The 60,948-nt window shown below is 42.8% G+C and overlaps 1 protein-coding gene across 1 annotated transcript; it reads right to left on the reverse strand.

Annotated features, from left to right (window-relative positions):
• Positions 1 to 10,718: 10,718 nt before the first annotated feature.
• LOC101961668 (dehydrogenase/reductase SDR family member 2, mitochondrial) lies at positions 10,719 to 59,460 on the reverse strand. The gene is made up of 11 exons (XM_078049053.1): positions 59,386 to 59,460; positions 58,438 to 58,481; positions 58,007 to 58,136; positions 16,215 to 16,363; positions 14,689 to 14,866; positions 13,814 to 13,915; positions 13,271 to 13,341; positions 12,409 to 12,460; positions 11,727 to 11,861; positions 11,300 to 11,355; positions 10,719 to 11,001 (listed from the first exon to the last, which is right to left on the reverse strand). The coding sequence occupies exons 1-11, from the start codon at positions 59,458 to 59,460 to the stop codon at positions 10,890 to 10,892; spliced, it is 1,104 nt and encodes a 367-aa protein (XP_077905179.1). The 3' UTR covers positions 10,719 to 10,889.
• Between the last annotated feature and the right edge of the window lie 1,488 nt (positions 59,461 to 60,948).

The following is a 60,948-nucleotide window of genomic DNA, read 5'->3' on the forward strand; positions in this document are numbered from 1 at the left end:
CGTGGATGTATAACCGATGTGATTCTGCAATCTGTATAAGGGGTAAAAATGGGAGATCATAAACCACTTGAATCAAATGTATGAAATATGATATGTCAAGAGATATGTAATGTTTTGAACAACTAATAATAAAAAAAAAAGTAGGCACAATGATAGCCCTTAATTACACTCAACAGAAAATAGATGGAAAGTAAAACCAATCTAATTTGCACATTGTTTCAAAATAACATTATTAAATATATAGCATTATTTTTTGAGTTTATATTCATGATAAAAGCTTGAATCCTCAACCCTGGGGACCAAACAAGGCTTTTTATCTTGTGGAAGATAGATTTAGAACTTTTGTAAGTCTACATAAATATAATTCAGGTTTTATATAATGGAAAAATATTATTGATAAAATAAGCATTGCCAAATAATTTTTGCACTACTTTTCCATGTATTTCATTGCATTATTTAATAAACCATAAGTCTATTATACCACAAAAAGAAAAAAGAAAAAGAAAGTGGTCTCCCCTCACCACTCCATTTTGAGTGCAAGTGCTACGGCACTATGACTAGGTATATTGTCTGGGCAAACAGATAACCACTGGATGTTGAACATACAGGAAGGACTTATCAAAAAGAAGACTCCCCAGTTGCTCAGTGGAATCATAAGGCACAAACTGATAAATGGATTAATCATGATAATGAAAAGTTATCACCTGTGAACTTATCAGTTAAGTCACAGACCCATGGACTAGAGGCATATCAAACCCCTATCAGGAAAACCAGGCCCATGAGCTTATTTGACACACTGGACCAATGAATGCTGTAACTCCCTTACTTGAAATTCATAAAGGAAGATGCACCTAAGATAGTGGTGGTATGGTGGCACACGCTGACCTGTCTTATCAGACCACTTGCTGTATGCCTCCTGAGATGACAGGTGACAAGCTCCAGACTCTCCCTGGGGCTTCAGCTCAGCTCAGTCTCTTGGAGAAACTGCACCTTCCTTGAACAGCTCAGTGTCCTAAATAATTTCCCTGCAACAAGTTCCTTCTTGGGTTAGAACCTCATCTGACTTCCTGCTGTGACTTTTTTACACCCCTATCAGCTCTCCCCCTTTGCTTTCAGTTCTGACTCTAATTAAACCTGTGGCCAATGTTAACCCTTTCTTAGCCATTCTGTTACCTATACATCATTGTGGAAAGTGTGATATATGACTTGAATGTTAAAAGTATTACTAATTAACTTTGGGATAGAATAAAAGAACTTGTGATTGCCCTGCTCATGGCTACCAAGTGAACCATGAGAACTGGATGAATTAAAGCTGATGAAGTTGATGTAGCTTGTGAGTTTATTGTTATTCAATAAATTCTGACATTGTAGAAAGACACAAACACGTTGGGTGTATGTTATTAACAGAGCTAACTCATGACGGGAGCCCATACATTTTTCCTATTGACTCGGGAAGGGAAATGACTCTGCCAAAAGATTCCTAAACCAGGAGTGAGCTAATGCTTGCAGCGCTACCCCCTTGATCAAAGGGAGCAAAGGAATATAGGCACTAAGATGAAGAATCCATTAGTGAGCATCCCTGTTCTCCCAGTCGATAGCAGGAAAATAATTGCACGAAACATCTGCTCTAGGCAAGGATCCCACAGTGAACATCAGAGACCTAAACAAAAAAAAAAAAAAAAAAGCATGAAAATTATCTTGGGCTGTTGGCATGGCTGTACAAGCTCCCTGAGATATATGGGACCACATGTGGTAGATTAATTTTGCCACTAGAGGCATCAAAGGAACAGACAAGAAAGATAATAGCTGATAGGTCAAGAACCCCAAGGAGGTGAGAAGGGATGCCTAGCTAGGAACCTCCAAGGATTGTGGTGAGATGGACAGGGAAGTGGAAGAACATCTGTTTCAGTTCATTCTTGCTAGTACACAAAATACCTTAGTCTGGGCAATTTATAAGCAACAGAAATGATTCCCTCATGGTTCTTGTGTCTGAGAAATCCAAGATTGGGTTTCTGGCAAATGGGAAAAATAGTAAAAGCTCTCTCAGCTTCCAAGATAGCACCTAATTACTGTAGCCTAAACAAACAAAACAAACAAAAAATAGCATGAAAATGATCTTGGGCTGTTGGCATGGCTGTACAAGCTCTCTGAGATATATGGGACCACATGTGGTAGATTAATTGCTCTGGGTTAATTTTGCCACTAGAGGCATCGATCATTTCACCTCCAAACATTCCTGCATTAATACAGGAGCTTTGGGAGGACACCTCATATTCAAATCATAATATGTTCTAATCGTGTCTAAAGGCCCCCACCTTCTAATACTGTTGCATTAGGGACTAAGGTTCAAAATGAATTTTGGAGGGACACAAATATTGAAAGTATAGCAGCAGTTTAAACTGACGAGAGGGAATGAGGAAAGAGTAAAATTCCTCACAGTCAGATTCATAGGCAATGTAAGATTATAAATGATTATTTTTGCCCCCACTATGAAAACAGAGGTTATGGTAGTAAACGTGCAAGCTTGAGAAGAGAGGTGTTATTAGTCAATTGTATCTTCCACTTCCACCCCACCATCATTCATACATTTAAGTCCTAACCCCTACTACCTCTGTATGATTGAGGTGGTTTACTTGTTTGTTTGACTTGGTGGCAGGGAATCCAGGGGTGCTTAACCACTGAGCCACATCCCTAGCCCTTTTTATGTTTTATTTTGAGACAGGGTCTTATGAGTTGTTTGGGGCCTCACTAAGTTGTTAAAGCTGGCTTTCAACTCAAGATCCTCCTGCCTCAGCTTCCTGAGCAGCTGGGGTTACAGGTATGCACCACTGTACTCGTCATGACTGAGGTTCTTAAGAGAAGAGGAGATTAGGACACAGACACACGTGGAGGGAAGACTATGTGAAGATAAGGGGATAAAATGGTCATTTATAAGCCAAGGAGAGAGTCTTCAGAATAAATAAACCCTGACAAAACCTTAATCATGAACATGCATCTGCCAGAACTGAGAAAATAAATTTATGTTATTTAAGCCACTCAGTCTAATGCACATTGTTATGGTAACTTTAGCAAACTAGTTCAGTTGGTGAAGGTTTAAATATGTGCTGAGGGAAAAGGGAGATGATTTTAGCAGAATAATGTACAAAGATTACCATTGTAATATTAAAAGTGAGTATTATATTGGAAGCTATAAGTTTTTATTTTTTTTTTTAAATTATTTATTTAGTTAGTTAGTTCTCGGCGGACACAACATCTTTGTTTGTATGTGGTGCTGAGGATCTGGAAGCTATAAGTTTTTAGTGATTTTCTCCAATCCTATTCTCAATTCTGCCAAATACCAGACATGTAAGAGGAGTGTGTGAATGAATGAATATGTGTGAATGAATGAATGGGCAAATGTATGAATGAATGAAGTTTGGGGGCAAGTACATCAGAAAAATAAAAATATCCTCTAGCACCCAGCTAAAAATAATTTATTTGTGATGTTAGCTAAAATCTGTTAGATTTGTGAGCTTTGCATGGGATTTCCTCAGTCTGAGAATGTAAGCAGGAGAATCACTGAGCCAGAAAGAGATGGCAGTTCATTTGTTTAAAAAAAAAATTTTATATATATATATATAGAGAGAGATATATATATATATCTATATATATATATATATATATATATATATATAACCTTTTGTGTGAATATCCATGAATAAGACTGATGAGGTGCATGGTCCTGTGGAACATACATTTGAGGGGATTTGATTTAAAATTAAAATGAACACATCAGGTATATGTATATATATATATATATATATATATATATATATATATATATATATATATATATATATATATTAATTACATGCCTGTAATCCTAGCTACTTGAGTGGCTGAGACAAGAAGATCAAAGTTCAAAGCCAGTCTGGGCACCTTAGTGAGACCTTGTCTCAAAATAAAATAAAAAGGACTTTGAAAGTTACTGAGATGGGAGGAACATTTACATAAGGTGGTCAAGAGAGATGTTTCCAAAGAGCTATAATTGTGAGAACTAGATAAGGGGTGGCGGGTTATATGCTATGGAGTGTGTTCCAGGCAAAGAGAAAACGCATGTGAAAAGATTCTGTAAGAGGGCCTTGTGAGCTGCTTGTGTGCTTGTCGGTGTGGACCTGGTACCTCTTTTGTGAAGCGGCAGCTGAGGAGACTCCGGTGCCCGCCATGGCAGACGAAAAGCCCAAGGATGGAGTCAAGACTGAAAACAAAGATCATATTAACTTGAAGGTGGCATTGTACGTAGCTGTTACATGTAGGGCAATCTGTCTTTAAGTAGGGGTAAATTACTCTTAAAAAAGATTCCTAGTTAGTTTTCCCTTCAAGTCAAGCGTCTTGTTGTTTAAATAAACTTCTTGTTAAAAAAAAAAAAAAAGAGGCCCTTGTGAGTGGAACTTGGTAAATGAGGGAAATGTGGTAGGAGATAAAATCAGAAGGAAGCAGCAACTGGAGTATTTAAGGCTAGAGAGGTGAGGGAATCGAGGATGGACTATTGTGGCAGAGATTGGCAACTTCACTAAAACTTATTTTTATTTTCTTCCTGGGCATATAGATAGTATATATTTCTCAGCCTTCCTAGAAGTTAGATACAGCCTAGAATTTTGACAGGTGAAAAATATAGTCACTTAAATGAAAACATCAACAGAAATTAGACACTGCCTAAGATCAGAGAATTTTAAGAGACAGCAAAATAATAAACTCAAAATGAAATACAGAGAGAAAAAAGCTAAGGGAAATTACAGAACTTCAGCAACCTGTGATATCATATGAAGTGGTGTACCATACTTATAGTTGGAGTTCCAGGAGAGAGGAAGAAAGCAAAGAATGGAGAAATAACTTAATTGGTAAAGATAGAAATTTTTTAAATTCAAAGAAACTATAAAACTCGTTCAACCTGAGAAAATCAACCTCAAGAAGAATAAACAGATGCGGGAAACTCAAGGCACATCAAAATCAAATTGTTAAAAATCAGTGACACAGAAAATTACATTTTAAAATCAGGCATAGAGATGGGAAGGTGAAAGCGAGGAAGACACATTACTGACAAAGATAAGAACTATCCAGATTTCTCAAGTTACACAAACCAGAAGGAAATCACATCACCTCTCTTAAAGTATTGGGGCAGGGGTGCGGTAGGGGGTGGGAATGGCTAAATCTTGAATTCTACAACAAGCAAAACATTTCTTGAAATATGAAAGTACTATCCGGGCACTAGTGGCACATGTCTGTAATCCCTGAGACGCTGAGGCAAGGAGGATTGCAAGTTCAAAGCCAGACTCAGCAACAGTGATGTGTTAAGCAACTCAGTGAAACCCTGTCTCTAAATAAAATACACAATAGAGCTGGGGATGTGACTCAGTGGTCAAGTGCCTCTGAGTTCAATCCCTGGTACCAAAAAAAAAAAAAAAAAGAAAGGAAAAGAAAAAGGAAGAAAGTACTTAGAAGAATACAAAGACAAACCATGGGTGGGGAGAAAATATTTACAGTATATATACCTGATAAAGGACTTGTATGCAAAGTCTATGAGAACCCTTAAAACTCAACAATAAGAAATAAACAATCCAATTAAAAAATGAGCAAAGCATCTGAATATATACTTTTTAAAATATTGTATACAATAAAGATGAGAAATAAGTGTATAAAAATGCTCAACATTATATGACATTCGGAAATTGCTAATTAAAACAATAACAAGATGCCACTAATGCCTATTAGAATGGCCATAATCCAAAACACTGACAACATTAACTACTGTCAAGGATGTGGAGCAACAGGAATTCACAGTCCTTGCTGGTGTGCATGCAAAATGGTATTTACTTTGGAAGACATTTTGGCAGTTTCTTACAAAACTAAACATTCTTTTACCATATGATCCAGTTATCACGCTGCTCTACTATGGATTGAATGTTTGTGTGTCCCCTTCCAAAAGTTGTATATTGAGTCCCTAACCCCAAATGTGATGAAAATTAGAGGTGGGAATTTGGACATAATAAGATCAAGATGAGGTCATAAATGTGGAAACCCCAGGATGAGATCAGTGTCCTTACAAGAAGAGGTAGTTCCTCATCGGGGACTATCTAATCTGTAGTAATCTTGACCCAGATTTGGAAAATCCCCAGCCTATCCATGGTGCAGAGAACACCAAGGGTATGGCCATACTACAGAACCAGGGACCTAATCAGCCACCCAAGTAGAGAGACCAAAAGATCTCAATTTCTCTCTTTACCATGTGTGAACAGAGCAAGAAGGCAACCATCTGCAAGGCAGGAAGTGTCAATTTCCTCCTGGAACCTCCTGACCCTCACCAGGAACCTGACATGTTGATGACCCCCTGGTGTTGAACTTCCCAGACTCCAGAATTGTGAACAATAAATGTCTGTTGTTTAAGTCACCCAGGCTATGGTATTTTGTGATAGCCACTTAGATTGACATATGCCTGTGTATGTATCCAAATGAGTTTTAAAAAGTGTCCACACAAAAACTGCAAACGAATGCTTATATCAATTTTATTCATAGTTTCCAAGACTTGGAAGCAGCAAAGATAAACTAGCACAGGTGAATGGATAAGTAAATTGTGGTATGTACACACAATGGAATATTATTCAGTGATAAAAATACATGAGCTATTTAAGTCACAGAAAAGACATGGAGAAATCGCAAACATATATTCCTAGGTGAAAGAAACAGTCCAAAAAAGCTACATATTATATGATTCTAAAAATATGGCACTCTAGAAAAAGGCAAAACTATGAGGACAGCAAAATAACCAGTGGTTGCCAAGAGTTAGTGGAGAGGGAGACATGAATAGGAGGATTGCAGAGGATTTTTAGGGCAATGAAATTATTCTTTATGATACCGTGAGGGTGGATACCTGTCATAAAAATACATTTGTTCAAATTCACAGAATAAAATCAAATGCAAACTGTGGACTTTAGACAATTATGATGTGTCAATGTAAGTTCATCAATTCTAAGAAATGCACTACTCCCAGCAGGGGATTCTGATAATAGAAGAAGATGTACATGTGCAGACCATATAAGGAACTGAAACAACTTCATAGCAAAAGAAAATCTGGCTTTAAAATAAGCGAATGAGCTAAGCACAGTGGTACATACCTGTAATCCCAGCAGGATTGCAAGTTCAAGGCCAGCCTCAGCAACTTAGTGAGGCCCTAAGCAACTTAGCAAGACCCTGTCTCAAATAAAAAATAGAAAGGTCTGGGGATGTGGCTCAGTGGCCTTTGGATTCAATCCCTGGTACCAAAAATGAAGTAAAAAATAAAATAAAATAAGCAAATAACCTACATAGACATTTCATAAAGAAGACATACAAATGGCCAAAAGGTATATGAAATATGCTCAACATTGCTAGTCATCAAGAAATTGCAAATAAAAACCTCAGCAAAATATCACTCTAGGGGCTGGGGATGTGGCTCAAGCGGTAGCGCACTCGCCTGGCATGCGTGCGGCCCGGGTTCGATCCTCAGCACCACACACAAACAACGATGTTGTGTCTGCCAAAAACTGAAAAATAAATATTAAAATTCTCTCTCTCCTCTCTCTCTCTCTCTCTCATATATATATATATATATATATATATATATATATATATATCACTCTAGTTAGAATGGCTGCACTAAAAAGACAAAAGGTAATGAGTGCTGTCAAAGATGTGGAAAAAGAGAACACTTACACATTATTGATGGGAATGTATATAAGGACAGCTATTATAAAAAACAGTCTCTCAGTTCTCCACAAAATTAGAATAGAACTTTTATTGATTGGATTGTGGTTTTTTTGTGTGTGTGTTTAGTTTTTTGAGTTCTTTATATACCCTAGAGATTAATTCTCTATCTGATGTGTGAGGTGTAAAAATTTGCTCCCAAGATGTAGGCTCTCTATTCACCTCACTGACTATTTCTTTTGCTGAGAAGAAACTTTTTAGTTTGAGTCCATCCCATTTATTAATTCTTGATTTTAATTCTTGAGCCAAAGGAGTCTTATTAAGGAAGTTGGGGCCTAATCCCACATGGTGGGGATTAGGGCCTACTTTTTCTTCTATTAGATGCAGGGTTTCTGGTTTTATTCCTAAGTCCTTGATCCATTTTGAGTTGAGTTTTGAGAGATAGGGGTTTAATTTCCTTTTGTTGCATATGGATTTCCAGTTTTTCCAGCATTCTTTGTTGAAGAGGCTATTTTTCTCCAATGTATATTTTTGGTGCCTTTGTCAAATATAAGATAACTGTAATTATGTGGGTAGGTCTCTGTGTCCTCTATTCTGCACCATTGGTCTACCAGTCTGTTTTAGACACTTCTCAGAAGATAATATATATGAAAAAATGTTCATCATCGCTAGCAATTGGAGAAATGCAAATCAAAACCACTCTAAGATTTCATCTCACTCTAGTCAGAATGGCAGCTATTATGAAAACAAACAACAATAAGTGTTGGTGAGGACGTGGGGAGAAAGGTACACTCATACACTGCTGGTGGGACTGCAAACTGGTGCAGCCAATATATGGAAAGCAATATGGAGATTTCTTGGAAAATTGGGAATGGACCACCATTTGACCCAGCTATCCCTCTCCTTGATCTATACCCAAAGGACTCAAAAACAGCATACTACAGGGACACAGCCACATCAATGTTTATAGCAACACAATTCACAATAGCTAAACTGTGGAATCAACCTACATGCCCTTCAATAGATGAATGGAAAAAAAAATGTAGCATATATACACAATGAAATATTACTCAGTAATAAAAGAGAATAAAATCATTTGCAGAAATGGATGGAGTTAGAGAAGATAATGCTAAGTGAAGTTAGCCAATCCCAAATAACCAAATGCCAAATATTTTCTTTTATGTAAGAAAGCTGATTTATGATGGGATAGGGAGAGGGAGCATGGGAGGAATAGAGGAACTCTAGATAGGGCAGAGGGGTTGGAGGGGAAGGGGAGCGGGCATGGGGTTAGAAATGATAGTGGAATGTGATGATCATTATTATCCAAAGTACATATATGAAGACAAGAATTGGTGTGAATATACTTTGCATACAACCAGAGATATGAAAAATTGTGCTCTATATGTATAATAAGAATTGTAATGCATTCTGCTGTCATATATAAATAAAAAAATAAAATATAAAATTTTAAAAAAGAAAAAATTAGAGTAGAACTACCCACCACATGATCCAGTAATTCCACAACTGATGTACACACAAATGAAAGAAATCAGTGTGTTAAAGAGATATATCTGTATTCCCATGCTTATTGTGGAGTTACTCACAACAACTAAGATATGTGAATCAACCCAAGTGTCCATCAGTGGATGAATGGATACATAAAATGTGAGATATATATATATATATATATATATATATATATATATATATATATATATATATATATATATAGAGAGAGAGAGAGAGAGAGAGAGAGCTACTTGGCCATAAAAGATAAAATCCTGTCATTTGCAACACCATGAATGGAACTAGAGGATATTACACTAAGTGAAATAAGCCAGGCACAGAGGGAAAACTACCATATGATTTCACTCACATGGGGAATCTAAAAAATTCAATCTCAAAGAAGTAGAGAGTAGAATAATGGTTACCAGAGGCTAGGAGACAAGTGAAGGGGAGATGTGGATTGGTCCGTCAATGGGTACAAAATCAGAGTTAAATAAAGAGAATAAATTCTGTACCAGGAATGGTGGCATACACCTGTAACCTCAGCTACTCAGGAGGCTGAGTCAAGAGGATCACAAGTTGGGGGGCAGCCTGGGTAACTTAGCAAGACCCTGTCTCAAAATAAAAATTAAAAAGAACTTGGGAGTGGGAGTGGCATAGCTCAGTGGTAGACTACTTGTCTAGAATGCACAAAGCCCTGGGTTCAAGAAAAAAAAAAAAAGAGTAAATTCTGGTGTTCTAATGTACAGTAGGGTGATAATAGTCACTACTAATGTGTTGTACATTCCAAAATAGCTAGAAGAGAGAATTTTGGATGATTAACCACAAAGAGATGATAGATATGCCAATTACTCTGATTTGATCCTCACACAATGTATGTATATATCAAAACATCACATTGTACTCCACATATTTGTACAATTATTATGTTTCAGTTAAAAAGGTTTTAAATGTAATTTAAACAAAAAGCAATTACGAATGAGTGGACAGAATTTAGTACATCCAATAAGGTATAAAGCAGCACCTCAGGGCCAACAGCAGGCCTGAAGGACAGGTAGGCATGGTTATGGAAATCTACCTGCAGAAAGCTGCAGACAGAAGAGCCCATATATGGCAATCAGAAGGGAGGCTGAGAAACAAATTATCTCATCTCACTCTCCTCTGCCCTCCAATCTCCTGTTAGTGCCTCCCATTGACCAAACCCAGCTGCAGGCCAGAGGTCTAGGGACCATCTGTGCAGGCCACGGGTCCTCCTAGGCACTGAGTAGACAAGCATAGACAAGTGGATCTGGAGGGAAAGATGGGAAGTATACAAGCCCAATTTCCAACTCCATGGGAAAGGAATGAAGGGAGGGAGGGAGGGGTAAAAATTCTTAGGGATGAGGGACAGAGAAAAGGGAAGAGACTGATCAAGGAGTGGCTTCTAAATCAAGGGGACTGCTCATGTATCACTAGCCAAAACAGGAGTGAGCTCAGATTAGATGTTTCAAAATGTTTATTTTCACATGAAAAGTTTCAACACTTGCCTTCTAGTTTCCTGAGCAAGTTTCCCTATCTGACCCTGGATGCTACAGACTCTAAGGCTCCCCACCTCCCTATTCCCTGCCAAGCCCCTCATTTTCCACTGAGGACCACAGTCCCACTTTCTTAGCGTCACACTCTCTTCACAGCTTAGGAGAGTAGCCAGCCACTGTGATGTTCTCCCCAGTGATATAGCTGGCGTCTGAAGAGCACAGGAAGGATACAATCCCCGCACAGTCCTCTGGCTCCCCAAGCCTGAATAAAACAGAGAAGAGCTAAGTCACAGCCTTTGCAGTATTGAACTGTGACCTCAGGTTTTGCTGGGCCAGAGGTGGCCTAGCATTCACCCCTATAAGCCAATACCTCACCAGGCTCCATGGATGGTCATAGTGAGCTCACATCCACCCTTCTGCCCCCAACCCAGGACTGTGCTGTGCCCCCCTAGAAAGGAGAACAGCCAGTAGACTGAAAGAAGATCAAGGATCTGTCTCTTCTTGAAGTTGAATTTCCCTTGAGGTAGACACTGACCTCTAAAGCCCCAAACCCCACCTACCGCTGCAATCCATAGACTTTGTTCAAATCAGATAGCGAGTACGGCAATGTTTTCTCCTAGGGAAAGATTTCAGAGTCAGCATTAGGCAGAGGGATATTGGTAGGGGTGGGGGTGGATTTGGGGGTGGGGGGATGGGACAGAGCATCATGGCCCGCTAATGCCTCTCTGGGGGAAGATCCTGTTCTGGCAGTGAGGTAGGGCTCTGGTCTGCTCCCCACAGAGGATTAAGACCCCCATTCTTCTGCAGGAAAGGGGGGGCTGCTGGTTCTAAAGCCAGAGGGCACAGCCTCTCAGTGATGAGCCTGGACTGAGGCTCTAGTAAGTATATGGTCTCTGGGGGCCTCAATTCCAAGGAGCCCAGCCATGGAAAGAACAACTGAGACTGTGGTTGTGGGGACTGGGAGCAGGAGCCACTTGTCATAGTCACCATTTGGATAAAGTCAGTCTTGATCAGTCCTGGTACTATGCTGTTCACTCGGATGCCTTTTGGAGCCAGCTCCATGGCCAGAGACTTACAGAGGCCCAACAGGGCCGTCTTGCTGGTGTTATAGACTCCCAGCTTCTATAAAGCAAAAGAAAGAAAACTAGTAGTTCTGCATGGGAAGAAGGGGTCTTATTCAAACAAAACTGTGACCCTGAGTCACAGACTAAGAAAATATGCCTGACTCTAGGCCCCAACAAAAATTCCTCCCCCACCCCTCATGTCTTCACAGGGATTTTCAAGGAGTGAAATTCTGAGATGAAGGGGCTCCTCATACTTAAGGAAATGTCAGCAGCTTGCTGCCATGTGTGGCCAAACTTGACACAGAGAGAGCAGCACTGTACTTTAGAATATCCACTTAGGAAACTGGAATTAGGAGATCCAGGGTCCAGTTCTTGCAGTAATACAAACTAACTATGCTTACCCTGAATAAATGGCCTAACACCCTGGGTTTCAGAGATAACATAACAGAATGAAAGTAGAATACCCGGTCTGTAGCATTCAGGGCATTTTGCTACTGGTACACATCTCAAGCTCAACAGCCAGTTCCCCCTCACCCCACTGCAGGGTCTCACAAGAAACCAACTCAGATGCCCCCCTCCAGCTCCACCTGGGATCTCATACTCACTGATATTGGCATATAAGCTGCCACAGATGAGACCAGAACCACAGAGCCTCCCCTATGAGGAAAAAAGGAAATGGGATAAGATGATAGATGAGGTCAACTAAGAGATTATATGAGCCAGGGAATTATACTCCCATGCTAAGAGAAAACCAGCTCAGCATTCATGGTGAAAAGCATAAGTGTTGGGGAACAATTTGGAACACTGGGGAGAAGCTGGACCTTTAAGTTAAAGGTCAGTACCACCCAATAAGCACAGCCAGAGTGGTGTCCCTTGGGGCCCTGCCTAGTGAGAGGCAGCACTCCCAGAAAGCAGAATCCCAGTAATGTTCATGTGTCAGTAGAGACCCCTGTGGGGTCAGGGTGTCACTCATGAGTTCCAGCCTGGCTTGCCCCTTGGTGGCCATAAGACACAGAAGAGCCACTCTGCAGGGGAAGGTGAGAAGGAGCAAACCCACAGTGCCTCTGACCAGAAGGGAAACAGGTGAGGTGGCCCAGAGAGGAGGGTAAGAGTTAGGCAATCAGAACAGGGGACCCCAGGCTGCTTCTCTCTGGAAACTTTGTTCCTGCAACCACCACTCAAGGGGCAAAATCCCTGTCATTTTCTGTGATGTAATAATCTAAGGGTTCGTGAAATATCCTTTAAGGAACAGAAAGGTAAGTTCTGACTCCTCCCAGCCAATGCTTCTCTTCAACACAACTGTCACATCCCCGGGGAAGGAAGGTAGGTCTGGAAACAAAATGTTTCCCAAAAGACACACCTGCCATCTCTCCCATAATCCTCTACTTGATGGGCCCCTACCCCAAGTGCTTTCTTGGGGGTAGGAAAGACCAATGTATGCCCCACCCATTCCTCTCATGCCCTCACCCCCTGTTCTCCATGTGGGGCAGCAGCTGGCTCAGCAGCAGGGCCGGGGCCTTCACATTCACGCCCAGGATCTGAAATCAGAAAGAATATAGAGAAAGGCAGCGGGGAGAGAGCAATTCCATCTGCTCAGGGCCCATTCTCCCTGGTCACTTGGAGATCAATGGTCACAGCAGAAATGAAGCTCCATAACTGGGGCAAGTAGCCAGGACACTTTTTCTTGGGACAGCCAAATTGAGAGTCCAGATTGTGGTAGCTTCAGACACCTGAGCTGGAGAGGGTCTCTGCCATGAACAGATCCAGAAATCTGGGCATCTCAAGACTTTACAGCTGGGACCAACACAAAGAGAGTCCATATGGAGGAAGTTTCTGGAGTCTGGTATAGGATTCATATGGTCAGTGCCTGTTGAGCCTACTGATGGCTCCAGTGAGCCCTAATCCCATTATTGATGGTGGTATATGGGAGCCATGTGTGCACATGCATGTGGCAAACATGATGGATGGAGTGCCATGCAGGATGGGTAAGACCCTATGCCCAGTCCTCACCTTGTCCCAGACTTGCTCACTGGCTCCCAGAGTGCTCCCCACCAAGGGATTGACTCCCGCCACGCACACCAGGAAGTCAATGCCATTATGGTGCTCTAGGGCCTATGGAAGAAATTACATAAGCTGTGGATGAAGGAATGGATAAATGGTAATAATGACCCAGAGGAAATATCTAACCTCTGTCTGGCCATCCTGGAGCTGTCCAGGAGCAGAATCAGATCCTGGCAATCAGAGGTGGACTGAACTGATTGTGCCTCTCCTCTTTGGAAACATCAGCTTTCTGCCCCCATAGGACACCTGGTTGGTCCCTGGGCCCCACTGGCCCAGATCTTCACTTATGAAGTATCCCCACTTTCATCTCTTCCATTTATAATTATTTCCTTCTCTTTGCTCCCTCTGCTCTGGAAGATTCTTCCTTCGATCTGACATATCAAAAGCATATGCTCATTCTACACCCCATCAAATTCACAACTTGCCTCTTCTAAGGGTAGTCCCATAGGAAAATCTCCTACCCTAGAGTAGTCTAGCAGACTCCTAACTCAGTACACATAGGTGCTAGAGCTGTGCTGCTAAGACTTCAACATGAACTTGGATTAACTTGAAGATTTTGTAAAAATGCAGATTCCAATTCAGCAGCTCTGGCAAGATCTGAGTTCTGAGTCTCTAGCAAGATGCTGTGTCATGCCCGGCTCTTGGTCATCAGATTGGCATGGCTCTAGTCTAATTATGAAGGTTCCCTCCTGTCAGCAAACTTCTGATGTCCATGTCCTGGGCTGCATATGTTATTGGCCTAGAATCCAGTGCTAGAGACCCCAACTCTTCTTGCCAGAGCTGGATCTGCATATTCCCATCTGATCCATTCCTCAGCCTCTCACCTTAGCCACCAGTCTATCTCGATCTTCAGCCTTCCCCACATGGCACACAGTGCCTGTCACGCTCAGTCCCTCCTTCTGAAGAGTGGTCACTGCCTGGTCCACATTCCACTGCTTCCGGCTACAGATGACCACATGGGCCCCATTCTGGGCCAGATGCCTGGCAATGGCAAAGCCAATCCTGCAGATAGAGAATAAGATGACCTCACCTCTCCCCAAACTGCTTTCTCAAACCTGATACTTAGATGCAGATTGAGTTCCTGATGTTGTCTAAGAGCTGCCTCCAAGTCCTCTGAGCAGGGAAAAGGAATTATTTAATGCCTACTACATATCAGGTCTTCACAAAAGCTCCCTCATTTAATTCTCACAACTTTATGTACAATAATAATATTTTATAGATAAGGATATTTCCATATCAAATTCGCTTAAAGGAGCTTTAAAAAGTAATGTTCCATCAGAACTGTTGTAAACTTGCTGGGCACCAGGCCTAAAATGTCGAGAGTCTTTTTAACTGCCCAGCATTTTTTCCCTTTGTTCTAACCAGAGAGTTCTGGCATAAATCGTGCTTTCTCTAAGCCTAACAGCTTTGCTCTACTCTGCAACTTAAAAGCTTTTCTGCTGAAGAGCATGCTCTCTGCCTGTTTCCTTACATTAAGGAGGGCTGAGCACTCTTGATTGGTCTGGTTAAGATAAAGGAAGGGCACAAGGCATGTTCCCACTATCCTGTAGAAACCATCCAGGTAGCTTGGAATTTTGAAAGTATTCATCTATTATGGAGGCTAAGTATTGGGAACACACACAAAGGTTTAAAACACGACAGGGATCTGGGAAGTCTATAATTACTAAACAATTCTAAAATACAGTGGTCTAAATTGGTGCTATTATAGACCACAAAAGGTCAAAAGGAAAATGATACCCCTAAAGCACAAAATCCAGAAACCTTCCCTCCTTCCACCTGTGGTAAGGACTCATTATAGACTGCTGCTCATTCTGGCAGCCAGAGCACATGAAACCATGGCTTCTGTCCCTTCAGAGGATGGCTCTGAAGGAACACAGGAAGAAATGAAGATTTGTCCATGAAAATCTTGGCACTGCTCTTGAGACATTGCCCTGCCTATTCCCCAGTGCCAGTGGGCATTCTGCTGTCAGTGAAACCCCTGAGTCTGAAACACAATAGGAATTGGGTTTCTCTCTATTAGATGAGGATGCCAAAAGACCATGGCCACGGGGCTACGAAGGAGGTGGGCAAGAGGACTGTCCTGGTGGCAATAAGTTAAATATCTGGGGATTACCCAGCCAGTAAATGGTAAAGACTAGCTTCACATGCTGCTCTGATTGACTCAGAATAACTGGTTTTCTGACTACCTCATTCTTGGAGCTCAGAAACCAGATATTTTCGGAAGAGATTTGGAGTTAAATACCAGAGCTGTGTGATGAGGTAGGGACCCTGAGCAGGCAGGGATACCTGATGTGAGCAGGACTATAGTGACATCTGGTCATGAGGCAGTCAGGGACTTCCATTCACCCACCCTTTAGTAGATCCGGTGATCACCGCCACTTTATCAGCCAGGGAGCGGCTCTTATCTGCTCTTTCACTGAACATTCTTGTAGATAGAGGGATGGAGGAGCAATGAAGACCCCTCAAGGTCCATGATAACGCCCTGAACATAGGTGGAAGTTGTTATCTGGCCGTCTTCCTGAACACAAAACTTCCCAGGGGAAGAACCTGGGAAGACATTACATTACAGAACACATTAGGAACCTGTGTCGTCCTGCATCCTCCAGGGAGACTCCACTGAAGTCTCTGATAGGTGTCCCACCATCCTCCAAACTTACCAGGAAGCTATCGAGCCATCTATGTCCTTTCTGTGGCCAACTCCCCAGGCAGGCTCCCCTGACCTATAGTGAACTACCCCACTGAGGCAGACAGGGCCAAGCATGGCAGTGGCTCATGGTAGAAGCCTAAGGGGTACTTGCCTAACCCATCTCCACACCTCCAAATAAATACTATCACCATATTCTTTTGTTTTTGTTTTGTTCTTTTTGTGATTCTGAACCTCATGCACGGTGGGCAACTGCTCTATCCCTAAGCCATAGCCCCAGTCCTTTTTAGTTTTCATTTTGAGACAGGGTCTCACTAAGCTGCCCAGCCTGGCCTTGAACTTGAGATCCTCCTGCTTTAGCTTCCTGAATAGCTGAGATTTTAGTTGTGCACCATCATCCCTGGCTTTATATTCTTCTCAGAGTTACCTCCGTACTTCTTCTACACATCGAACATCTGAACATTGAACTTGTATATTAAAAAAAAAATTTTTTTTTTGGTGGTTCTGGAGATGGAACCCAGGGCCTAGCACATGCTAAGAATGTGCTCTACCACTAGGCTATATCCCCAGCCCTTCAGCATTGAATTTGTTTTTTTCTCAACATCTTCGGTTTCTGACCTTTCCCTAGCCTGCTGCAACCTTCTCTCTCTTCAGGTCCTCACCTAAAGAAACAGTAGTAGCCTCCCTGTCAGAGATCTACACTGATCAGCATGTCTGACAGGCAAGTTGCTTCCCCTCACCACACATGACTCTCAATCAACTCTAAATAAAGTCCAGTTACTCCCTAAGTTCAAAAAACTTTCATAGATCATCAATCCCTGCTTCCTTCTGATCTCCAGTCCATACTGTCCATGCTTACCTGCCCAAAGATCTCATGGCCTTGTGTCATTGTAACCACATCAGTGACACCTCATACCTGAAACAGCTGTCTCTCAGCCCACAATATTCACCTCAAACCCCTCACCACCTAATGGGAGACCAAGGAGCAATGATTATCTAAGACTGGCTGCCTTACTTACTGCAAGGCAAGTAGTTGTTTTGGAGGTGGCCCTGGGAAGCTACGCTAGGAGAATGAAGAGAGTGGGATGGAAAAGAATTTAAATGACCAAGGACACATAATCAAATAGGTTATCTCTATGAGCAACTGGAGCTCAATCCTACTAAGAAATTCTGAGCAAGTGTTTCAAATTTCAGAGTTAATCCAAGGGAACTGGAGACTTAGGGTGGCCAATTATCCCAGTTTCCCAGGATTACAGGTTTAGCACTGAAAGATCTGCATTCCAGGGAGCCCCCATGCAAACCAGAACCACTAGCCACCTCCATGGGTTACATTTCCAACTCCCATCAGCTACTGGTGAGGGCTGCTTCTGAGCAGCAATAGTTTGCAGGCACAATCTTGGCTCTTGAGACTCAAATGCCTGTTCCAAAGAACTGATATATCATTTATAAGGACTGAGAGCGGCAGCCCAGGGCTGGAGGAGGGATACAGGGCCTTTGGGGGAAGTAGGATGGTGCTTGGGACTATTACAGCCTGAAAAGCTATCCAGGCATAGAATCTAGTGAGATTGGGCCTGTAATGGAAATAGAGAGGTGACCAGCATAGAAGGGACCTAGATAAGGTGGAATAAAGAGTGAGGCCAGGGATGAAAGAGGGCTCCTGGAGGTTTTAACAAATGAGTAATTTTATGTAAATAAATGACAGTATTGCTCAGGAAGACAAACTTCTTTCTGGGCCCTAATGTCTAGAAGAGGTAATCATTTCTTTAGTGCCCATTTTTCACCTTGATTTAATTCTTATTCCATTTTTTGAGTGGTTTAGGCACCATTAAGTAGGGAATTAATACAGAAAGCTAACCTGACCTTTCCTAGAGGGAAAAAAAAATCATAAGTCTCTAAAAATAGACAAGTTCACATCTGTTCTACTTCAAAGCTTTAAACAATCATGCACTTTCTATCTAAATCTCTGGCTTTCAAAGCAAGTTCAATCTTGTTCACCTCAAGGAGTGTTGGAGTCTAAATCATGTCCCCTCACTAGTCATATGTCCAGGCCCTAATCACCAATGCCTCTGGAGATGGAGCCTTTAAAGAAATTATTAATAAACTAATATAACTGGGGTGGGACTTTGCAGAAGAACAAATGCCATGGGACATGATCAAGGCAATTCTCAGAGAAGAAAATGCAGCCTTAAATACATTTTTTTTCCAGAAAGGAAATAATTTAAAACAATAAAATAATATTTCAATTTAAGAAGTTAATAAAAGATAAATGCTGACAAACTCAAGTGAAAAGAATGAAAATATAAATTCAAGCAGAAGTCATGAATTTGGAAATAAAAACAAGAGAATAGAAAAATATATCAGATTCTAAAAATGGTTTTCTTTTGGTCACAAAACTATAGTTTAATTTTTCCCTTGAAAATTAAACTATAGTTTAAATTAAAGTTTAAATTTTCCCTTGTATTAATTTCCCAAATTTTCTATGAAAAAAGCATACATTATTTTTACATTTAAAAGTTGATTTTTCCAGTTATTACTTGGAGAAATAGCAGGTCCTCAGGCTAGGAAAGGAAAAATACATCTTTAGTGCCAGAAAACAAGCAATTGCTAAATAAATAAATAAACATTTAAAAACCAAAGGACTGGAGGCATAGCAAAAGAACACAGGAGCCAATTTTTCGGAGATCCCAGTAGCCAAAACTTGACGAATTTGAGCAAGAAAATAAGGTATTGAATTTTAACTCAATTTGTTGATTTATTTTAACTCAAAGTATAAAATAAATATATGTGTGTTCACACTACTATCAAAAAAACAAAAAAGATTAAATAAATAACTAAATGATGGCTTAAATAACTAAGTAACTCAATAAATAAATTTTTTTTACAGAAAAATTCCAAATATTATAGGCAGATATTATAAGAAGGGGATCTTAATCACCTTGAAGGTGAGCTGGACTTGCAGTCTCATTTCCAAAGAATATAGGAGAGGGGAAAAGAGGGATTTTACAGTAGAGAAACATGACAGACACTTCCCAACCATTAACCATATGATCAGCACCACATAAGTCATACCCGGTGGTATTTTCCCCAAAGCCAATCATGAAGAAGACATCAGATAAACCCACCAAACTGAAGGATATTCTACAACGGCCCAGCGTCTCAGAGAGTGGGGATAGCTCAGCTCACAAGTATCTATGGTGGTATCTGAGACTTGTGACTGCAGAGGAGAATGTGGATTTGACCTTTTGTCTCTGGATACAAAAGAAATAAGGCCTCAAGTTCAGGCCTTAAGACCTTCTCTTTCCAGTCTGACACTCCTGGTGGTGACCAGTGGAGTTCACTGACCACCGAGTCTCCTGAGAGCCTTGAAGAACAGAACTGTGCTGAGAAAAGAAGTGTGTGTCCTAGTGGCCTCTGGCAGCTCCAGCTTTACAGCCTACTGTCCCCAGGGGGACCCAGAGAGGGAACAAGCATACCTACCTGGGACCAATGGACTCAGCTTTTCTGAAATCGTGCAGCTATGTGGCTAGCTCCAGGAGTCCACTATATAAGAGTTCTCCCCTAGTCTTCCTTGTCAGTTCAGACACACCCTTAAGCTCACCTTATTCCTTTCCCACCACACTCCAAGCCCTCTTGATGAGTCATGATCATTTCAGTAAAACATTGTGTCCTTAAAACCACCTCTAATAACCCCAAATAACTCCTCCTAAGACAATATCCTGCTGTCAAAGCTGCCCCAGTTTCTTGGTAAAGGAAAATCCTGGAGGCATTCCCAGGTGCCAAGGAAGCCATCAGTACCAATTTGTTAAATAAATAAATATCACGCCAAATAGGAAAAGATATGTATCCAAATGACTCTGGCCAAGAGAAAGTCTAAGATAATGCTAACAGCAATTAAAGTCTTAGAGAGCTATGGCCATGGGGAAATATTTCCTTAGGTTTTTGGCAAATTCAACCAAATTCAAATTTTTGCCAAATTCGATCAAATCACCAGTACCATTTCTGACTTCTCTTGAGAAATGTTTATTATGATGCATTAGATATTCTACCAATGACATCTTCCTCTTTCCGACATCCATTTGGAAATTCTGCTCTTTCTCTGCAAGTGCTCTAACATCAAGAACACTGTTATGCAACTCTTTGGCTCTCAGAAATGCTTGCAAATTGACAGTGGGGTTTAGCCCTTCTCTGGAAGTTTCATCCTTGCATACTCAGTTCATCTATTATGAAATATTTGAATTCATGGGGGAAAAAACAGCATAATACAGCTATCACCCACATTTAACAACTATTAACATTCCCTCCTATTTGCATCAACTTTTACTTTAAAAAGAAAATATTACAAATTGAATAGAAACCCCCTTTTGCACTCTTCCAGATCAGATTCCCCTCTCTCTTCCCTCCTCAGAGATGGTCACTGTCCAGAAGTTGTGTGCACAGTTTTTGTCCATGCTTTTACATTTTTACTACACATGCACTCATAAATAATTCATATAATTTTGCTTGCTTTTAAACTTTACCAAAAATGATATTGTCACACTAATTTTATCATTATGCAATTTAGTCATTTTTGGAAACCTTTATTGTTGTTGTCTTTGTTTTATTGTACCTGGAATTGAAACCAGGGGTGCTCTAACACTACGCTACAACCCTACCCTTTCTTATTCTGAGACAGAGTCTCACTAAATTGCTGAGACTGATCTTGAATTTGCAATCCCCCTGTCTCAGCTTCCAAGGTCGCAGGCATTACAGGGCTGTGTCACCACATCCAGCAACCTTATATTCTTAGAATTGAATCAGTACACATGTATCTCTAGCCTATTCACTTTCACTGCCATAAAACAGAATATTACTTGAATATACACAATTTGCTTATCCATTTTCCTGTTGAGGGACATTAAGTCATTTAAGTTTTTATCTATTATACATAATGCTGCCATAAACATCCTGTGCACATCTCCTTGCATCACACATGTGTTTGCTTTTCCCTGGAGTTTATCTCTGGAAGGAGGAGGTTCTGTTGAAAGATACATGTATCTTGATCTTTCCTGTATAGGAACAAATCTGTTTTCCAAAGCCATGTGGTACCAGTTTATATTTGAATGAGAGCTCCTATTCCTGCCCATTGTTCCTGGAGCTCATACTCTCAGACATTTCACTTTTGTCAGTTGGACAAACATGAAAGAGCATCTTGTTTTATTTTGCATTTTCCTGGCCACCAGCAAGGTTAATCCTCTCTCCATGTCTGATGACCATTCAGGGTTCCTCATCTACAGCTTGCCTGTTTGTTCTCTGTTTTCTATTCGATTGCCTGTCTGCTTCTTATTGATTTTAAGAGTATTTGTGTATTCTTGACACTATTCCTGTATTGGTAGACTTTATTCATTTCACCCTCGCTTTTTGCAGTCATCTCAGATCTTCAGCTTCCCACTCCTCCTTCCTTGAAGATTTTAGCACCTGGTCCATTGTCTCTCTCCAGTGCTAGCTCCATCTTAATTACTATGACTTCAATATCCACATGTATGATCTTCTTAGTCCCTTGACTTCTGCGTTCCTAGTGATCCTATCTTCTCCCTTCCCTATGCCACCTGCTTCCACAGTTACACCTGAGACACTGCTCTTACCAATAACATCACTCCTTCCGTTATTTTTTTTTTTTTGTACCAAGGATTGAACTCAGGAACACTGGACCACTGAGCCACATCCCCAGACCTATTCTGTATTTTATTTAGAGACAGGATCTCACTGAGTTGCTTAGTGCCTTGCTTTTGCTGAGGCTGGCTTTGAACTCATGGTCCTCCTGCCTCAGCCTCCTGAGCCGCTGAGATTACAGGCTGCCACTGCACCCAACTCCTTCCGTTATCTTGATGACAAGCATCTCACTCTTTTAGTATTATCTAATTTTCAACACATGTCCTCCAATATTCTGATTCTAATAATTCTTCAAGCCTAGTGGAATCTGTATCCACTGACCTGCCTATTTGTTAATTTTTCTCACCCCTTCATGCCCTCAGCTCTCACACTGTCCAGCTTAAAACCCACATTCTATCATTATGGTCTCTTCTCACATGGGTACTTATTCTCTCTCTCTCCCTTCCTCCCTTGATCTCTACCGGAGAAACTCCAACACTGAATAAATACAACTCTCCACTTACTCTCCAATAGCACATGAGCAAATGATGTTCTAAGCGTGGGAAGGGTCTTTCTCTAAACTCCTGATTAGGAGATATTCTTGGGAACTGTCCTTCAATTCTACTTCATCCCCTTACTGACTCACTCCTTTATTTTTTATGGATAATTATCTCATAACTTCTCCTCTTCCTCAAACTTTCAACATCTCTCACTCCTTCATTTTTAGCAGATGACTTTGCTTCTTACTGCACTGAGGACATAGAATCAATCTAAAAGAGTATTACCAATCCCCTACACGTGTTCTAAATTCTCTTTCCCTTCTGTTATATGGATAAACTGCCAGTGCTCCCAAGTAAAGCCAATGCTTTCGCTCTTTCCCTGGATCCCATTCCTCCTCATCTCCTCAAGGATATTGTTCTTTACTGGGTCATTTCTAGCAGCATGCAAACACTCTGTGAATTTCCTATCTGTAAAAAATGCATCCCTCTCTGCTTACTACCATCCCATTTTTCGTGTTCTTTTCACAGGAAAACTCCTCAAAAAAGATCATATACACATCCTCTCCACCTCCTCTTCCCCTGTTCTTTCTTGAAACTATTCCAAATAGGCTTTGCTCACCACCACTCCCCTGAAACTACCATCAAAGTCACAGATAATCTCCATTTTGCTAAATCCAATGATAAACACTCAGTTCTCATTTTAGCCTTTGAGCAGCCTTTGACACATCCACATTTGGGGATTATGTTAATCCACTCCTTCTCCAAACGTTCTTGGTTCTCTTCCAATCTCAGAAAATGCTGCTTCTTACTCCTTTTGACTAGTTCCTTCTCTTCCTCCCTTCTCTAAAATTGGAGTTCCAAGGCTCAGACCTCAGACTTTTCTTTCCTCTGTGAAGGCAAACTCACTGGGGGACGCCACCCAGCCCCATAACTTACATGCCACCTATAGACTAACCACTCACAAATGACATCTCAGGCTTCACCCTCTTGCCTGACTCCAGACTCAGGCACTATCCAGCAGGTCACTTGACAGCCAATAAGCATCTCTCACTTAACATGTCTAACACCATGTTACTCACTAAGAGTGGAAAGTAGGCTCTTAGTACACAGTCTGTCCCTCCCAGAGCTAAACATCTTATTAAAAGGCACTATTGTTAACCCAGGTGCTTAGGCCTTAACAGTCTTCACACTGGACTTCTTTTTTCTCCAGTGCCACCAAAATTATATCTTTCCCAACTTCAAAGTATGTCAGAACACATCCAACCTCCTTTAGCTTCCACCACTACCCCCCAAGGTCAAGTCATCATGCCTTGCACAGGCTATTGAGATATTCTCCAATGGGACTCCCCTTTCCTCCTTGTATCTTTCCAATCTATCTTCTGGCGCAGTAGCGAGAGCATTCTTATAAACAGTCAGTCACATCCTGTTACTCTTTAGCACAAATTCTCCAGTGGTTTGCAGGCCCTTCAGATGTCCTTGCGACAGCCTTCCAGCCCTATATACTCTGTCCCTCTACTTTCCCTTTTACTTCACTGTTATACCCACAATACCATGCTGGTGCTCAATATAATAAATATACCAAGCTCAATAAATATTTTTGAATGAGTGAACAAATCGTCTTCCTGAAAGTTTTACAGTTTTGTTTTATTGTGGTTATTTTATGTTTTGTTTTGTTTTTTTTAAATTAGATGGCAGTGTCTATGAACCAGAAAGTGACCCTCACCTGACCCTGAAATGGCTAGCAGCTTGTTCTTGGACTTCCCAGCCTCCAGAACATTAATTAGTTTCTGTTATTTATGAGCTACCCACTCCATGGTATTTTGTTGTAACAGCCCAAATGTACTAAGATAGAGTTTGTCCTATAGCTACAATGAGAATAGTAATATATTAAAAATGGTATTAATTGCACTATCTATACAAGCAAAAGATTGATCACAGCATAGTAAACATTTGTAAAATACAATTTATAATTTCATCAGATAAAATGAGGGATCTTGGCATGCACAGATATTTAATGATAAGTGAAAAAGTAACACAACAGTCATGCAATATGCGACTCTTTCATAAAAAGGGAGTTGAAACTACGTAAGTACCATTTATAAGTAATACACAGGTTCTTTCTGGAAGGATATATTTAAAAACTGACAATTGGGGCTGGGGGTGTAGCTCAGTGGTACAGTACTTGCCTAGCATGTTCTAGGCCATGAGTTCAATCCCCCACACTAAGGAAAAAAGGGGTTTAGCCATGGTAAGAATATATGGAATATTTGTTCATTAACATGACTGTGTCCTTATACCCAGAAACATAAAATTTGCAGATGTCTGCCCTCAGAAATTTATACCAGTAAAGATAAATCTATAATGGATGAGAGTAGTTCTCTAAAGAATTCACTTTGGGGAACAGATCAAAGTGGGAAGATACAAGAGAATGACAAACTTCAATCAAGATGTGTCTAGACTAAAATCACATGCGGGCACAATTTTTTAGAGTGATTTGGATTTTAAAATGTTTGTATTCTTTGATACAGTGATTCTACTTTTTGGAATCTTCACTAAGAGCATAAAAAACCTAAATACCTCAAGAAATTTGTGCATTAATATATTCACCATAAAGTGATTTATTATCGTAAAATGAAAATATCCCAACACTAGTGAAATGGTCAGGAAAATAGAAGCCCTATATGATGGAAGTTATCACACACACACTCACACACACATACACACACACACACACAACATTTATTATTATTGAACAACGCTATAAAAGGGCAACATATAATTGCATGAGGAATTCCAAAATTACCCTCCTACTATAAATACATACAGATAATGCATAATAATATTTTAAATGTATAATTGAGGATGGCAACAAAGGAAATTAATTCCAGGAAATTATATTATAAAATAATAAGCCCTAATAAATAATAGGAAATTCTCAAGTCCCAGAAAGAGGATTGAAGAATAGTGAGGGAGAGACGAAACTAGGGAAGTAAGTAGATGGTGATGGACCTCAGGGTCTAGGAACTGGGATATTAACATCCACATGGGGTTGGAGACGAGGCCTCCATGAAAGGCAGGGTCCTTGTCTTGGCCCTATTCTCTACAAAACAGAGAATGTGGTAAAAACAAAAGAGCTGAAGCCCTCCATGTTGTATTAATCAGATTTCTCCAAAGAAACAGAGCCAATAAGATGTGCATTTACATAGAAAGAGATTTATTTTAAGGAGCTGGTTCATGCAATCATGGAAGCTGGCAAGTCCAAGCTGAATAGGCTGGCAGGCTGGACACAAGCCAAGTGTCAATGCTGCTGTTCAGATCCAAGGCTGTCACTACAGAATTCCCTCTCATCAGGGGGAGGTCAGCCTTTGGTTGATTGGATTCAATGTGGATCCACCCACATTAGCAGGGCAATCTGCTTTACTCAGAGTCAACTGATTTAAATGTTAATCTCACCCATAAACTCCCTCACAAAAATATCTACAAAAAGTTTTGAACACATATTTGGGCACCATGGCCCAGCCAAATTGACACATGAAATTAACCATCACCCTTGGGAATTGCAAAGAGAGGGCAGCAAGGATGAGTAAAGAAGAAACAAAGCCAAGAAAGACAAAAGGAAATATGAAATGACATGTTGCCATTCTGGCTGACGCTTGATGACAAGCCTCCAGGACCACAGAGAGTCTCAGCAAGCATCTGACACATGGTTCTCAAACAGGCTGCAAAGGAAAAGGATGCTCAGGTGTAAGCCTTGGAGGGAGGAAAGGGGAATTTGTTTGTCAGAATCTCTCCCATCTCCTGGGTCCCACAAGTCAAGTTTCGGCCTCCAGGAATTGTCTTCTCACCTCCAGGTGTTGTTAGGCAGCAGCATCTCTGTAGGGAGAGTCATCGAGGCTTTCTTTCAAGTCTAGAAGTGGTGAGAGGAGCCAGAAACTCTGGGTTCATGAATATCAGCTCAGCTGCATGGCTAATGATCAAGTGCAGGTCTCCTGTTCTCAGAGAAAGTGATGGTCAGTCCCTACTAGAGCCAGTAGAGTCCAGGAGGCTATCAATGCTGAGGAAACCAGAGGAGGAACATAGATTTGAACCATACATAAGCCACCACTCAAATCCATTCATTCTCTCCTACTATATTGACACCTGTACTATAAGTGGGGATTCTGCAGTTGGGGGCTGTTTGTGAGCATTAACACACCCTATTTCCTTTCCTAAGAGGGAGGTATAGTGCAATTAGTCATAAAGTCCCTTAAGGTAGTGTCAGTAGCAATCCCCTGAGAGAATTCAGTGAAACAAGTCCTTGCTGTTGTAGCTGGTCCCAGATCAAAATGGATAGTCATCATCTCTCTCCTTCATGACTTATTCTAAATTTCCCTGTGTCCTATGAGCCTTCTGGCTGGTCCAGGTTGATAGCCTGGCTGAGTAAACCTGACATTCAGTCCCTATTTTCCCCTGTCCATGGTGGATTACTGTAATTTCCACTGCTGGTTGTTATAGGGCATAGAAACACCAAGAAATGCCCAAATAAATGCCCTGAGTTATGGAAATTCTCTTTATTGACACCTATACAGAAGTAATCCTAGCTCCTGATGTTAATCAAAACTGATTTCTCAACTAGTATAGCATGTCCTTCCTTAGCTTCCTGATCCCCTGAGGCCAAGTGGGACAGTGACTAATTTGCATGCCGAATTTGGAGACCCAGATCTCTATCAAAGGTCACTCTGTCAAGTGACCCTTTCCAATAGTTACCTTCTCTGGGTTCCAGTAATTGATCCCTGACTTTGTCCCTTATGGCAGGCAGAATAATGACTCCCAAGGATGGCCACATCCTAATTCCTAAAATCTGTGAATATGCTGGGTTATCTAGCAAGGGTTGCAGATGGAACTAAGGTTGCTAATCATCAACTTTGAAATAAGGATATGATCCTGGATTCTTCAGTTGGGCCCAATGTATTCACAAGGGTCAGAAAGCAGAAGTCAGAGTCAAAGAAATGCCATCATTAGAACCATTCAACTAGCCATTGTGAGCTTTGAAGGTGGAAGGGCCATGCACCAAGGAATGCAGGAAGCCTCTAGAAGCTGGAAAAGGCAAAGAAATGACCCTACTCTAAAGCCTTCAGGATGTAACACAGTCCAGCTGAACATCTTGATTAGTGTCTGACACATTTCAGACTATTTTGTTTGTTTTCTTCAGTAGTGGGGATTGAACCCAAGGCCTTGCACATGCTACACAAGCTCTCTATCACTGAACTTTATCTCCTACCCCTGTTTCAGATTTCTGATCCCCTTAATTAGAAGATAATAAATGCATGTTGCTTTGAGTCATTAAGTTTTCAGTAATTTGTTACAGTACCAATAGGAAACTAACACCCTTTTCAGATTTAAGGGTGATAATGGTTCCCATTATAGCAGATCCCAGAGCACTACACCACCCCTATTTGGTTTTCTAAACTCCATCCATGCCTTTTAGGAAAGTTTGATAAAAGCACTATTTATAATTAACAAATTTTTGTTGTTTCACATTTTCAGCTGAGACCCAAACTTAGAGCCCAAAGTATCACTGTCAGGAGTTGAGTATCCTCAGCCATAAAAAGGGAGAGAATGTTTGTCTAACAATGTAAAGAGGCAGCTACCTGAAGTTCTTGCTGACACATCCTAGAGGCATCAGTGAAGAGCAGAGCCCTAAATAACCATTGAACCCCTCTCTCCCAAGCCTGTCCCTTCCCAACCTCCTTTCTTACAGTTCCAAGGAAAGAACCCTAAGGTTCTGGTGTATAGTGCAGTCTTTGCCATTGAATATCTTTAGGAAGAGCAGCTTTCTTTGGGCCAGAATTGCCTCATCTGCTAAAAGGTGGGCTTCTGGAGTAAGAGTCCCTCAGGAAGCCATTGCATCTCTGACATTATTGACCTGCGCAATTTAATATTACTCTGAACCTTCTATTCTTTCCTTGTGTGACCCACAGGACTTCAGGGTTCTTTGAGAAGGTCCTCTTATCTGCATTAGTAAGGCTATGCTACAATAGCAAACAAAAAAAAATGATGGTTTCATATTGACTTCTTTCATATTAACATCCCAGGGATATCCAGGTCAGGAGGGTTGAATTGAAGGTGGAGATGAGAATTCTGCTCCATACAGTCACTCAGGCGCCCACACTGATGGCAACCCTGCAACCTGCAACAAGTGGCTTTCTTAATTGATGTTGTTTTTATCACAGTCCACTAGGAAGGGGAAAAGAGCATGGAGAAGCACCCATGGCGTTTTTTATAGCTCAAGACCAGAAAAATAGTATTATCTCACATCTGTTCTCATTCCATTTCTATAACTCAGGTATATGAACACATCTAACTTCAAGGGAAATAATAGCGCTAAAAGAAAGAAACAGATTTGGGTGAACAGCAAGGTGTCTGCCACAAGAGCTCATACTGAGTTTCTTCTCTAACCTCAAATTCCCATGAAGGGCCTAGGAAGCCTAACACGGCTAGCCCCATCTCCTTCTTTGATCTAACTTTGTCTCCTGCCCCACTTCTTCTCATCATGCCCAGGCTCATGGGTCTTCTTTCAATCCCTGGATCCTGCCAAGTCCTAGCATTTGCTCTGTCTTCTACCTGGACCACTCCTCTTACAATCATTTAGGTCTCAGCTCCCATGTCACCTCCTCAGAGATCAATTCTTGACCATCCTATGTAACATCAACCCCAGCTCCAGATACTGCCCTGTTGAGAAATAATGGCTGAGAGTTTCCAGAATTGAAGGAAAGTACCAAATCTCAAACAATATAATTAAAGACAAATCTGCATTTCTGTTGGAGAAATCAGAGTGCAAAAATGACTTGAAAGAACTTCGAAAGTATTACTTCGGCAAGAAAGAACATGGACCATAATGGAGGAACACAATCCAAGAAGCAATAGTGGACTGAGAGGGCCATAAAATATGTTGGCAAGTCTGTTACTCAGTGGGTGGTAAATCAAAACTATTGAGAGGCTAAAAGTGTGAAAAAAAACTAAACTACTAGACCAGTATGCCATGAAAGTTAAGAAGAAATTGTGCAGTGGGAAATTAAGATATTTTATGTCTTAAGAGAAAGAGAATTATCATTTTAATTAACTTCTGGTCCTGGTAGAAAAGTAGAGTTAAGTTCATGTGTTTAAAAAAAAAAAAGAAAGAAAAATTTCACCTAACCACAAAAAAAGGTAGAAATAGAATGTACTACTTCTATACCATCCGAAAGACCAAGAAATATCCATTATACAAAAGAAGACAAGAAAGGGGGAAAGAAAAAAAAAGCAGAGAAAAAAATTGGTAAAGTGGTCATAGGTTCAAATACATCAGAAATTGCAAATATACAAATGAATTAAATCCATTTATTTAAAAATGACACATCTAAAAAGATAAAAATGACATGTCTCAGATCAGATTGTTTTAATCCAGCTAAATGCTGCTTAGAAGAGACACACCTTCAATGAAGTGATCCAGAAATATTGAAAACAGAACCTCTATTCATTCTATGGCTTTACCATGACCGCCATGGTACTGGCTGCCTGCTGGCTTTCCATCATTGCCAACACCTGCAACAACAGATGAGCAGGAGTGAGCTGCTTCTGAGAATGTCAAGCAGGCAGGGTTCAGGTCTGAAGCACTTTTTTCCTGACCAGAAAGACTTCAAAGGTATTACTGGGGGAGATCATTGTTAACAGCCTATGAAGAAAATGACAATCACTGGCAAAAATCCATCTCTCGCAGCATGGTAGATAGTTTAAAAGAGCATTTAGGATGTAGGTTTTGGCTCTTCTGGGCTTGAATCTCCTCCCTAGTTTTAAGAAGAACCTTCATTCCCTCTGGGCATTTTCTTCACCCATAAAATAGATGGTGATATCACCTCTCTGAGTTTGGGAAAAAGACTAAATTAGATGACAGTGCCAGGTCGTGGTAATCCTGCAGTAAACAGCAGCTGTTCCTATTAACTAAGATAAATACCTTCGACAGCACAGTATTGCCCGGAGGGGCAATACCTCAGGGGTCACCTCAGCCTTAATAGTCCAGAAATGAATTCACAGAAACCCAAATCACAGGAAACGGGTGTGCAAACCCAAACAATTTATTTGTCTTCAGGAAGTATAAATTCCAAATAGACAGTTTCTCCACAGATTCAAAAAAATTTTCCTTTCCTTTACCCTTTCCTTCTCCTGGAGGATGAGGTCCATGGCCATGCAAGACCACTACTTCATGGACTTCATGAAGGTCCTCTGTAAAGGGAAAGGCTTTGGGTGTCTTCTCTTCTCCTCATGGATGCCTCCCTGTGTTCAGATTTACTTCTCAGATTTACAGAGAGATGGATAACCTCACCTTTAATCAGAACACACTCCAAGCCAACTTTGTCACCATTTCTTCACACTGATCCCTACAGATAGGGCTTCTGATATATATGCTGTGGGATGGAGGGAGGCAGAACACAGTTAGGAGCACCTTTGCTTGTGTCCCTCCTGGATTCAGTTCTTTCTTTTATGAGGGCTTATATATTAAGGGGACCAAAGAGCACTGGGCAATAGGGGACAGAGTCTGTAGGATTTGCTCTCTGGCCTAGACTCATGGCAAAGAGCAACAGTATTATTACCACTATGACCTCTGGGAGACACAGATGTCTGCACATGTGTACCTAGTGACCAAGTGTCACACTTAAAATCATGGACAGAATAAAATAGTTTTAAAAACAAATAACCAAATCAATAAGTGGGCCAAGGAACTGAACAGACACTTCTCAGAAGATGATACGCAATCAATCAACAAATACATGAAAAAATTTTCAACATCTCTAGTAGTTAAAGAAATGCAAGTCAAAACTACTCCAAAATTTCGTCTCACTCCAGTCAGGATGGCAGCTATTAAGAATAAAAACAACAACAAGTGTTGTCGAGGATGTGTGGGAAAAGGCACATTCATACATTGCTGGTGGGATTGTAAAATGGTGTAACCAATATGGAATGCAGTATGGAGATTTCTTAGAAAACTGGGAATGAAACCATCACTTGACCCAGCTATCCCATTCCTTGGTTTATACCCCAAGGACTTAAAAACAGCATACTACAGGGACACAGCCTCATCAATGTTTATAGCAGCACAATTCACAATAACTAAACTATGAGACCAACCTAAACGCCCTTCATTAGATGCATGGATAAAGAAAATGTGGTGCATATACACAATGGAATATTACTCAGCAATAAAAGAGAATAAAACCATGGCATTTGCAGATAAATGGATGGAGTTGGAGAATATAATATTAAGTGAAGTTATCCAATCCCAAAAAACCAAATGCCGAATGTTTTCTCTGATACAAGGAGGCTGATTCGTGGTAGGGTTGGGAGGGGAAGCATGGGAGGATTAGATGAACTCTAGATAGGGCAAAGGGTTGAGAGGAGAAGGGAGGGGACAATGGGTTAGAAATGAGGGTGGAATGAGGTGGACATCATTACCCTAAGTACATGCATAAATACAGAGAGTGGTGTGAATATACTTTATATACAACCAGAGATATGAAAAATTGTGCTCTATATGTGTAACGTGAATTGTAATGCATTCTGCTGTCATATATAACAAACTAGAATAAAAAAATAAATATTTTTTTTAAAAAAAAAAGAAAAGAATTAAGTGTTTACAATGTCTGCTAAGAGAACATGCAGGCTGACATCAATAGGTATGGTAGCCAGCACCAAGATGGTCCTAAGGTTACTTCCTCTTGGTAGTCACATCCTTGCTCTTTCCCACATTGTATCATGATTGATTTGTATGACGATAGCATATGGTGGGTGAGATGGCATGTCACTTGTTAGGCTAAGCCAAAAAAGACATCATAGCTTTTCCTTGCTCCCTTGGACTATGCATCCAAGGGAGAATCGGCAGCCCTGTCTTTAGAAGCCCTATGGAGAAGCCTTCTTGGTGAGTAACTAAGGGAAACTGAGCTATGTGAGTGGATCTTCTCAAAAGGAAGCCCTCCAGTTCAGTCTTCACATGACTGTAGACCTATGGGACATCTTTTTTTAAAAAACACTTTTTTATATGACCCAAATCTTAAAAAAAAAAAACAAAAACAAGGTTTTTGTTTTGTTTTGGTTTGGTTTTTGTTTTTTTGATTCTGGGGGTTGAACTCAGGGGCACTCAACCACTGAGCCACATCCCCAGCCCTATTTTGTATTTTATTTGGGGATTGGGTCTCACTGAGTTGCTTAGCATCTCACTTTTGCTGAGGCTGGCTTCAAAGTCTCAAATTCCTGCCTCAGCCTCCCAAGCCACTGGGATTACAGGTGCGCACCACTGAGCCCAGTCCTATATTCTTGCCAGTGGCCTCATGGGTGACTCTGATCCAGAGCCACCCAGCTAAACCAGTCCTGGATTCCTGACCCTCAGAAATTGTATGAAATGATCATTGTTGTAGGGCATTGTAGTAATAGGTAACTAATAAAAGTAAATTTTTCCTAGCACAATTGTAAACAAATGGAATTTCATGTACTAATTTCTACTATGTAAATGTAGATAAAACTCTAAATGCACGTAATGAAAGTAAATGTTTAATAATACTAAGATAATTTCAATATCATGGGATAATGTATTATCCAAGAGATGTACTGGGAAGATTTATCAGATTTCTCTGGAGAACACTGATACTTTCTTACTTCCAAATCTCTAGGAAGAGGATAGGAAGCTATTTTAGAACATAAACCCATTGCATCAGAATTTCCTGGACATTCTAGGAGAGCCTGGTGTGTGCTTCCTGAAGTTGGGGCAGAGGATCCTAGCTCCCATCTTACTAGGGTCCAAGGAAGGTGAAGCTGCTTGTGGCCACAGGACACACAACCAGCATTTCTAGGGTTTGTTGGAGGGTTCAAGGTTTTCCATAGAGAGGAAGCCAAGCTGGAGCTACTCAATATTCTTCCCAAGAAGAACACATGAAGAGCAAAGGGGCTCCAGCTATTGATATATTCTGGATCACCAGACCAGGGAGGAGAGAGATTAGCGGGGGGATGAATGGCAGCTGGAGAAGCAGAGTCAATCCATTGCCCTTGTCACAGATCATGTTGAGCTCTGATGGACCCAAAAAGGAATCACAAGGGAGTCTGTTTTAAATATCTGCCAGTCTCAGAGAACAAGCCAAATAAGAACATCCTGTCCCCTGACCACCTCTCTTTAACTCTGGTTAGAAAGGAAGTGAAGGGAGAAAGAGCAGAAGTCCTTGCAATCTCCTCCCTAGGTCACAGACTCTCTTACTGGGGCTTGGATGGGGAGAAAGGGAGGAGAGGAAGGAGAGAGAGGGGGAGGGCAGAGCAAAAGGAGATAGAGGGGCAGAGCGCTCTCTTCCTATGAACCAAGTGTAAAGTGTCATTATCTTGGTTGGACAATTCTTTAAGTTTTTTTTATTATGAGGAATTTTGAGCACATAGGAAGGTGCCCATCATTTATATGTAATGAGTATTAATGTTTTGCATATTTGTTTCATGTGTTTTTTTTCTGAAATGTTTGGGATGGGTTGAAGACATTGAAGTCATGTGACATTTCACACTTCTGGATACTTTAGACTGCATCTCTAAAGAACAGGGACGGTTCATGCATGCCACAGCAACACTGTAGAATGGGTGGTGATTCCTTGGAGTCCCCTCCTCTCTCCAAGGTGTCTTTTTATACACATATAGTGAGGGTTTTTTTGTGTCCAGAAAGATAAATTGAGAACTTAACTTCTGAATTGGGGCTGTTATTTGTGACTTAAAGTGACACAAAACTGTTCCCAAAGAATGAGCAGAAGAAAATTCCATTCCCCTGTGAAGGAATTTTATTCTTGCTGAATAAATCTGAAAGAGATGACAGAAAACAAGGGGAAAATGTATACTTTCCTAGTTTAAAAAGAGAGAAGTTTATATTTTGTGAAGGTGACAGACACTGCTAGAAAAATGCTCTAATAAGTTATCCACGTCTTTGTCACCCAGTTGTTTTAAAACTGCACAGGAATCTCATACATTGCTGATGTGCATGTAAATTGGTGCACACTCTATGTTGGGTGCTATGTCCATGTCTATCAAAATTTTAAATGCATACACTCTTTGATCCAGCAATCTCTTCCCTGGGAATTTATTCTGTACCTATCCTTGCAATGGCAAATAACTTTGTAAAAGGATACCCTTGCAGCATTGTTTGTAATAGCACAAGATTTGAAATGATCTTAGTAGCCCATTAATGAAGAACTAATTAAATATAGGGCAGCATATATTATTATATATGTAGTTTTATATATGTTATATGTGATTTCTAAGTCCGTTCAGGCTGCCAGAACAAAATGCCACATGAACTGGGGGGTTTAAACAAAAGATTTATTTCTCACAATCCTGGAGACTGGGAGATCCAAGATCAAGGTGACTGCTGATTAGAGTCCTGGTGAAGGCTCTTTTCCTAGCTTGCAGACTGCCACCTTCTGGCTGTGTCCTCATATGGCAGATACAGAGAAAATTCTTTAGAGTATCTTCTTACAGGATGCCTCCTGTTATAAAAACCTAATCCTAAACTCTACTTTGTGACTTTCTTATTCCAAAAAGTTACATTGGGCATTAGGACTTCAACATATGAACTGGAGGATTGGGGCCCAGCAGAAAATTGAATTCATAGCATGACATATAATAGAATTCTACAACAGGAATACAATAGGACAAATACTCCAAGTCAACCCCCCACCCCACCCTAATCCCCCCCCCAAAAAAAACAGGAGGCCACATGTACAGAGAGGAAAGTATAAACCAGCAAAGTGCAGACCACTGTGCTAAACAACGTGCTGGGTACCCACCATTTGCCTTCCTCATCTACTCCACCCCTCCCACCTGCTCTCTGCCCTGATATCCCAATAAACTGCATCTCTTTAGTCCTCTGACTCAGGTTGGATCCATCCAGGAGGTGCTCTAATTGGAGATCAGAAGGAAGGAGGAGAGTAAGGATGGGTATCTATGTTCCTGCTTTCTCTCTGCCAGGCTCCCCAGCCAGATCTATGGCTCACACAAAGTCACCATGCCTTGCCAGCAACCATTGCCTGCCCTGGTTGCTGCATTATTCCTGTGCTTTGCCCAAAGCCTGCCTACACCTTTACAAACAGTGCATGTACTAAACTCTACTCTAGTGACTCACTAGATGTATGCCATCTGTTTTTTTCAGGATGCTGGCTGATGCAGTATATTAGCATTTGTGTAACAAAAAAAGAAAAAAAAAAAGTGTGTGTGTGTGTGTGTGTGTGTGTGTGTGTGTACATGCTTAGCAAACATCTGGAAAACCACACAAGAACTGCTAGCCATGGTTGCCTTGGGGGAAGAAAACTAGGTGGCTGGAGTTGGGGGATTGAGAGGAAGGGGCATTTATTTTTATTGTATCCTTTCTGTTCCTTTTGAATTTTTTACTATATTTATGTATAACTTATTCAAAGGTTTTAATTAAAATTTTAAAATAAAGATTTCAGAGTGACTTGGTGTCAAAAGGCTGCATGGGCAGCTGTCCCCCAGCATCCTGGTCCTTTCTTGCCCAAGATTAGTTGCCTCTCCTGGCAGACAATTGAACAAAGAGACAAATGAACAAAGACATAATTAACAGGCATCTCCCATTCTTAGACAAGAAGGCAATCTTCTAAAGGAAGAAAGAAAAACGTGGTGCATTAACTCTTAGACCATTTTCTGATATTCTCTGACAGCAAGTGGTTCCTACTAAAGCAGCACAGTCACCACCGCCATTGGTACGTGTAATGATTGCATCTTTGTCCCTTCTCTGGTGGACTAAGTCACAGTGACCAGAATAGAGCTTGCTCTGGTTTTTCCTTAGGCCCAACTTCTAATCCCCCTCCGACAGCCTTGCACTCAACACTAGCTTCACCTGTCTGAGTCACTGTGACACAGCAGGGCTCTGGCTTTGGAGGCCGTACAAGAAGGTCCTGTCCACTGTCTGGGTTTGGCTCCACTCTGGGTATGGCTCCTTCTCCTGTTCCTCAACCACAGCCCACCCATTATTTAGCAATATCTCTATTTTTCTCATGCTTGTTATACTGCAGTGCTCTTCATTTTCATCTCATTATTGTTGGTGGGGTCATCCAGAGGCTTCATCACCCAGGAGACAGGGAGGGAGGGTTCATGCACATATCCTCCCCAGGTGTGGCTAATCCATCATCTGACAGTGCAGTCAGGTCTCTGTCTTCCAGAGGTAGGATGACCACCTGGGTCCATCAGTCCTTTGGGCTCTTTCTCCTTCCAGAGTGCCTGGTTTAATCACACAGTTCCCTGCATCAACCTGTCCATGCTTAAACAGAAAGAAACATATCTATATTTTATAGACAGGTATATAATTGATGGAGAAAACAGATCATCCATACAACTCCTCTGTGTGCAACTTTCAAGGGAGAATAAGGTATACAGGTAACCGACTGCAGTACTGGAATCACAGGGAACAGAACTGCTCCTGCCCAAAGGTTGCTGCTCCTTTCCCAGCTAATGCAGTATGAGGACTGAGGCTAAAAGAGAAATCCCAAGTCACAGCTGCATAAAAACCCAACACTTTTGCCCCCGACTCCACCAGAGCAACTTGAAACGCATCATGGTCCCACTGGGCAGCTACCAGGAAAGGAGTGGCAAGGAACCATCTCCTTCAAAGGGTGCTCCTGCCTCCCCACGCCCAGCTCTCAGCCCTACCGCAGGGACAGAGGGCCCAAGCCCCAACTCTTCCCATCCTGTATATTTCCTCATGGGAGTCTCTGCTTGACCTGTTCCTTCCCATTCTGTAATACCCAGTGTCACCTCTTGTGAGCATCTCCTGGAGTTGGTTATGGTTGGTGTTCCCTGTCTGACTCTCCCATGGTTTGTTTCCTTTTGGTTTGGTTTTGGTTTTATAGTACTACGGATTGAACCCAGAGGCACTTTACCGCAGAGCTACATCCCAGCTCTTTTTATTTTGAAACAGGGTCTCTCTCACTAAGTTGCCCAGGGTAGCCTTGAACTGCTTCAGCCTCCAGAGCTGCTGGGATTACAGGCACGTGCCACTGTACCCAGCATGCTTTTGCTGAGTACCCAATACTCAGAGTGATAATTAGAGGCTGGAACTGTAACTCAGTGGTAAGGTGCTTGCCTTGCATGTGTGTGGCACTAGGTTCGATCCTCAGCACCACATAAAAATAAACAAATAAAATAAAGGCATGCTGTTCATCTACAACTACAATTTTTAAAAAAAGAGAGACAGAGAGTGTGTGATAATTAGAAACTATCTTGGTCATTTCAGGCTGCTACAACAAAATACCATAGACTGGGTAGCTTAAATAACAAACATTTATGCTTCACCATTCTGGAGGCTGGAAACCCAAGATGAGTCACCAGCATGGTCCAGTTCTGGTAAGGGCATCTTCTTGATACACTGATGAGTGTGTCCTCACCTGGTGGAGAGAGCTCTGGTGCCTTCATATCCCTTTTTTTTTTTTTTTTTTTTTTTTTTTTTTGGTGGTGGTGGTGGTGGTGCTAGGGATTGAACCCAGAGCCTTGTGCATGCAAGGAAAGCATTCTACCAACTGAGCTATATCCCCACCCCACCTTCATTCACTTCTAAGAGGTTAACCATCAGGACTACACTACCTAATCATTTCCAAATAACATCACACTGGGAAATAGAGTTTCCATATATACATTTATGAGGAACATAAGTTATCCATAAGCAAGTACCTAACAATTGATGCTTTGCTTTGTGCCAGGCCCTGTGCTGGGAACTTCACAGGCTCCATCTCACTCACTCCTCACCACCTCAGAGGCAGGCTACTCCCTTCCTACAGAGCAAGAACTGAGGCTGGAAGAGGGCAACTGACTCAAGACCTTGTGACTATGAACTGATGGAACTAAACTTAAACCCAAGCCCATCTGACTCCACAGTATTAATTATTTCTTAAGCATTTTAAATTCAGAAATAATGAGCCAGGCTTGGTAATGGGTACATCTAATCCCAGCTACTCAAGAGAATGACGCAGGAGGATTACCTGAACCCTGGAGTTGGAGCCAGTGTGGGCACTAGTGAGACACGGTCTCAAAAAACAATCAAATAAATAAATAAAACCTGCATATGACAAGGAATAAAAATCTAAACACAATTAAAGGATAAAAAGCAACTCTCCTACTCAAACCAACAACTCCTTTCCCAGAACCAACCACCTTTTTTCACTTATATTTTGGTGATTTTTCAGTAATCAATAACTGTAGATATGCTCTCATTTTTTTAAACAGAGAATTGACTAAATGAATATGCCATAACTTATTTAACCTCTTTTATTATGGGCATTTAGGTTGTTTCCTGTCTTCTGCTGTATACATTAGGGGCTATAAAGTATATCTTTGTCCATAAGACGTAACCCAAGTTATATTACATTGCATTTAAATTTTTGGTCTTTCTGGAATTCTTGACATAATAAATGAGGCAGAGATCTGGTCAAGTGTGTGCTATAGACCAGGATTCTCCACTGTGGGCAAGTATCTAAGCTGTCACACAGTAGGCACTGGTAAATGTTTACCAGGAACTGTGGTGGTAGGCGTGATCGCAGCATCATCTGTGGCAGCACACTCTTGGAATGGTTTAAAATATATGAATATGCAGCTCATCCTTAGCATCAAGAAAGGCTACCTGTAAGTGTCCTAACCTCAGTGACTAGGCCCTAATAGTCACTTACTCATCAGAATGAATGAGTTTGCAGAACTTCCCTGAGAGTATTTCTACAGGGGAAGAGAGAAAGGCATCACCTACATGCAGGATGGGATGCAGCTCAAGGGTAATGATCCAGGATGGAGAAGTTTCTGAAGACATACTCCTAGCGGTTTGTGTAGGGCATTCTTTGTAGGTGGCTCAGCAGAATCACTATTTGCACAGCATCCTATGGATGGAGGCTAATTGGAATGGCAGGGCTCTGAACACAGAATTGACCTTTTGGTTACGTGAGATCACAAAGGGCCTATGGGAGACATTTGGAGGTTCAGAAAGAAATGTAAACTGAGGGCCATATCCCTCAAATATAAGGACTGCCTGAGGAAACAGCTCTATTAGCCAGATGGGTTAGGTGCAAACCTCACCAGCTGGGGATCACTGGGGTAGGACTCCCCAGATAATCAGTGTAGGAGCAGATTGCTCTTCAGTCCTAGAGTTGATGGGATCAAGCAAGCCCCCTGCTGGTTGGGACTCTGGGAGTCTATAGAGAATAGCAGTAGGGTGTGTCCCCTGGTCTGTATGAGGACTGATACTGACAACAGCTAATATCTACTATAAGCCAGGCCAGATGTTAATTCGTTTCATGTTCACAATAGTCCTTCAATTTTATCCCCATTTGATATATGAGAAAACTGAGTCACAGAGAGGCTGACCCTCCAGAATTAGAGTCAAATAACTGAAGTCTATTATCAAAATTTGGCCAGAAGTTTAGCTCTGAGGAATGCACTTGCAGATTACTGGCTGTCCCCAGATTTGTGGTCCCAGAAAGGTAATCCAGTCACTCAGCTCCACTTCAGGAACAAGCAGATCTCAGGGTCACTCTATTCCTCCCCAGCTGTCCTGGGTAAAGGCTGAGGGGAAGCCGCTGAGTGGTATAAGAACACTGCACAGGAGTCAGAAAGCCTGGGTCAACCTCATTGTTATACAAAATTACATATAAGAGGTTGTGAGGGGAATGGGATAACAAACATGGAGGGAAATGAATTACAGTAGATGGGGTAGAGAGAGAAGATGGGAGAGGAGGGGAGGGGGGATAGTAGGGGATAGGAAAGGTAGCAGAATACAACAGTCACTAATATGGCAGTATGTAAAAATGTGGATGTGTAACCGATGTGATTCTGCAATCTGTATTTGGGGTAAAAATGGGAGTTCATAACCCACTTGATTCTAATGTATGAAATATGATATGTCAAGAGCTTTGTAATGTTGTGAACAACCAATAAAAATAAAAAAAGAAAAAAGAAAGCCTGGGTCAAGGCATAGACAGAATGGCTGGAGAGCCAGGAGGAAGGTAGGGATGAAGGAGGCTCCTGACCCAGCTCTGCACAGTAACCAGCTCTGGGTCAAACACAGATCCACCTGTCAGGCAGGAGTCAGGTGACATTGGGGACAGGAAGGGAGATTGTGGCAGGTCTCTGGCCTCCTGCCACAAACAAATTCTGAGTAACAAAGGTGTCACAACACAGGAATCAGGACTTGTTTCACTTAACTTGGAAGCACGTCCTCCCCAATCCAGTGAGAGATGGGACATTCTGTAGGAAGTCACTTGTTTAGTTGTGGGTCATCTCCTAGAGGCGTTCTGCTTCCTCTGCCCCACACAGAGCTAATCAGATTCTCTCTGCTCCAGCTTTGCCAAGGCTCCATGTACTTAGCTGGCTGAGCTAAGGACAAGCAAAGCATGAAATCAGAAAAAAAAAAAAAATGAAGCCGCTGGGTACTGGGTATATGCTTGTAATCACAGCAACTTGGGAGGCTGAGACAGATCAAAAGTTTGAGGCCAGCCTGGGCAACTTAGTAAGACCCTGTCTCCAAATAAAAAGGGCTGGGCTTTTAGCTCAGTGATAAAGTGCCCCCAGGTTCAATCCCCTTTACTGAAGAAAAAAATGGAAAAAAAAAAAAAAAGAAAGAATGAAGCTGACTGCCTTTGGTAACCCAAGATGTATCTGAGCAGTGCCATGCTCCACCTGTCACACCCCTCCCTAGTTCACCCTGAGAAAGGAAGGGGGTTTCTCTTTCACCACACTTGAGAGAATCACAGTGTCTCTGGGCCTCTGTCCTGGCTCTGGTCTGGGGGGCGGGGGTGCTCTAGAGCTGTCTTTCCCGTCCCCACAGGTTGTCATGGTGCCTGCTGCTCAAACTCTTGATTGGACAGAACAGCAGATTGTCTCCATGGCAATAAAAAGGATCTGTGCAGAAAGGACGTTTGGCCTTGGAAATGAACTCATGGGAAGACTCTTGGGAAATAAGCTTCCTCTGGGGCCGGGTGGGGGTGGGAAGATGAGTTCTCCTGCTGGAGACAGATTCGGTTCATCAGCTATTCCACTGGCCTTTCTAAAGGGCGGTACCCATCAGTTCCAACCACAGAGGATGCCAACTCCAGATTCCTGGCTGCATCATGTGAAAATTGCAAGTCAGAAAAGCATAGATGAGCTATGGAACACCTGCCCTTTTGGTGGTTCATGGCAAGCACCCCCTGCCCACCCTGCTTCTCCTCCTATCTCCTCTTTCCCCAGTCTCTGCAGAAGCTAGCCTCTCTCCCACTGGCACGACCCTGGCCTACTCCTCCCGAATAATGTGAGAGCTGATAAAACTAAAAAAAAAAAAAAAAAAAAAAAAAAATGCCCTTACTTACTCTCCTCAAAATACTTGACTGTTTTTGTAGGGCCTTTGATAACAAAACAAAATATCTCTCTGGTGCCTACAGTCTCTGGTAGACATTTCTCTGCCCCCGGTGTGCTCCCAGATTATGAGCCAAGGCTTTGGCACAGTTCAAGCTCCTGGTGGAGCAGAGAAGCCACTAGTGCTCTGACCTAATCCCTCTTTTCACTTTTCTCTTTTTAATTTGTGGAGGTGGTTAGTGGAGATTAAACCTAGTGGGGTGCTTTACCACTGAGCCACATCCCCAGCCCTTTTTTTTTTTTTTTTTTTCCTTATTTGGAAGCAGGGTCTCACTAAATCGCTGACAGTCTCACTAAATTACTGAGGACTGGCCTTGAACTTGCAATCCTGCTGCCTCAGCGCCCCCACCCAGTCCTTGGGGATTACCAGCATGCACCACCAAGTGAGGCCGATTTAATCCCTTTTTAAACCAACACTTGCACGCCTGGAATTATTGTGAGCTAGGTTCAGAGAGATTGCCTTGCCTACCTTTGCCTCCCAGGCAGGAGCCATTTCCCCACCTACCTCAGGCATGAGTGCCTCTTATCTCTCCCTATCATACTTGCTTTCAAAGGAGGATCAGAAATCCATTTGTACTTGAATGTGACTAATAACAGATTAGCTTGTATTCTCCCCCAAGGAAATCTGACGTTAAATCAGACTCAAGCAGCAATTCAAGGATCAGTGCTGCAAGAATAGAGTTTGAACTTGACTTTTAGAAAGAAAAAAGTAGAAGTGATTTAGGTCTTCTTCTCTCCAAAGCATTTCTTGACACTTGAGACTCTCTTAGATTCTAAAGGGAGTGTGTTTAGCTCAGCTCCTATTTCTAAAGCCTAGCAACATGATTTCTCCTAAAATTCTGGGCTAAAGCTGGATGTGGAGTCACGATAGGGGACTATACCTCCACTGTCCAGTGTCTAAGCTTCCTTCCCAACAGCCCACGCCAAGAGCAGGTCCCTTGTGGCACTGGCCAGCACATTTGAATAGGGCAGCCCACCCACAGAGGGCAATAGCACTCCAGCCTGCCTCTTCTTAGTGATCCTAGGCTTCTCCTGGGAATTTTCACTAAAAATGAATCAAAAGAGTCTTTATCATTGCTTAACATGCACAAGGCCCTGGGTTCCACCCCCAGTATCACAAAAAAAAAAAAAAAGGTTGTTATCGGATACATCAGGGTTCAAATATCAGCTTTGTCACCTATTGCACTGTGTAACTGTCTTCGCTTGCATTCCTCCAAAAGGGGAGCCTAAGAAGGTCAGTTCCTTGTGATGTGACCTCAGAGGACTGAAGTGAGGCAGCAGAAGATGCTGGTCAGCGGGAAGAGCTAACATAAGGATGCATGTGGGAGTTGTTGCTGTGGGCAACAAGCATCCATTCCATAAGGACCTACTGAGAATGCCTTCCAGTGTTCTCTACCCAAGGATCAGAGACCAGGATTGACCAGCTCCTGTCCCTCACTTCATTAACCCTGCACTTCTGTACTATGTGCCCAGCCCTAAGCAGACTTTCGTGGAGCACTCTTCCTGAAGGTGACTTTTCTAGAATCTCAAATTCTCCACAAGTAAATAGGGATTAGAACTACTCTGTTTCACAAAATAGTTGTGATCATTAAGACAACTCCAGTGGGTGTGGTGGCACATGCCTCTGCTCCCAGCAATTTGGGAGGCTGAAGCAGTAGGATCTCAAATTCAAGTCCAGCCTTGGCAATTTAGCACAACCTAGTCTCAAAAAATAATAAAGGACTGGGGATGTAGTTCATTGGTAACACGTCCCTGAGTTCAGTCTCCAGTACCCCAAAAATAAATAGACAAGTAAATAAATAATGAAAGGGAGAATGCCTAAGGAGCTCTCGGTACCTGACCCAGGATAAAGCCTTGATAAATAGTGGCTACTATTCCCTGGCTGGGACAGGAGTCCCAGGGGACCCATCTCTAGCCCCCATCCCATCTCTTGGTCAGGACCCAAATTGAGTGGGACCGGAAACCACACAGGAAGTAACTCCCAAGGAAACAACCTGAGTTCCAGATCTAGGAAGCCCTGTCAAGTTTTTTATTTATTTCCCAAAAGAAGTCCAAACACTCATGGATCTTAGAATCCATAAGGCAGAAGGGAATATAATTCTGGAGAGAAGAGGATGGAGAAGCTCCTTCCTGATACTGTTTTTTTTTTTTTTTAATACTAGAGATTGAACTCAGGGCACTCTACTACTGAGCTACATCCCTAGCCCTTTTTATTTTTTAATTCAAGACGAAGTCTCACTAAATTGCTGAGTCTCACCTCTAACTTGCGATCCTCCTGCCTAAGCCTCTGGAGTTGCTGGGATTATGGGCATGTGCCAAGGTGCCTTGCCTTTCTGTTACTTTAGAATGAACAATTTTCTTGGGTGGTTTGCCATTAAATTTTCCAGGAAATCAGGCGTGGTTTCCAATGCATGGTTCCCAAGAAGCAGGATGAGCTAGGCGTACCTGGCTCACCCTTCAGTTGAGGAACACATTCAGCATTCAACGAACTTTTATCCAATAAACCTTCCTTGAAGACTTTGCATGTGCCCAGCTCCCTGCTGGACACTAGGGCATCAGAGAAGAAAGGCTATCCCTGAGCTTCAGGAGAAAAACTACAACAATGATGCGCATGTGCTATGATAAGTAGAAGTAAAGTTCCTAAGGGCTAGAGGTAGCTAAAGAAAAAATAATAATAATGGATGCAGTTGGAGAAGGTAATGCTAAGTGAAGTTAGCCAATCCCAAAAAAAACAAATGACGAATGTTTTCTCTGATATAAGGTGACTGACTCATAGTGGGAGAGGGAAGGGGAGCATAGGAGGAATAGAGGAACTCTAGATAGGGCAGAGGGGTGGGAGAGGAAGGAAGGGGGCATGGGGTTAGAAATGATGGTGGAATGTGATAGACATCATTATCCAAAGTACATGTATGAAGACATGATTTGGTGTGGAAATACTTTATATACAGAGATATGAAAATTTTTGCTCTATATATGAATAAGAATTATAATGCATTCCACTGTCATGTTTTTAAAAAATAAAAGTAATTAAAATAATAATAATAATAAGACTGAGGAGGAAAGTAGGCAGGATCTGAGGAGAGTCTGTTTCTGCCACACAAAGCAATTGGGCCTTATCCTAAAGCTGGTGGAAAGCCATACCAAAAGATGCATTCTATACCCCTCAGTATCCCTTTTTCCAAGGTTTGAATGTGACTCCTCCAAACTTCAGGCTTTGAAACTTAATGGCCAGTGTGACAGTATTAAGAGGCAGGAGCTTTAAGAGGTGACTAGGCTGTGAGGGCTTCTCCCCTCAGAATGAAATTAAGGCCCCCATCAAAGAAGCCTTACCCATTTGGCTCTCTTGCCCTTTCATCTTATACAATGTGAGGACACAAATTTCCTGTCCTCTGAAGGGCATGTTTCAGGTAACATCTTGGAAGCAGAGAGACTGGGACCCTTCAATATTCAGAACTATGAGAAAATTAACTTCTGGGTTTGGTTTTGTTTTGTTTTTAGGAACTAGGGCTTGAACCCAGAAGTGCTCTACCTCTGAACTACATCTCCAGTTCTTTTTTACATTTTTATTTTGAGGTAGGTTCTCACTGAGTTACTTAGAGCCTTTCTAAGTTGCGGAGGCTGGTTTTGAATTTGTGATCCTCCTGCCTCAGTCTTTGGAGTAGCTGGGATTATAGGCATGTACCACCAAACCCAGCTTAATTTCTGTTTTTTTATAAATTACCCAGTCTCAGATATTTTGTTATCGCAGCACAAACAAAAAGACACCCCTCATTGTTATAAAAGCCACAACTTCTACATCAGTAATGATATTCTAATTATTAAAAAAGAGAGTCACTAGAGATATGAAAAATTATGCTCTATATATGTAATAAGAATTATAATGTATTCTGCTGTCATATATAAATAAAAAAATTTTTAAATGCAGATGCATTCAAACAGAGAGAGAGACACAGAGAGAGAGTCAAAAACAACCAATATGCCTCTTTATAAATAAAATTTTGGCAGCTGCTTAAAATCACCACCAGCAACCAAGCTCTTTCTTCCCCCGTCTTTGCTTATTGAAAAATTGCTCACGCACTATTCTGAGTCACTTTTATAATTTCACTGACTGAAAAAGTGCATTGCATTGCTGTGGAGTCCTGGGCACAATAAATAATGGGTATGTAGACAAATAAAATGATACTAATAACAATAGATGAGATGAGCAGCTAATGATAAATATGCTGATATGCTTGAACAGGCATGAACTGACTTTGATAATGGTGATCACCTTTAGGGAAGGGAAAGTGGATTCTAGGACACAAAGAAGGGAGACTTGCCTTTCATCTTTTTGAAATACTCAAATGTGCTACCATGTTCATTGAACATGTTTTCTTTAATAAAAATAAATGCTATCTATATCCTAGAAATACTATCTATATAAATGCTATCTATATCACCAGAAACACAATTAGAGTCAAATAAAATTATGTTTATTGACTCATTAAACTAAAGAAGAACATACCTGGGGAACTGTGCAGAGCCTCAACAAGGGAATGTCAGAAAGGGCTTACAGGATTTGGCTCATGTTAAGAGACTTTGAGGAGAATCTAAGGATGCAAGACTGCACTCTGGGTTGGACAACTGCGAGAAAGCAGAAGAATTCTCTTCATTACAAGTATCTTAAAATTCGATCTGAAGGAGAGAAGAAAGGAGCAAAGTTAAAGGCGCTATTGATAAAGCAGCAGTGTTCATTCTTGCGATGCAGAGTAGGAGACTCAATGTTTAGTCATTTTTGCAACTGGGAAAATTACAATAATAATTATTCTGTGTGTGTGCAGACATAATGACAGAGTGATCTTGTTTTTGTCTTTATCCACCAAATTAAGAAAGTGAGTTTGTCTGATATTGGTATTTCCTGAAATTATTTATGTTCATCAGAATACCTTCATCTAGCTATGAGGCCAGGCCAGCTCCTTTCAAGGTCAAGGTCTGTCTGCTAGGGGCTGCTTTTCTCTTTTTCAGTACATTTCCAACTAAAGTGTATAGACATACTCAGTTAGTTGTTCCTATTATACTGCCTGAGTGTACAGATGTTGACCTAATTTTCTTTTTAATTATGGATTCAACACCAAGTAAGGATCACTCTGGCAACTTTATCAAAAAATATTTTTAGTTGTAGATGGACACAATACCTTTATTTTGATGTAGTTTTTTGGGGTTTTTTTTTTTTTTGGTTTTGGTTTTTTTTTCTTTTAATGTGGTGCTGGGGATTGAACCCAGTGTCTCAATGTGTGCCAGGCAAGCATTCTACCAGTGAGCCACAACCCCAGCCCCACTTTGGCAACTTTTTGAGAGCTACGAGAGACTTCTAGTAAAATATATTCTAAAAGCCCAGAGGCCATAGCCCTTGATGATGAGCCCTCTGTTGATTGGAAAATTGGTAGTGATTGGCCAGGCTGTCCCACCACCCATCGACATGACAGTGACATCACTCGAGCTTATTGAAGGGCTGGCAGAAGTTATGCCAGCTCTGCAGTCCTGTCCTCAAGGTTGGTCCCTGTTCAAATACAGAAGCTCCCACCCTGGAAAAAAATAAATAAATAAAAGAACTTCTTAGGAGATCATCAGTATAAGAGGTAAAGGAATTTTGAAAACCATCATGGGGGTTTGTTGCAGCCATGTCCACACTAGGAATCAAGGAACCTGACTTCTGCACCACTTCTCCCACCTGGCCACCACATTGTCAAATCCTTGTCCCTTTATGGTCTCATTTTCCTCAACCATAGCACAGCAGGGGAGGTGGGGTAAACTTGATCTCTTGTATGATCTTTTCAAGTTCTCATTTTTTGATTATGGGGTGCAGCTGCTCCCAGGGCAGGTAATGGACTAGTTTCAAGCTCTTCTGGAAAAGGTTAGAGAGCAGGTGCAATGGAGAGAAACCAGCAAATTTGGCAGGGAAAAACACAGCCTTTCTGACAGGCATGCTGGCTTGGAGCTTATGAATCCTCAGGGGGCTACACTTCTCCACACCTGCATCAATGCTTAACCCCAGCCCATAAAGCAAGGCAAGAGTAGTGAGCATCCCTGAAAGGTCTGGCAAGAAGTTAGCTGATAAACTTCAGAAGGATGGAGAAGAGAAGAACAAGTTAGAGGAGGATTTTGGAAATGGCTGTATCCTATATAGGTTGTTGGGATCTGTTTTACTGTTGGAATTAGGGGTGTTATGTTTTGAATATGTCCCCCAAAATTCCTATGTTGAAACTTGAGTGCTAATATGGTAGGATTAAGAAGTGGGGCTTTAGGAGTAAGGTCATGAGAACAAAGCCCTCATGGATGGGGTTACGGCCTGAGGGAATGGGTTCACTCACTTCTGCTCTTCCACCATATGAGGCTTCAGCAATGAGGCACCATCTTGAAAGCAGAGAGCAGTCCTTACCAGACAAATGCCAGTTCCTTGATCTTGGACAACTCAGCCTCTAAAATGGTAAGAAATAAATTATACTCTTTATAAATTCCCCATTATATGGCATTTTGTTATAACAAAACAGACTAAGACAGAGGATGACAGTTTCTTTTGGTTGGCATACCCTATTCCCTCCTCAGTCCTCTTAAAGGAAACCCTCCCTGTGTGGGCCAGCTGTGTTCTTCGTAAACTGCTTAGATGACCCAGGGACCATCTTTTTAGAAGGAAAGACCATTTATCTTTTTGATAAAATCTTACACAGATTATTCAGGTAAGTCCTGAAAGGATTGGTACTCTGATTGAGGTTACTATGGAGATAGCCAGTCCTTAAAGCTGAGGCCCAGAATCTCAGACCCACTCCTGGTATGCCTTAGGTCACCAAGGATGCACGGTTTAGGTCACCAAAGATGCACGGCTACCACTGGCATCTTTTGTCAGTTGTCTCCAGAAGCTGGGTCACAAAAATAGGGCAAAAGAAGGTTCTGCGTTTCTCCCCTTCCAAGCTCCTCATGTTCTAAAACTGTTCTGATATTTACTTAGGAAAACTAAAGGGAGCCTTAAAATTAAGTGTGTACATTATACATTACTATTGCATTTAAATCTGTTTTGTAACAAACAGAACATTCTATTATGGAAAGACCCCTAATTCTTTTAATGTGTGATTCATTAATTAAGGGTTTTCTCTCTGATCCTCCTTTCCTGCCTTCCCACCCTCTGGTTTCTTCTGATAAACCCAAGGGACAGCCATAGGGACTGCTCAAACCATTAAAGGGAGATTTGAGATCAGGGAGCTTAAAAGCCTCTGGAAAAATCTCTGAACACTGTCCCTTGAGGGAAATGGACTAATTGTTACTTTGTGCAGAGGAGAGATTTTCTTCCTCCCTGGAGCCTCACAAGAGCAATAGGTTGAGTGTTTTGTCCCTTCAATATATTTGAGACTGTGGACTGTTTGTTACTTCCTAGAGCTTGCAGCAGACACATTTAGGGTCCCAGCTCATACCCTCCTGCCCTCATCATGGTTTGGCTGGGGTAGGTATTTCCCAAGGGCCTTGAGATCATTGCACTGGGGACAGCATCTTTCACTTGGTTGGAAATAGGAGGAGCTGATAACTCCCAAGGCTACGCTTGATGGATGGAAGGAGATGACGCATGGATAAATGCTCTCCCTCCCATGCTTAGGGTAGACACTCCACTTCGAGAGGCATCCTATACACCTTTTGGAGAGTCTTGTGGGGACGGAGCCTTGTTGAATGCAGTGGCTCCCTCTGAGTCATCCCACAGTGGCTCTCCCTGCTCCCTGGACTCCCTCTCACCCACTCTCTGCCCTGCTTGTGCTCCCTGGATCTCCTCTCCCAAAATCCTTGCCTCAGACTCTGCTTTCAGGAGAAATCAGATCAAGAGAGAATTGCAGGAGAGAACTGAGCCAACAGAGTCCTGACCATCACTTGTCACAGAAGGTGGCTGAGACATACACTTGGATTCAAATCCCAGCCTTGCCTCTTCCAAGCCACATTCATGTAGACAAATAAACCTCCCTGGAGCAGATAGCGTTTAGAAAACATTAAAAGTCACCGATTAAATGATTACCAAAGGGAGTCCTGATACCTATAGGAATACTACAAAGCATCTTTTAGCCCTCAGTGGTTAAAGAGAGAGAAACTCTAAACTTGAGTACAACCACCCAAGGCACAAAAACCAGCCCGGCCCCGCACAGAGAGTAATTTATAGAGCAGGCATTATTTAGCTCATGGCCCTGGAGGCCAGGAAGTCTAAGAACACAGCACCAGCATCTTGTTAGCGCCTGGTCAGCACCCAGTAAGGCCTTTCTTAATGCTTTATAACCTGGCAGAGGGCATCACCTGGAACAGGGCAGGTTGACTAGCTCAGATCTCTTCTTCTTCCATCGTGGAAGCCCTACTCTCCTGGCCTCAGCTACTCTAATTACCTCCCAAAGGCACTACCTCTAAATGCCATTGACAGATGAATTTGGGTTTCCAACAAATGGATTTTGAGGGGACACATTAAGACCATAGCAGTAAGACAGCCCAATCTTTTTGGTAAAAGCTGACCAGGACATTTACTGGTAGAGTCAGCAGTAAACAAACAGGCTTGGATACCCATTCGTCTTCCTCTTCACCTTCCCCCCACAGAGCCCAGCTGCCATGAAACCTCACATTTGACTCTCCAGCCCAGCTACCCTGTGTCAGGCCACCTCGGGACCACCTTTTCTGCTCCACTGGGTACCAAGACTCTCCCCCTTTCACAGCACCCCAAGCTCCCTCCTGCCAGGGGAGCCAGCCCCACAAGTGGGCCTGGGCAAGACATGTGAGATCTTCAGGACAGGTGAGTAGGGTTGACTGTGGGAGCAAGGGCACCCACTACCACAGTGGCCTGGGGGGGAAAAAAAAAAAAAAAAAACAAGGAAATCCTGGGTCAGAGGCTGCAGCTTGTACTTTTTTAGATGCAGACTCAATATCCTATTAAACTTGGATGATGGGGGTGAGGGGTTGCAAGACAGAAAACCCTCAGGCTGACATGCCATCACCCCCAGTTTATCATAATCCTTTTCTGTGGCTACCTTCAATACCCTAGATTCCCCTACTCCAATATCCTAGAGTTCTAAACCTTTCTTAGAGGATCAACTTATTGAAATGTATAAATATATACCAAATTACACCCAATGGAGGATATGATGTTCAATTCCCAACCTCCAGGGCTGCCTAATCCTGAGGACCTACACACACACACACACACACACACACACACACACACACACACACACCCCTGAGTATAAACTCACAAGTCCTACCTGCTACTTTCCATCATTAACAGGACCCCATTTTCTCCTCCTCTGGGCACACAGACACCTCCCAGCCAGAAAAGTGCCAAACTCGGTTGTCTTTTTGTTTCTGTTCTTCATGTATTAGCCCAGGTGAGAGTCTCAGTCCCTCCCCAAGGGAGGGACTGTATATAGTTGGGAGCCAACTATATACAGAGGTTACACATCCCAGGGAAGCACATGTGTGCAGTTAACCACAGCACAGAGTCTAGGCAGGAAATGGACCAAAAAGACTGGACAAAAGAGATGGGGAGATTCAAACATCCTGACCCTTGTCCTCACCCAGCCCAGCCAGGTCAGAGCCCTGCACTCTTGTCCACTCAGGGCTGTGAGGAACATGGCAGCATGAGGGGCCTAGCAGGGTGGAGGAGCTGGGGAGCAGAAAAGCCTGCCCTTCTCTCTGCTTCCCACTCTCCTCCCAGCCCACTGACAGCTTGAGCCCAGGATAGGCTTCCCAATACAGGAAGGGTGTAAGAGCCATTGGACGATGGCATACCCTCTCTCCACACCTCCCAGATTTTTGCCTGCACTCTCCCCAGCCCTTCCCCTTCGCTGAGATTAGTCCCACTGTGCCCTCCTCACTCACACACACACACACACACACACACACACACACGCATGTGTCCAACCACACTCCTTACTGGGACTCCAAATCCTTGGAACTGAAAAACCAGCCTCTATCTCAGAGCAAAGCCTGTCCAAGGAAGGGACATGGCCTTTGTCCTTGGAAAAACCCACAGAGCACTCCTAGGCACATTCCCACCCTGCTAAGTTGTTTATCTACAAATAACAGGAGAGATCTGCTGCACCAGATGTCCCTGACTCAGTCAGGCTAGGTGGGAATCCATAGCAGCCCCCCAGAAGCCACCAATCAGCATGAGATAGGGAAATACCTGGGATGCCAGATAACCCTCCCAGTGGTTTATAGTGGTTGATAACAAGTTGGGAAACCATGTAGTTCAGCACGTACACCCCTCTTGGCTCAAACCAATCAGTTCAAACGAATACCCCTTTTGTACTGACCAATCACCCCTACCCAACTTGTTCCCGCCAGTGAATGTGCTAATCATGTTTTAGAGTTGTTATTTGATTTTCCCGCGGTATGTGATGATTTGCTATGATGCATGTGAAGTCCCTGCCCTCTCCAAAAAATGTATAAAACTGCTGCAAACCCTGGGCTCAGGGCCTCTCAGCATCACCAGTTGCTGTGTGTGTGCTCGCGGAGGACCGAGCTAGCTTGCAATAAACACCTCTTTGCTGCTTACATCGATCTTGGGTCTCTGGTGGTCTTTGGGGTTCCCGAATTCGAGCATAACAGAGCATTGCTCCATCATGAGCAAATCCTCTTCTTTCCACTACATCCAGAAATGGGGCATTCTCTCTCTGCTCGCCCTCACTGCCCTTACCCAGGAAGCCACAGCTGCACTCTCACTGCAAGAAGAGGGGTCCCACAGCCCTGCCCTGCACTCAGGATGCTGTTTCACCACCTCTCTGCAGCCTCTCTCCCTGGGCACCACTCTGATTGTCTCCCAGCAGGCCTACAGAGCACCGTCCCTCTGCACTCAGCCTCCGCAAGCCTAGAACAAGGCCACGTGGCTGGAGTCAAAATGGCTGGACTCTGCTCACCCTCTGGGCTAGATTAGACCTGTGGAACTTTTGCTGAGTCACCACTCAGGGCCTGGCCTTCTGACCCAGAGAATTCAGTCTTTCTCTGCCTGCTGTATCTTCCCACCACACTTCACTGCCCCCTGCTTGTCTTCCTCAAATTTTTCAGGTTTGTGGTACTTAATCCACACTCACAGAAGCCTCATCCCTAACACCTTATCATCTTGGCTCACTGATGAACTGTGATTCCTCACCTAGGACCCCTAGTCAGGCCATTTCACGTGGTACCTGAACCTATGGCCTGGATGTGTCCCAACCCCAGGGGGATCTTATCAATTTTTCTTCATCCTCAATCCAGAGTGGCTGAGCTTAGCAATAATAAGCATGTAACTCTGGGGCCTGTTACAGGTACACCTACCTGGAGGAACCTATATGGAGCTCTAGGTAGTTCTCTGACCCCTCTGTCTGTCCCTGATTCTTTCTATACTGCATCTAGCCCTGAAGCTGGTCCAAATCCCTTCAGGCCCTAGTGCACCCCCAAAACTCTGCCCCAGGAAGTGCTCACACTCCTTTGCTGCTTGAGATGGAGCTATGAGCCAAATATTTGGTTACAATCAGAAAAGACTGTAGGAGACTCACATGTCTCAGATACAAAAGCAAAGCCTCCCAGATATTTCTGCCTAGTCAGTGGCAGATTTGGAGCAAGAACTCCACCAGAAGAACCTTTTACTCCAGACTGTGACAGTGCCACTTGCTGGTGGTCCACTAGCAATGCTCCTAAAAGGCTGCAGTCACAGTGGGAATATAAACTAGTACAGTCATTATAGAAAACTATGGAGTTCTAAAAATATGGAGTTCTAAAAATAGAACTATCCTGTGATCCAGCAAATACACTACTGGGTATTTACCCAAAATATTTGAAATCAATTTGTCAAAGAAACATCTGCATTTCCATGTTTATTGCAGCACTGGTCACAATAGTCAAGGTATGGAATCAACCTAAGTGTCCATCAAGGTTTGAACACTTAGGTTAATTCCATTTATCTAACAATAAAGAAAATGTGATGTATACACACAATGGAATAATATTCAGGTTTTAAAAATATAGAAATTCTGTCCACTTGCAATAGCACAGATGGAATTAGAGAGCATTATGCTAAATAAAATAAGTCAGGAAAGAAAGACAAATATTGCTTTTTCTCATATATGAAAACTAAAACAATTGGACTCAAACAGAAAGTAGTATGTGATTACAGAGGTTGACAGATAACGGGAAAATCTTAGGGAAAATAAGTTTGGTTTTCTTTGAGATCTACTGCATATTGTGGTGAACAGGGCTAGTAACAGTGTATTTTGCATTTTGAAAATTGCTAAGAGTAAATTTCAAATGTTCTCAACACAAAAAAATTAAGTAAAGCAATGGATATGTTAATTAGCTTGATTTAATTGCTCCACATTGTAATCATAAATCAGATCATGACTTTGTACTTCATAAAAATATAAATTACAAATTTTCAACTTATTAGAAAATTTTAAAAATAAAAAATAAGCCAGGCACAATGGTGCCCAACTATATTCCCAGTGACTCAGGAGGCTGAGGCAGGAGAACTGCAAGTTTGAAGCCAGCCTCAGTAACTTAGTGAGGCCCTAAGCAACTTATGGAAACCCTATATCAAAATTTAAAAATTAGAAGGGCAGGGGATATGGTTGAGTGTGGTAAAGCATCCATGGGTACAATCGCCAGTACCAAAAAATAAAATAAAATACAAAAAGATGCCAAAATAAAGAAGAGCTACAGGATGGAGTAGCATTTGAACTCTGGATCCTCCTGTCTTCCACTGGAAACCACAGAAGGCTTGACCTGGCTCTGCTTTCTGGGGAGCCCAGGCTAAGTCATGTGCTTCTTTGTGAATGTTCCTTGTGTGACCCAGGGAGAAGGTGGGGGCCGAAGCTGCCACATGGTGTTGCTCACCTTCCCAGGGTGGGCAGCCTGAATGCCACAAGATATTCAGAGAGAGGGGAGCTGGTGGCCTAATTCCATGGAGAAGAAAGAGGAAAGAATTTACGCAGTGGGCAGAGAAGGAGCAGCAGGCAGGGTGTGCTGCAGAGCCAGGAGACCCACCTTCCAAAGACAGGTTCAGGACACTGGGGACCTATAAAAGCCATCTCTGCTCTTGAGTGAGGAGAAATGAGCACTCACCTCAGGAGGCCGTGTTCCTCTTTATTTCCAAGGTGTTCCTGGAAAGGAATGGAAGTCTGGCTGCAGAAAGCCAGGAGCAGAATCATGCCTGGAAGCCCTGGGCCTCAAGCAGGTCAGGACCCGTGCAGAGGTCTGCTTGCAGTTATCTCTTCCCTACCTGTTGAGCCCAGGGTCACACAGGAAGAAGGGTCTGGAAGCCCCTACTGTGCCAGCCATTAACCCTTTGGCTGCTGAACCATAAGGAAGCATCTCCACTGGAGATGCCCAGGGAGATAGAGGCCAGGGTAGCCAGGACTGGAGTGACTGGAATCTATCAATCATTAAACTTATCAGTTGCCTTACTCTAGCCTGGATGTAGTTCCCCTGTCAGGCCACATTCAAAGGATAAAATGTGGGCAGGATTAAAGGGACCAGCAGGGATGGGGAGGTAGCTCAATGGTAGAGCACTTGCCTATGATATGTGAAGCCCTGGGTTCAGTCCCCAGTGCCACAAACAAACAAAAACTAAAAGGACCAGCAAGGAGGGTAGTAAAGCAGCCAGGACCCAGAATTAGTGATTCCTAGTTGGAAGGATTCTGGCAGGGGATATAGTTGGGAGGGAGGGTAACAGGAGTCATAGCCTCAGAGTAGACACAGCCACTTGCCACTGTGGCCCTTCAAGGAGGAGACAGGGAAACAAGTGCCCACCCCAAGTCTCCTGTTCCCAGTAGAAGCAGGGGAGGGGGCGCAAAAGACTCCACCCTGCAGTGTGGAGGTCAGCCTCTGGGCACCAGGCAGGACCAAGAAGGGTGGAGAGTGTATATGGAGGGGCAAAAATCCCAGACACTGGTCTTGTCCATTTCTGTTCCTGCCTGTGTATCATGGGGCCCAGCAGTGTATGTATCCCTTCACCATCAACATCAGTGCTAATCTTTCAGCTCCTGGCCTACCCACTGAAAGAATTCCAGCAACCCAAATTTTTCTTATGTCAAATTAATTAGGTCTGACCTCAAATGACACCTCCACCAGGCCCACTGCAATTCTAGGTCCTCTGCATTCCCATGATGCTTTGCTCATGCCCAGCTTCGTTCCTCACCTCTCACAGAGGCCTGACCTGAGCCCCCACCCCACTTCCCTTCCCTTGCTCTACTCTTTGTGTTTTCTCTTCTGTTCCTGCTAACATACTTCGATTCATTTAAGAATGTTTATTGTTTATTGTAGTCTCCCCCCACTAGGATGCCCTAAATTCCTAGAACAGTGCCTGACATGGAGTGGTATTATCCAGTACATTTGTGCACAAATGCAAAAATTCCATCTCATTATTTATGAGTGTCTTACCTACTGTTTTCCCACCACACTGAAGAAACTTGAGGGAGGACAGTCGAATTTATATTTGTGTTCTCCACAGTACCCGACATAATCATGGCTTATAGCAGAGAGCAACACATGCCTTAGGAATGAATTATTCTCACAAACAGGACCCTTCTCCCAGAGGGCTGGAGAGGAAGCATTGGGGAGGGGCTCCAATAAAACAAATGGCAGAGGAGCCAGGGATAAAATATAATCTCCAAGGGCACACTCACCCCAAAGTCCCCCCATCACTCATAGCCTCACCCCACCTGCCATCCAGTAGTGCATTCAAATTATTAATCCATCAAATGGATTAATCCACTGATGAGGTTACAGCTTTCATAATCCAATAATTTCACCGGTGAGCATTGCTATACTGGATAGCATGTTTCCAACATGTGAGGGACTGTTCATATCCATAACAGAGGACCAAATCTGCTGTGAAGCAACATACCCACTCCGACAATGATGAGTTGCCCTTGGTTCCACCCTTGTCAGAAGTTTCTAGGTAAGAGGAAAGTTTTTGAGCTTGTTTTAGGAAAGACATGTATAATGCACAAATTAGGAGCTGGGATCTTTCAGGTGTATGAGCCTCTACTCTTTCCCGGAAGGTTCCTCCAAAGCATCAACCCCCTGAAGTTCTTACACAGCATCACATCAAAAACCTCACCTGTTGGTTAGGTTAGCCAAATCTACAATAGTCCTGCAGAGGAGTCAGTTCCTAGGATGAGAATACTGAAGGGTTTTCTTCTTCCTCAAGCCCAGCGTGCGTGATCCCCCAGATTGCCAGGCTGGCCAAGCTGCAGACCTTGCCTGGGGACCCTAATGAGCTCCTGGGACCAGAAACAGCTGCACAACCCTCCAGCCCCCTCAGAGCCAATGGGAGAAACTGGTCACCACAATACCCACCCCCCTCCTGGTGATGTAGCTGTATCTGGGGGCACAGGAAGGACACTAGTCATGCCCAGTGCTCAGGCTACCCATTTCTGGATTAAAGAAAGTCATAGCATTAGTCATTTACACTCTGGTTTTGCTTTCCCAGGGCTCACAGGCCATGGGTGGGAGGGGGCTCTGTGGGGGGACAGGGTGGACTCAGCTGGGCTACCTGCTCCCTCCAGGGCCATGTGGACCCCAGATTTCAGCAAAAAGGAATGGCCAGTAGGTAGAGAGGCATCTGTTCATATGGTGGCCTCAGCCACCCCTCCCCAGCTGTACCAGACCCTCAGACTCCAAACCCCACTTGCCTCTGCAGCTGCTGGTTCTCCTTAAAGTGGTTCCAGAGAGTCTTATTCCCCTGTAACTGAACAAAGGAACGAGTCAGTGCTGCTAAAACAAGTACATGGTCAGGGACCCACAGGAGCCGCCTGGCAAAGCACCTGTGGCGGGTTTGTTCCTTTTAGGGTTGATGGGCCTAAACTCAGGGCTCAGAGGACAGAGAGGGCCTCAGCCGAAAGGATGCTGATAGAGGCTCCAGTCACCCCTTCATCCCTTGGTCATTGAGGAGAATTTCCTCAGAGCCAGGCTGCAAGGCAGGAATACCTCAGTCCTCTCCACTTTGCCAAAGTCAGTCTTGATCACTCCTGGAATGAAGTAATCCACCCAGGTGTCCTTGGGGACCAGCTCCAACCCCAATGTCCTGGTGAGGCCCAGAACTGTAGGCCTCCAGCTCCTGGAAGGAGAATTGAGAGAGTGGTTAGGATTTAGAGGAGTAGAAGGAAGTATCAGTTGGGTTTGTCACTTATAGAGAATCACAACAAGCCCAGAGCTCAGGCATGCTCTCCTCAGGCCTGTCAGGCTGAGCACAGGAGCTAGATCTGAAGGACCCAGCAGCCACACAGGCACAAGCTCAGTCCAGAATAACAGGAGTAGGGCAGGGATCTGTCCTGGGCACTGTCCCTGTGGGTTCTTGGGAATAGAACAAAGTTAACCCTCATACCACACACACCAGCGCACAAGCACTAAACACTTACCACATATGGCATGAACTGGAAGAGACCAGGGTGACAGCTCCCTCCTGGGAGCAGACAAACAGGAGAGAAAAGAGGAAACTAAAGACCTACTTTTGTTTGGGGATCTGCAACAAAGGCATTAAATACTGCAGTCCTCAAACAGCAATAAGAGTCCTTTAATTACCCCACTTCACATGAGGAGACAGGCTGAGAGAGATTTGGTAACAAACCAACAAACTTCAGAGCCAGGGTTCCAACCCCATTTCTCATAAACCAAGTGTCCATGTTCATCACTTAGACTGTACTCTTCTGCCCCTTATGAGGAAGAGATGAGCGAAAAGCCAGGTGCTTGGCAGAGAGGGCAGGTGGCTTGGTGAAGAGGTACCCAGGGCTGGGGCCAATGCCCACCATGGGCAGCCTCTAAGAAGCAGATGAGGCAGGGGGACACAAGAGATGAAGGTTAGGAATTTCCCCTCCACCCAGGACAGCCCCCACCCAGTTCCTAAAGGATATCAGTAAGGAGTGCAATCAGATTAGCAGAATCCAACAGAGGCAGATTGCTAAAGACCAAGGTGCATGAAATGGGGAAGAGCCTGGGATCAACTTCTCCCTGTGGGGAGAGGCCAGGCAAACCCTGTCGTAGGTTTTAAGTTGATGCAGAGGGATTTTTATGCTGTTGAGAAGGTCAGACTAGGTAAGAATGAGCATCCCCCAAGGCAAGGAGCTTAAAAAGCACAGTCTCTTCTCAAACCTGACAATGCCAAGGCCAAGGAAAGCATGCTGGAACATCATCTCCATCCTGTAGCCACTGGAATGAGTAGCCATGCAAAGAGTGAGGCAGGACAGAGGGAGGTGGGTAATGTGGAGATCCCAGAGAAACCTTTCCTGTCTCCCACCTGCTCCCCACTGTGCCTGTGTTCTCCAGACTCCTGGGCCTCAGCCTCCCCAGCTTTATCAGTTCCCACTCACCCTGCAACCATAGCCCCTGTTCTCCACGTGGCGCAGCAGCTGGCTCAGCAGCAGGACTAGGGCCTTCACATTCATATTCGGTATCTGAAATTAGAGCAGGGGCCTGAGGAAGGAGGAAGAAGTCTGGTCAGCTCCAGACCTGTTCACAAAACACTTATAATTTGTGCATCAGACCCAAATGCGGGCAGCTGTGAGAGACCAATCCCCCTTCTTCCTGGGTCAAGAGGTGTTTCCAACTTGCTTATGGTTTCATGGGCAGGCAGGCAGGCAAAGAGGTGGGTCTATTAGCACATCCCCAAAAATGTGAATTTCTCAGAATGGGGTAAAGGAAAAAAAATGTCCAGACCTTTCAAAGAAACTGGATTATGTTCTGGTTGTGCAGAAAGAAGCTAAAAACAGAGGCTACGGGATAGAGCTGGAAGACAGACCAGATAGAGGACAAACAGCTGCTGAGGTCCAGGGAGATTTCTGGAAGAGTCATCTTTGTCTCTCTGTGGTTCATTTATTTATGCTTTTGTTTGTCACAATAAAATTTAAGGCATACTCACAATACAACAGGATAAAGCAAATCAAATAGTTACCTTGAGTGAAGAAAGAAAAAATAAGAAAAATAAGTATAAAAAAATAAGAATAAGCAAGAGTGAGTTTGATGCCTGCAGTTCACAGCACATAGCAAGATTGGGCATTATTTTTCTATACATTCACAAATATGGAGGCTGTGGGGTCCTACACACACACACACACACACACACACACACACACACACACACACATACACCTATTTATTACAGACATGTCTTCAAGCTTTCCTACAGCCAGTACAAAAATGGAGACACACTAGAAAATTGCCATTAGAAGTTAGGTGCCTATGGGCTGGGGATGTGGCTCAAGTGGTAGCGCGCTCGCCTGGCATGCGTCTGGCCCAGGTTCCATCCTCAGCACCACATACAAACAAAGATGTTGTTGTCTGCCGAAAACTAAAAAATAAGCATTAAAAAAAAAGAAGAAGAAGAACTTAGGTGCCTATGCTGATCCTGTCTCTGACTGAAGTCTGGATCTGGGCTCCCACCTGGGTGCTGACACTCTGGGAACTCTGCCTTGTGGGTCTGGGGACAGTGGAGAAGTGAGAGAGGCACTGGCAAGGAAAGGTGCAGAGACTGAGCCCAGGGGCAAGGACAAAGTCCTGCTGGGAGGACAGTGGCTACTGGGGTTCCCCCTGTGAGGGGCTGACTTACACAAGGTCAGCAGTGTCCTGAATCTCCAGGGACTGAGGCTGCACACCTGTAACTGACCAGGCCTGTCACTGTTTTTCCCACCCCTTCCTCACACACCCACTCATCTTCTTAATTGTTGATAGGGAAATGCTTCAGCTGGGTGCAGCTGCAGCCCATTTGACATCAGGTAATCAGTGTTGGGGATGGTCCTCATGACTACAAGAAGTGGCCTAGTCCCTGAGAAGAAAGAATCAAAGTTGGACTATGGATTTCCTTCTCAGAATGGAGCACTGTCACCCCACAGGATGTTTGTTCAAAGCCCTGTGTGCCTCAGGCTGAACAGTGGGCT

Source organism: Ictidomys tridecemlineatus, chromosome 5 (assembly GCF_052094955.1).
Source record: "Ictidomys tridecemlineatus isolate mIctTri1 chromosome 5, mIctTri1.hap1, whole genome shotgun sequence".
Lineage (NCBI taxonomy): Eukaryota > Metazoa > Chordata > Mammalia > Rodentia > Sciuridae > Ictidomys > Ictidomys tridecemlineatus.

Bases quoted from the DNA above. Each gene is read 5' to 3' on its own strand.
- LOC101961668 (XM_078049053.1), bottom strand. From the start codon at position 59,460: ATGAATGTGAAGGCCCTAGTCCTGCTGCTGAGCCAGCTGCTGCGCCAC. The intron at 16,364-58,006 runs GTATTCCTGCCT...GCCAGATAACAA, and splicing joins GCAAAGTGGAGAGGACTGAG to CTTCCACCTATGTTCAGGGC. The intron at 11,002-11,299 runs GTAGGTGGGGTT...TGTTTTATTCAG, and splicing joins AAAGTCTATGGATTGCAGCG to GCTTGGGGAGCCAGAGGACT.